Genomic DNA, 67,385 nt, shown 5'->3' on the forward strand with positions numbered 1-67,385 from the left:
AAATGATTCAGACACAGAAAACTTCCAGGGACGTCTGAAGAATGCTTTGAAGTGGTGTGTGTGGTGGTGCTGTGGTAACCACCACTGGGGTCAAAGGATGGAAGGGAACTTTAGTGGCAGAAAAGTTGGAAGAAAGATTGTGATCAGTCAAGCCCAGCAAGAAAAGGATAATTTTTCCTACAACACTTTCATCACTGACGTTATGACCACAGAGGTTTCTCTCTCGCTCGCTCTGTTTCTTTCTTCCTTCCCTCCCTTCCTGCCTCCCTTACACTCCTAAAATCTGTATGTCTCTCTTGCTTCTGTAGTTTCCTCATGTTTTACTTAGGAAAACATGTCCTTTTTTCCCTACTCTTCCCCTACAAGGATGATATTCCTGGTCTTCTCCAAATTTCAGTCGGTTAGGTTCAGTTGCTCATTTGTGTTCAACTCTTTGCAACCCCATGGACTGCAGCACGCCAGGCTTCCCTGTCCATCACCAACTCCCAGAGCCTATTCAAATTCATGTCCATCAAGTCGGTGATGCCATCCAACCATCTCATCCTCTGTCGTCCCCTTCTCCTCCTGCTTTCAATCTTTCCCAGCATCAGGGTCTTTTCAAATGAGTCAGTTCTTCACATCAGGTGGCCAAAGTACTTGAGTTTCAACTTCAGCATCAGGCCTTCCAATGAACACCCAGGACTGATCTCCTTTAGAATGGACTGGTTGGATCTCCTTGCAGTGCAAGGGACTCTCAAGAGTCTTCTCCAACACCACAGTTCAAAAGCATCAATTCTTCGGCGATCAGCTTTCTTCAGAGTTCAACTCTCACATCCATACATGACCACTGGAAAAACCATACTTTTGACTAGACGGACTTTTATTGGTAAAGTAATGTCTCTGCTTTTTAATATGCTGTCTAGGTTGGTCATGGGCTTCCCTGGTGGCTCAGAGGTTAAAGCGTCTGCCTCCAATGCGGGAGACCTGGGTTCGATCCCTGGGTCGGGAAGATCCCCTGGAGAAGGAAACGGTAACCCACTCCAGTATTCTTGCCTGGAGAATCCCATGGACGGAGAAGCCTGGTAGGCTACAGTCCACGGGGTCGCAAAGAGTCGGACACGACTGAGCGATGGAACAGGAACAGGTTGGTCATAACTCTCCTTCCAAGGAGTAAGCGTCTTTTAATTTTATGGCTGCAGTCACCATCTAAAGTGATTTTGGAGCCCCCCAAAAAAGTCTCTCCTGGTTTCCATTATTTCCCCATTTGTTTGTCATGAAGTGATGGGACTGGATGCCATGATCTTAGTTTTCTGAATATTGAGTTTTAAGCCAACTTTTTCATTCTCCTCTTTCACTTTCCTCAAGAAGCTCTTTAGTTCCTCTTCACTTTCTGCCATAAGGGTGGTGTCATCTGTGTATCTGCGGTTATTGATATTTCTCCTGGTAATCTTGATTCCAGCCTGTGCTTCATCCAGCCCAGCATTTCACATGGTGTACTCCTCATATAAGTTAAATAAGCAGGGTGACAATATACAGCCTTGACGTACTCCTTTCCCGATTTGGAATCAGTCTATTGTTCGATGTCCAGTTCTAACTGTTGCTTCCTGACCTGCATACAGATTTCTCAGGAGGCAGGTCAGGGGGGCTGGTATTCCCATCTCTTGAAAAATTTTCCACAGTTTGCTGTGATCCACACAGTCAAAGGTTTTGGCATAGTCAATAAAGCAAAAGTAGATGTTTTTCTAGAACTCTCTTGCTTTTTCAATGATCCAGTGGATGTTGGCAATTTGATCTCTGGTTCCTCTGCCTTTTCTAATACCAGCTTGAACATCTCAAAGTTCATGGTTCAAGTACTGTTCAAGCCTGGCTTGGAGAATTTTGAGCATTACTTTGCTAGCGTTTGAGATGAGTGGAATTGTGCGGTAGTCTGAACATTCCTCGGCATTGCCTTTCTTGGGGATTGGAATGAAAATTGGCCTTTTCCAGTCCTGTGGGCACTGCTGAGTTATCCAAATTTGCTGGCATATTGAGTGCAGCACTTTCATAGCATCATCTTTTAGGACTTCAAATAGCTCAAGTGGCATTCCATCACCTCCACTAGTTTTGTTCATAGTGCTGTTTCCTAAGACCCACTTGACTTTGCACTCCAGGATGTCTGGCTCTAGGTGAGTGATCACACCATCGTGATTATCTGGGTCCTGAAGATCATTTTTGTAAAGTTCTTCTGCGTATTCTTGCCACCTCTTCTTAATATCATCTGCTTCTGTTAGGTCCATACTGTTTCTGTCCTTTATTGAGCTCATCTTTGCATGAAATGTTCCCTTGGTAGCTCTAATTTTCTTGAAGAGATCTCTAGTCTTTCCTATTCTGTTGTTTTCCTCTATTTCTTTGCATTGATTGCTGAGGAAGGCTTTCTTATCTCTCCTTGCTATTCTTTGGAACTCTGCATTCAAATGGGTATATCTTTCCTTTTCTCCTTTGCCTTTAGTTTCTCTTCTTTTCTCAGCTATGTTTAAGGCCTCCTCAGATAACCATTTTGCCTTCTTGCATTTCTTTTTGTTGGGGATGGTCTTGATCACTGCCTCCTGTACCATGTCACGAACCTCTGTCCATAGTTCTTCAGGCACTGTATCAGATCTAATCCCTTGAATCTATTTGTCACTTCCACTGTATAATCAATCACAAGGATTTGACGTAGGTCACACCTGAATGGTCTAGTGGTTTTTCCTACTTTCTTCAATGTAAGACTGAGTTTGCCAGATATACCCTTCCCCAATGCAGAGGGTCAATGGGACATGCCCTCCTGGAGTTGCACCCTCCTCTAGACCTGGGAACAACCTGCACAAATGCCTGAATTCTGATTAGGCCTCTTCTCCCATCAGGCCTGCTGAGGTGGACTAGGCCTCCAGTGTGTGCAGGCAAAGATGCACAGATGGCCAAAGGAAGGCTGTTTGCAGGGATTTGAGAAGAGCTTGGACGTGGGAGGTGAGGTTTGCCCTTCAGTGTAGAAAGGACCTAGAGTGGATAGAGAGTCCTCCCTTCATGCTCAGGCACAGAACTATGAGGAGTTCCATAATTCTAAATGCAAAACTGGCCTCATAGATCCTTAGGAGAGTATTTTTGTCAAAGTAGGAAGAAAGATCTTATTTTATTTCAGAGTTTACTAGCTTAATTTATAAGGTGAAAGTGTGTGGGCCTCCATCTGTACTCATTCACATAGCTGCTGATATTAGGGCATGCTGTTGTCTGTGACTTTCCAGGCTCACCCATGTATCAGGCTGTCAGTTCCTTGCCCAACCCCTTGGATCTAAGGTCCTTCTTTCCCAAACTGAGTCACCTTTCTCCACTCTTCCAACCAGGAACATTTTCCCATGTCCTACTCCAAGTAAATTACAGCACCCTTGGAAATAAGCTCAGAACCTTTCCTACTCACCATATCCATTAGGGATCAAGTCCTTTTTCTTTTATCCCTTTGGTTTCCCCTCCAGTGAGAACACTGCCAAGTTCTTTGGAGAGTATTTTCACCTCAGTATCTCAAGTAGCTGCCAGGTAGTTTGAAGGTACAGGGCTAATAAATATACATTTTCCTCTTAAAATTGTATTCAGGATCATGTTTCCAATTTTTAGAAAGATCCCTTTAAGTTGAGGAACACTCAGTGTTCCTACTAGAAGTTAATCAGAGGAGAGAGAAAAAGGGGCCTGTAAAGTTTCTTGGGTGTTGGACTGGATGGATGGTACATTAGTCAGGCTCTCCTAGAAACAGAACCATTAGGAGATCTGTTGTTGTTGTTGAGTCACTAAAGTTGTATCTGACTCTTTGTGACCCCATGGACTGCAGCACACCAGGTCTCCCTGTCCCTCATCATCTCCCAGAGTTTGTCCAAGTTCATGTCCATTGAATTGGTGATAGCATTCAAATATCTCATCCTCTGCTGCCCTCTTCTCCTTTTGCTTTCAATCTTTCCCAGCATCAGGATCTTTTCCAGTGAGTCAGTTGTTCACATCAGGTGGCCAAAGTATTGGAGATTTGTACCTATCTATACATCTGTATCTAGAGAGAGAGAAGGAGATTATAAAGAATTGACTCACGTGACTATGGATCTACAGCATGAGTTGGCAAGCAAGACACTGAGAGCTGATGGTTTGGTTCCAGTTGGAGTTTGAAGGCGTGAGAACCAGGAGAGCTAGTTCAAGGCCAACAGGCTCTAGCAGAGGAAAAGCTGATGTTCCAGTCCAAATCTGAAGGCAGGAAAACCGCAATTCCCAGTTTGACAGCAGTTAGGCAGGATGAGTTCTTTCTTACTAGAGGGATGGCAATCTTTCTGTTCTATCTGGTCATCGAACATATTGGATGAGGCCCATCCACAACAGGGAGAGCAGTCTGCTTTACTCAGTCTTCTGATTTAAATGTTCATCCCATGCAAAAACATCCTCACAGAAAGACCTGAAATAATGTTTGGCCAAATATCTGGGTACCCCATGGCCCAGTCAAGTTAACACATAAAAGTAACCATCACAGATGGTGACACCATTATACTAAGCACACAGAAGAAAAAGAATTCCCTTGTCTGGGCTATAGTTTAGGATAACTGCTTTTTCGGAGCATTTTTGCTTCTGCCCTATCTGGATGTAGTGCAAAGATGCTTTCATCTGGTTACATAAGAGGAATGAATTAAAAAAGAAAAAGTCCCTTCTGGCAGAGAAACATCAGGGCTGGGTGATATTAATGGTAGGCTAAACACATCAATATACTGATTTACAGTTAAACCTACTGACAGTTGGACTTCAGAGACCACACTGAATTTTGTTTGTTTTTAAGTGAAATTCACATAACATAAAATCATTTTTAAGTGAACAATTCATTGGCACTTAATGCATTCTGAAAGTTATGTAACCACCACCTCCATCTAGTCTGAAATATCTTCATCATCCCAAAATAAAACCCCATATCCAAGTCCTTGGAAGCCATCAATTTACTTTCTATTCCTTTGCAGTTATCTATTTTAGATATTTCATATAAGTGGAACCACACATTATGTGACATTTTGTGTCTGGCTTCTTTCACTTCTTTTTGGAGTTCATTCATATTGTAGTATGTATCAGTACTTCATTCTATTTTATGACTGAATAAAATTCCATCATATGTATTTACCACATTTTGTTTATATATTCATCCATTGATGGATACTTGGGTTGTTGCCACTTTTTGGCTGCTGTGAATAGTTCTGCTATGAACAGTATTATACAAATATTTGTTTGAACATCTTCTTTTTTTTACTCAATTAGTTCCGCCCCTTCTTCACCTTCCCACAGTTTCCTGTCATGTCATTTCTCTACAAATGTATTTTTCTTTTCTTAAGATGATGTATTGGCCCAAGTTGCAGCCACTCCTTTGAATTACCCATCATGAGGTTTTTTCCTATGTGATGTGTGCTACATTCACAACCTGTCTTCCTCTTGTCAATCTTCTATTAGTGAAATTTTAGAGTGCCCCAGCTAAAAAACCTAAGAGGGTACAGGGAAAAAGAAATTTTTCCCTCCTCTCCCCTGCCTGTCACAAAATATTAGAAAACAGAGGTGAACCAAACAACTAACTGCTCCATTTTCAACTGAAATTTGGAGGAAATGTAAAAGCTTGAAACAGTTTCCACTCAGCAGTATTTTTCAGAGAAAGAAAGAGACTCCACACAAAGATCAGACCCAGCCACTGTCAGAAAAACATGGTCCCAGGGGAAAGAGAAAACTAAGGCTGCACCTACAGGAGTCTTTATTAAGAAAAAAGGAAAACTGAAACAGTGCCTCATAGACTCTTTCAGACAGAAAGAAGACACTCAGTCTTAAGGGCATGCCTCAAAGACTTTGCCTTAATGAGGCTTTTTAAAGAATATTAAGGGCCTTGGCCTCCACTAACCTCACCAAGAGCCCAAAGTAAAAAAGGGCTGATCTCAAAGAGATTTATGAGTGTGGTTTTTGTCCAATAAGTGAAATATATATTGACATATAAGAAACTCTTCAAGTCTTTAAAGGGAGTACATAAGCTTGAACTGAAAGGGATAGAGACAATACAAAATTAAAAGAAGCCTTTTGATCTCCAAATTTCGATGGGCAGAAAGCAGGCTAGGGGAGAAAAAAAAAAAGGATCAGCTGCGAATGCGATTCTTATGGAAAGTAAGGATAACTCAGGGGATGATATTGAGAGGCAGAGAATCATTCCCAGTGAGCAGCAGTGGGCCTTACAGAACTGGCAGTGTGTATCAGGCTGGATGTTAAAAGTACTGTGAACCAGTGATTGCTCTGTGCCTCCAATTTGACCCTTTTGAATGGGAATGGACATTAACCCAAGACCTTCCCAACACTGTATGTGAAGTTGCCATGGTGGCAAAGAAGGGTGTTTTGTGGCTGAATGATAGCAGAGAGCTGTAGCTATTTTGTGTGGTAGCAGCCCCCACTTGGAACAGCCCACTGGCTCTGAGATTCTGTAGGATTCAAAGAATTCAAGGGATTTCCTTCTGGGGAAAAAAGGACAGGAATGTTTGTTTCACTGTAGATGACTCCTGTCTGATTAGGATGTGAAAACTAAGAAATGTCTCTTACTACACCATCGATTCATAGCATTCTGGATTAGAACGATGTCTAAAAGAAAGGTGGAGAAAAACGAAGACTGGAACATCAGTAGCAGAATCTTTAATGATCCTGACTGAAAATTGAAAAGGCCTTGTGGGGAGGGAAAATGGATAAATGGATCACTGTTTGGTGAGGAGTGAAAACTAAACTTCCGGTGCGGAGCACCTAGTAGTGTATACAGAAGCAGAAATATATTATCCTACAAATGAAGCTTACCTAACGTTAGAAAGCGATGTTACCTCAACATATTTACATTATAAACATCCATGAGCGGGAGTGAACCAACAGCCTATCACTAAAGAGCCAAACACACCAACGGGTTGCAAAATAGAAACCGAGAGGGAAGCTCATTACTGCAGATTTTATGCAGAGATCTTTCCACAAACACTACATTGCAACGCTAAGACACCTGTTTCCTAGATTTCAAATTGCAAGTATGTCTCACCCAGGTGATTGTAATAATTGAAGCAAAAAGTTAATCCAGAATACACTAGTTGCCCTATTTTCAGATCTCGGAGCAACCCAGGAGTAAGAGAAGGTAGGGTCGTGCGGCGGAGATGAGAGGGTTAAGGAGAAGAAAAATGAACCATTCCCTACCTGGGAATCACACTAGACCGAGGCGATGATATCACCAAATCCTAAGCACTAGACTACAAGAGAGCCTCGGGGTGCGGCCCGCTCCTGCTGAACGAAGCGCCTCCATGCCACCCGCCCGCGACACCTTCGTGCCCACACCCGGCCTTTGCAAATCCAGCTGTCCGCCGGCCCTGTCAGTCGGCCTGGCCTGGCGGGCCGTCTTTTCAGCACCCTGAAAACACTGCGAGTTTCCGGCTTCTGGCACACACGCCAAAACCCGCGGGCTACCTGGCTGGCTCACTAATCCCTCTCACCCCCAAAACGATGGACACCCCAGGCGGGAGGGAGTCAGGCCTCAGCAAAAACCCCGCCGGTTACGTTGGCCGGGAATCGAACCCGGGTCAACTGCTTGGAAGGCAGCTATGCTCACCACTATACCACCAACGCTCTGCAGCAATTCTCGCTACCAGATGGTAGCCCCAAGCTCGCGCCAGCACACTCTCGACGCCGGCGCCGACACAACGCTGCCACCATGCCCTGTCAGCTGGAGGCTCTGCGCCGCCGCCGGCGCCACGAGGAGCCGCTCGGCACCCCATCGGCGCGAGGGCGAAACAGCTGCCGGGATCCACCGGCCCGACCGCCCCGGGGCGGCGCTCCCGCGGCCTTGCCACCCTCCGGCCCTGCGCTCCCCGCCGCGGCCCGCGAACGCCTCCGCCCTCAGCCCCGGGGTGCAAGGCGGTGCACGCAGCTTCCAGCACCCCGCTGGCCAGAGCCCTTCTCCACCGGCCGCTGGGCGAGCCCACTTCGCACGACGACGGGAGGGACACGGGACCCACCCGCATGCACGCGTTCCGGCGCTGTGCCGAGCCGCAGGGCGGGGGCGTCGCGAGCCTAGGAGCCCACTGAGGCAGCCTCGGTGGGCGGGCGGGCCGCAAGAGCCGGCTACGGTCGGGCAAGGCCGTGGGGTCGCCAAGGAAGGCCCTCGCTCGGCCGTGGCGACCGAGCGCCCGGCGACGACAAAGGGCTCAGGATGGAGGGGGTGGAAGGCGGGTAGGCCGGGCACCGCCTTTGGCGGCGCTCCGGCGCCTCGCGCAAAGGCGGGGGGAGGAGACGCAGGGCCCTCGGGGGCCAGGCGGCACGACAGAGCGCGCCCGCGGCCACCAAAAAGGGTGTGTTGCCTCCCCGTCGGGGAATCGAACCCCGGTCTCCCGCGTGACAGGCGGGGATACTCACCACTATACTAACGAGGACGGCGGCGACCGTCCTGCCGCCCGGCCGCTCTCGGGCTCTCGGGCTGCCTGCCCACGCCTCCCCCTGCCCACCGCGGGTCCCGACCCGACCGCACGCCAGACCAACCGCCTCGCTCACAGCGGCAGCCCGCGACCCCGACAGGGACCCAGACCCCCGGGGCACTGGACACTCCTAGTGCGCGCCGCCTATGACCGCCAAGGCGGGTATGCCGGCGGCAGAAGGGGGCCCCAGAGGGCGAAGAGGCTGCGAGGACACGCTGGGCGCGCGTCTGGCCAGGAGAGGCGCGGGGGGGTAGGGGCCGACCCGCGAGCGGCGGCGCAGCCAGGCGCCTCGGCCGGCCGCCGCGCGCCGGCTCCGTCCACACCCACACCGGACGGCCGCCTGCCTGCCTGGCGCGGCGCACCGCGCGTCCCGCCAAGGGCGCCGCTGCTCGCGCCGCGTCGGGTCCCAGCCAGCCGAACGGCCACGCGCCCGACCAGGCCCGCCGTCAGGATGGCCGAGCGGTCTAAGGCGCTGCGTTCAGGTCGCAGTCTCCCTGGAGGCGTGGGTTCGAATCCCACTCCTGACAAGCCAGCCTTTTGGCCCTCCGGACAAACGCACACGTCCTCCGCGCGCCACTGCCTTTCTCCACACACGCTGTCCCCCCGCCACCTGCACCCCACACCAGGAACCTTCCGTTCTTCTCAGCGCATCTTTCCTCCCCAGCTGGCTGCGGCTGCGGCTGCTGGTTTTCCTGCCTCCCCGCCGCCCCCTCGCCCGCGCTCGCCCACCCTCCCACGGCCCTATCCCCGGCCGCGCCGGAAGCGCGCAGCCCCGCGACGGGTGGCAAGGCCTCCCCGCTCCGCCGGCGTTGCGAATTCTGCCAGGGGAACGGCCACCTCGCTCTGGCAGCCTCGCTTCCACGTCCGCCCCCGGCAGCTCTCCCTCCGGCCGGCACCCTGTCCTCCGCGCCCGCCCCGCCGGCCCGCCTGCGCTCCCCAGCCAACACACCGAGGCGGCCGAGCCCCCCGGCCTTGCCCGCCAAGGGGGTGCTGCGTGCCCTCGACGCTTCTCCGCCTTGCGGCCTTGGCCGGGCCACACGTGCCTGCCTCCCAGCCTTCTTGCCGGCCAGCGATCACCGGCCCTCCGTGCACGAGTCCGTCCCGGGAAGGGTGCTCCGCTTAGGAGGGCGCGGAAGCCCCGCGTGCCCGTCCAGACCACCCACAGGCGCCCGGCCCGCGCCCCCGACCTCGGCGCCCCCGCGCCCCTTCGCGGGGGAAGCCGCTGCCCGAGCCGGAGCCAAGCCCGCCCTGGCGTGCTCCCTGCCTCAGCCGGCAGTCCCCGAGCCAGGAGCCGCTCTGCCAAAGGGCCCCCCTCCTCAGCACCACCACCCCGTCAGCGCCGGACCCCTCGGGAGCGCGGGCGGCCAGAGCCCGGGCGCCGGGCTCACACGCCTTGGGGTCCCTGGGCCTGAGCGCCGCTCGGGGGGTGGGGTGGGGGAGCTGCGGCGGAGGCGCTCCGGGCCGACGCGCTGCCCGCACAGCCCGAGCCCGGCGTCCCGGCCCCCGCCCGCTCTCGCACGCCCCACCCCGGCCCGGCCCGAAAGCCAGCCCGCCCGAGGGCCTTCGGGTCGGCGCGCGGCCGCAGCGACCACGCAGCGCTCTGCAGCTGACAGGGATCCCGGCGCCGGGCAGCCGGCGTCGGCTCCCGGCCCCCTCGGGCGACACCGACAGTGTCGCGGCGGCCGTGGTCGGCGCAGAAGGCGCGGGACGGGCCGAATGGGCCCGCGTCCCTCCGCCCAGGGGTCCTGCCCGTGCCCGGATCCTGGCTTTCAGCTGGCCCGCCCGTCGTCCCTGCTCCGATGGAGCAGATAGATAGATGCCCACGGGCGAGCAGTGAGCAGGGACGGGCGGGTGGCGGCCAGCGCCTCTGGGGCAGCGGCGGGCGGCGGCGGGCACCGGGGCATGGGTGGTTCAGTGGTAGAATTCTCGCCTGCCACGCGGGAGGCCCGGGTTCGATTCCCGGCCCATGCAGCCTCAGCGTCCCCTTTTGGCCCCGCAGGGCAGCCCCAGAGCCCAGAGCTAGGTCTGCCCGCTGAAAGGCGCCCAAGGCAGCGCTCCTGCCACCTGCCGCCCGCTGCCTCTCCCACGCAGACGCCCACGACCCCTCCCCAGCCCCCATCCAAGGCCCTGCTGCCAAGCCTCCGTGGCCCCAAACCCTGCCGGCTCAGCTGCCCGTGCGCCCAGGCACCTCCCTTGTGTTTGCTCGCTTCCTCACCCGGACCCAGCCGGGGGCTCCGGGATTGACCTGAAGGAATAGCCCCCCCACTGGCCGCCGCCCGCCCCACCTCTCCACCTTGCACAGCGCGCGTCTCCAAGCTCCCTGGCTCGCTCTCCCCACACTCCGAGCATCAGTCACGCTACGTCTGCACAGCCAGGAGCAGGGAAGTTGCCACATCTGGCCAGCACACCTCCCTTTTCCCTGGAGGGTCCCTGGAGCCTGGTCTTGCGGGAGGAGTTCCAAAGAAGGCCACCAGCTCCCGTCCCTCGTCCCTCGGCAGAAATCGGTTTCCAACAGCAACGGCCTCGCCACCTCAAACAGCACCCCTTCCCCTGAAGCCCTCTTGCCCGCCTCACCTCAGCATCAGCCCTGCCCCAAGAGCACCACCACCTCAGCCTACACCCTTCACCATCCCCCTACTCCCCCAAACGCACCCATCCCACCCCCGCTAACCGCCTCCCCCATCTCCACCCCCACCCCGCGCCCCTTTCCTCCCTGCTGCTGCGTCACTTCAGTCCTGTCCGACTCTGTGCGACCCCATAGACGGAAGCCCACCAGGCTCCCCCGTCCCTGGGATTCTCCAGGCAAGAACACTGGAGTGGGTTGCCATTTCCTTCTCCAATGTGTGAAAGTGGAAAGTGAAAAGTGAAAGTGAAGTCGCTCAGTCGTGTCCGACCCTTAGCGACCCCACCGACTGCAGCCTACCAGGCTCCTCCATCCATGGGATTTTCTAGGCAATAGTACTGGAGTGGCTTGCCATTGCCTTCTCCGCTTTCCTCCCTGAGCCGTTCCAAATCCTCCTCTTGTCAAGGAACCTGCCTTTGCATCTGTCCCCCTGGTCTGCCTCCCCCCACCCCAAGCACGGGCCTGCTCCTTTCTCTGCTTCCCCGAACACGAGTAGACCTGAGGCACATTCCTGGGTTCGTCTCAGGTGCTTGGCCAAGTGATTCAGTCCCCTGTTCTTTTCCAGCGGAGGTTAGGGCGAGATACGAACAGTTCTCCTGCTACAGAGGAAAGCCTTGTTGATCCGACTCCAGCTTCGCCCCTCCCCTGCCTTTCCCCTTGGGTAGCCCTCTGGAAGTCTTGTGTTCCACGCCTCAAAGCCGGTTTCCCCTTTGCACGGACATTCCCGTGGATTCGTTGTCAGAGTCCACAGAGCTTTGTCCCTCTGCACGCGACTCACGTCACTCAGTGGACCCTGCTGTGGGGCCGACTGGCGTTGCGGCCCGTGGCGATGGCTGCTGCTTCTTGATGGCTGCGCCATACTCCACGGTACACATATACCTCACCTTCTTGCGCCGGCCACGTGCCGCCGGGCACTCGGGCGTTTCCCACGGCTCGGCTACGGCACGGAGGGCTGCGATGACCCTGGGGGATGCCTGCGTCTCGTCCCATTAGGGGTGTTGTCTTTTCCCGACGGGTACCCGGGATTGGGTTTGCTGGATCATCACCTGAGCTCTTCTTTTTCCTGTTGTTGGACCGATCCTCGACTGACTGACTTCCCCGGAGTAGCAGCCGTTGTTCTGCAAGTGTGGTTGATCTACAGCCTGGTGTCCGTTTCCGCTGTCCAGCGTAGTGATTCAGTCCTGTGTGTGTGTGGGGTGAGGTTTTCAGATCGCTTTCCATTACCGGTGAGGGCAGGGTATGGGCTCTTATTCCCTGTGGTGTCCCGTGTGTCCCTGGTGCTCCTCTCCTTGCTAGGCAGTGCCGGTCCGGTATATCCGTTGAGCCCAGCTCCTCATTCATCCGTCCGTCCCTGACTTTGCCCTTGGGAAGCCCGAAGCTGCTCTCCTGTGTCTCGGAGTCTGTCGCTGGTTGGCGCAGGGTTTAATTTGTACTACACTCGAGAGTCCACCCGTCTGTGACCTTCTCTGCGTGACTCCCCTCACCCAGGGTGACAGTCTGCAGCTCCAGCCGCGGTTGCCGCCAGTGACACTGCTTGACTCTTGCGGACGGCTCAGTGACATCCCATGCTCTCCCTTTCTCTGATACTGCCTCGTCGAGGGTGAGCCGTGGGGGATGGGCTCGAGGGTTTTCTCCACGTCTCGGCTATGGCACACGGTGCTGCTACGACCGTGGGGTTTGCCTGTGTCTTTCCCAATGAAGAGTTGCGGCTTTCACGGATATGTACCCAGGGCTGCGATTGCGATAGCGCGCCTGTTTCCCACCTACTTCGTTACCTATTGATTTAGTTTTCTCTTTCAAGCCGACTCCAATGTCGTCGTCGCGGTTGTCGTGGAAGTCCAGTGCATTTCCAATGTCGTGCTCGTTTCCGATGGACCGCAAAGTGATTCTGTTTCCCGTGTACGGATTTCAGATCTCCTACATGGTTTCAGATTCTTTTCCACTGGAGCTTATTACAGGGTGCTGTCTCGAATTCCCTGTGTGGAACTGGATAACCTTGGTGCTTCTCCCTTTCTAGACGCTCCTGCGCATCTGTTCGTTGCAGCTCCACAGTCATCCGTCCACCGCTGCCTTTCCGCTCGTGTTACCCTAGTAAGGTGGTTTTCTGCGTGAGTCGGTTTCTCTTCGGCAAGTAGGTTCGTTTTGTATGATTTCACCCGTTCCACATGCCTTTGTCCCACTCGGGTCTGACGTTCTTCACCGAGTGTAAGAGGCTCCAGGTCCATCATTGCTTGTGACAAACGGCAGTACTTGACTTTGTCCTTTATGACTGAGTGATGGTTCCATGCTCCATCTATGCCACATCTTCTTGGGCCCGCCATTTGTGGATGGGCACTGGGGTTTGTTCCGTGTCTTGCCTATGGCAAATAGTGCTGCTGTGTCCATGGCGGCGTACGGACCCTTAGACCCCTCCGAGGTTTGTCCTCTGCGGGCGTGTACCCGGGAGGGGGGTGTGCTGGGTCACATGGGAGCTCTCCTTGGTCCTCATGAAATCTCAGCCACCCCCATCCCACCCTGAGCCCCCCTGCCATGTCACACCCGAGACTGGACATCTGCTCCTGATGAGCAGTGACTTTGGTGTCTGGGTCGGTACGGTGGGCCCAGCCATCATGGACCGGCTCTGGGCCCCATCTGGCACTCCGTTTCTCTCGTTCGCGCGCCTGCGTCCTCGCCACCGCCCAGAGAGAGCCCCAGCCCACCGCTGCGCCTGAGCAGGCTGCGGCGCCGCGCACCAGTGTGGCTCGCCCGCTCACCCGCCTCCCCGTCCAGGTGGAGTCCTCTCCCACCACACCATCTTCCTCACGCCACATCCCCTCACTGTCACAGCCTGCCCTCTGCCATTCCCGCCAGACTGCAGGCTCGGCCCCATCTCCCCGCCACCATGCCCCTGGAGCCCCGGGCCATCCCTCACGCGTCCTGCTCTGCCCTGGCGTTCACCAGTGCGGGCCTCCCTCGGGCTCCGCAGACCCACCCTACCCCACCCCCACCCCCACCTACCACAGATCCGTCCCAGCCTCACACGCGTGCCTGGCCCGGCGCCGCCCCCGCCCCCATGCTTCTGCAGAGGCCCTGCTCGCATGGCCTTCGGATCTGTCGGCCAGGTCCCCGCCAGCCCCACGCCTCCCCTTCCCTCCGGCCCTCCACGCAGATGCCCCGCCCAAGCACCCCCGGCCCGCCTCCCAGCTCCCGGCTCGCCGCCGCCCCCTCTCCCTGCCATCGCTCTGCCCCGTCCCTGATCCCCGGGGGGCGCCCACCAGCCATGGCCCCAAGCACCTTCGTCCCGCACCCTCGCCCACGGACGCCCACGCCCACGGCCCCGGCAGGGGCGGCGAGGAAACCTCGTGCGGCGACGCCGAGCACACGTCGGGCCACAGGGGCTCCTTTCCCACAGGGGACTCGGCTTCGTCCCATCGCACCCGAGATTGCCGCCCTCGCCGCACGTTGGTGCCCTTCGTCGGTCGTCCCCTTACCCCCCCAGCCCCGAAGGACACAGTCCTTGAACAGACGTGAAACCCTTCGGGGACAGACGAGCCCGAGATTGGGCCAAGAGGAGACTGTGGTGGGCCATATCCCTCGGGGAGAGTTCCTAGGGGAAGACGATGACAGGTTGGCGAGAGGGATGGATTGGATCCCGGAGAGACAGTTTGGGGAGAATGGGAAACTATGAGATGTGGTAACTAGGTGAGGGGTGCCTGGAACAGGGCGCTCTGGGTGTGTGTGTGCGCGCGCGCGCCCGAGGGTTACAAGTGGGGGAGGGAGGTCTGGGTGAATCTTGCCTCAGTCCGGTAGGATTGAGAGCTGTGGTCAGGCAAGGGAAACACCACGTCGGTCGGGTTGTCCACCCTGGCAGGCACCGCTGCCTCAAGCGAGCGCATCAGCCGCCTCCCCGCTGGTCGCTAGGTTTTCCCGGCCGGCCCGCCCCACCCCGCCAGGAACTGCGGGCTCTCTCACTTCCACTGCACGGTGGTGTGACTCGCGGCACAGGTCCACATTCCTCTTCACCCCTTTGCCTCGCGGAGAGCGAAGGAGAACTCAGGAGCCTCTTGATGAAAGGGGAGAGCGAAAAAGTTGGCTTAAAACTCAACCTTTTGCGGGAGCTCCCCCCAAATCACTGCAGACGGTGGCCGTGCCCATGAAATGAAAAGTCGTTCGCTCCTTGCGAGAAGAGCTATGACCAACGTAGACAGCATGTCAAAAAGCAGAGACATGACTCTGCGACGAGGGTCCGTCTCGTGAAAGCTACGCTTTCTCCAGCAGTCACGCACAGATGTGAGAGTTGGAGTACAAGGAAAGCTGAGCGCCAGAGAACTGATGCTTTTGACCTGCAGTGTTGGAGAAGACTCTCGAGAGTCCCCTTGGACTGCAAGGAGATCCAACCAGTCAATCCTAGAGGAAATCAGTCCCGAGAAGTCAGTGGAAGGACTGACGCTGAAGCCGAAACTCCAATCCTCTGGCCACCTGACGTGAAGGACTGACTCACTAGAAAAGACGCTGATGGAAGGCAGGAAGAGACGGGGACGACACGACAGAAGCGGCGATGGTGGGATGGGCATGAGCATGAGCCAGCTGGGGGAGTTGGTGATGCACAGGGAAGCCTGGGCTGCTGCAGCGCATTGTGCGACTGAACCGATGCTGATGCCTCCCGGAGCGCACTCAGGACCAGAACCCTCTGGGAGCCACCCGCGGCGTCCGGGAGTCACAGCCAGCCCGGGACCTGGCACGCAATGGCCGAGCCGCCCAGAGGGGTGGCCGGCGTGAGGGGCGTGGGAGGGGAGGCGTGTCCGTGGCCACGGGCCCCACTCCCAGAGGCAGATCCCCCTCGCTCACCTTCGGCTGTGGCCACCGCCACTGCCGGCCCGCGCTGGCGACCACCACGGCCCACGCCCCTACCCCCGCCACTACCCCCACCGGCACTACCCCACCCCACCCTCCTCACCACGGCCCACAGCAGGAGACCCAGCACGAGCCCAGGGGCAGCAGCCGCAGCCCCTCAGGAGGGAGGGAGGGAGGCGGGGGATGGGAGGCCTCAGGCGGGTGGTGGTGGCAGCGGCGCCAGGTCCCCAGCGCGGCCCAAAGGCTTGCCCCGGGGGGCGTCTGTCGCAGCGCGGAGCAAGCCTCGGCTAAAAGGGTGGTAAGGGTCGCCGGCGAGGAGATCGGGAGGTGGCGGGCGGAGAGGAAGAAGAAAGGCTTCCCTGGCCGGGAATCGAACCCGGGCCGCGGCGGTGAGAGCGCCGAATCCTAACCACTAGACCACCAGGGAGCGTCGGGCTGCGGCCCTCGCCTGCTCCTGCTGAACCCGGCGCCTCCATGCCACCCGCCCGCGCCACCTCGCTGCCCACACCCGGCCTCTGCAAGTCCAGACGCCCGCCGGCCCTGTCAGTCCGCCGGCCCCGGCGGGCCGTCTTGCTTTCAGCACCCTCAAAGCGCTGCGCGCCGCCGGCTTCGGGCACACACGCCAAAAGCCGCGGGCCAGCTGGCTGGCTCCCTGCTCCCCGCTCTCTCCCCCCGCCCCGCCACCGACGCCCCTGCCGGGAGGGCGGTGGAGCTCAGCAAAAAGTCGGCCCGCTGCGTTGGCCGGGAATCGAACCCGGGTCAACTGCTTGGAAGGCAGCTATGCTCACCACTATACCACCAACGCTGTACAGCGCGGGCCGCCGCCAGACGCCGGCCGCGGGCTCGCCCCTGGACACCCTCGCCGCCACCTCCGCCGCCGCATTCGTGCCCCGACGACCAGTCAGCCGGAGGCTCTGCGCCGCCGCCGCCGGAGCCACCAGGAGCCGCTCGGCGCACCATCGGCGCCAGCGCCACGCTGCCGGGGTCCACCGGCCCGACCGCCCCGGGGCGGCGCTCCCGCGGCCTTGCCACCCTCCGGCCCTGCGCTCCCCGCCGCGGCCCGCGAACGCCTCCGCCCTCAGCCCCGGGGTGCAAGGCGGTGCACGCAGCTTCCAGCACCCCGCTGGCCAGAGCCCTTCTCCACCGGCCGCTGGGCGAGCCCACTTCGCACGACGACGGGAGGGACACGGGACCCACCCGCATGCACGCGTCCCGGCGCTGTGCCGAGCCGCAGGGCGGGGGCGTCGCGAGCCTAGGAGCCCACTGAGGCAGCCTCGGTGGGCGGGCGGGCCGCAAGAGCCGGCTACGGTCGGGCAAGGCCGTGGGGTCGCCAAGGAAGGCCCTCGCTCGGCCGTGGCGACCGAGCGCCCGGCGACGACAAAGGGCTCAGGCTGGAGGGGGTGGACGGCGGGTAGGCCGGGCACCGCCTTTGGCGGCGCTCCGGCGCCTCGCGCAAAGGCGGGGGGAGGAGACGCAGGGCCCTCGGGGGCCAGGCGGCACGACAGAGCGCGCCCGCGGCCACCAAAAAGGGTGTGTTGCCTCCCCGTCGGGGAATCGAACCCCGGTCTCCCGCGTGACAGGCGGGGATACTCACCACTATACTAACGAGGACGGCGGCGACCGTCCTGCCGCCCGGCCGCTCTCGGGCTCTCGGGCTCTCGGGCTGCCTGCCCACGCCTCCCCCTGCCCACCGCGGGTCCCGACCCGACCGCACGCCAGACCAACCGCCTCGCTCACAGCGGCAGCCCGCGACCCCGACAGGGACCCGGACCCCCGGGGCACTGGACACTCCTAGTGCGCGCCGCCTCTGGCCGCCAAGGCGGGCATGCCGCCGGCAGAAGGGGGCCCCAGAGGGCGAGCGAGGCTGCGAGGACACGCTGGGCGCGCGTCTGGCCAGGAGAGGCGCGGGGGGGGGGGGTAGGGGGGTAGGGGCCGGCCCGCGAGCGGCGGCGCAGCCTGGCGCCTCGGCCGGCCGCCGCGCGCCGGCTCCGTCCACACCCACACCGGACGGCCGCCTGCCTGCCTGCCTGCCTGCCTGGCGCGGCGCACCGCGCGTCCCGCCAAGGGCGCCGCTGCTCGCGCCGCGTCGGGTCCCAGCCAGCCGAACGGCCACGCGCCCGACCAGGCCCGCCGTCAGGATGGCCGAGCGGTCTAAGGCGCTGCGTTCAGGTCGCAGTCTCCCCTGGAGGCGTGGGTTCGAATCCCACTCCTGACAAGCCAGCCTTTTGGCCCTCCGGACAAACGCACCCGTCCTCCGCGCGCCACTGCCTTTCTCCACACACGCTGTCCCCCCGCCACCTGCACCCCACACCAGGAACCTTCCGTCCTTCTCAGCGCATCTTTCCTCCCCAGCTGGCTGCGGCTGCGGCTGCTGGTTTTCCTGCCTCCCCGCCGCCCCCTCGCCCGCGCTCGCCCACCCTCCCACGGCCCTATCCCCGGCCGCGCCGGAAGCGCGCAGCCCCGCGACGGGTGGCAAGGCCTCCCCGCTCCGCCGGCGTTGCGAATTCTGCCAGGGGAACGGCCACCTCGCTCTGGCAGCCTTGCTTCCACGTCCGCCCCCGGCAGCTCTCCCTCCGGCCGGCACCCTGTCCTCCGCGCCCGCCCCGCCGGCCCGCCTGCGCTCCCCAGCCAACACACCGAGGCGGCCGAGCCCCCCGGCCTTGCCCGCCAAGGGGGTGCTGCGTGCCCTCGACGCTTCTCCGCCTTGCGGCCTTGGCCGGGCCACACGTGCCTGCCTCCCAGCCTTCCTGCCGGCCAGCGATCACCGGCCCTCCGTGCACGAGTCCGTCCCGGGAAGGGTGCTCCGCTTAGGAGGGCGCGGAAGCCCCGCGTGCCCGTCCAGACCACCCACAGGCGCCCGGCCCGCGCCCCCGACCTCGGCGCCCCCGCGCCCCTTCGCGGGGGAAGCCGCTGCCCGAGCCGGAGCCAAGCCCGCCCTGGCGTGCTCCCTGCCTCAGCCGGCAGTCCCCGAGCCAGGAGCCGCTCTGCCAAAGGGCCCCCCTCCTCAGCACCACCACCCCGTCAGCGCCGGACCCCTCGGGAGCGCGGGCGGCCAGAGCCCGGGCGCCGGGCTCACACGCCTTGGGGTCCCTGGGCCTGAGCGCCGCTCGGGGGGTGGGGTGGGGGAGCTGCGGCGGAGGCGCTCCGGGCCGACGCGCTGCCCGCACAGCCCGAGCCCGGCGTCCCGGCCCCCGCCCGCTCTCGCACGCCCCACCCCGGCCCGGCCCGAAAGCCAGCCCGCCCGAGGGCCTTCGGGTCGGCGCGCGGCCGCAGCGACCACGCAGCGCTCTGCAGCTGACAGGGATCCCGGCGCCGGGCAGCCGGCGTCGGCTCCCGGCCCCCTCGGGCGACACCGACAGTGTCGCGGCGGCCGTGGTCGGCGCAGAAGGCGCGGGACGGGCCGAATGGGCCCGCGTCCCTCCGCCCAGGGGTCCTGCCCGTGCCCGGATCCTGGCTTTCAGCTGGCCCGCCCGTCGTCCCTGCTCCGATGGAGCAGATAGATAGATGCCCACGGGCGAGCAGTGAGCAGGGACGGGCGGGTGGCGGCCAGCGCCTCTGGGGCAGCGGCGGGCGGCGGCGGGCACCGGGGCATGGGTGGTTCAGTGGTAGAATTCTCGCCTGCCACGCGGGAGGCCCGGGTTCGATTCCCGGCCCATGCAGCCTCAGCGTCCCCTTTTGGCCCCGCAGGGCAGCCCCAGAGCCCAGAGCTAGGTCTGCCCGCTGAAAGGCGCCCAAGGCAGCGCTCCTGCCACCTGCCGCCCGCTGCCTCTCCCACGCAGACGCCCACGACCCCTCCCCAGCCCCCATCCAAGGCCCTGCTGCCAAGCCTCCGTGGCCCCAAACCCTGCCGGCTCAGCTGCCCGTGCGCCCAGGCACCTCCCTTGTGTTTGCTCGCTTCCTCACCCGGACCCAGCCGGGGGCTCCGGGATTGACCTGAAGGAATAGCCCCCCCACTGGCCGCCGCCCGCCCCACCTCTCCACCTTGCACAGCGCGCGTCTCCAAGCTCCCTGGCTCGCTCTCCCCACACTCCGAGCATCAGTCACGCTACGTCTGCACAGCCAGGAGCAGGGAAGTTGCCACATCTGGCCAGCACACCTCCCTTTTCCCTGGAGGGTCCCTGGAGCCTGGTCTTGCGGGAGGAGTTCCAAAGAAGGCCACCAGCTCCCGTCCCTCGTCCCTCGGCAGAAATCGGTTTCCAACAGCAACGGCCTCGCCACCTCAAACAGCACCCCTTCCCCTGAAGCCCTCTTGCCCGCCTCACCTCAGCAGCAGCCCTGCCCCAAGAGCACCACCACCTCAGCCTACACCCTTCACCATCCCCCTACTCCCCCAAACGCACCCATCCCACCCCCGCTAACCGCCTCCCCCATCTCCACCCCCACCCCGCGCCCCTTTCCTCCCTGCTGCTGCGTCACTTCAGTCCTGTCCGACTCTGTGCGACCCCATAGACGGAAGCCCACCAGGCTCCCCCGTCCCTGGGATTCTCCAGGCAAGAACACTGGAGTGGGTTGCCATTTCCTTCTCCAATGTGTGAAAGTGGAAAGTGAAAAGTGAAAGTGAAGTCGCTCAGTCGTGTCCGACCCTTAGCGACCCCACCGACTGCAGCCTACCAGGCTCCTCCATCCATGGGATTTTCTAGGCAATAGTACTGGAGTGGCTTGCCATTGCCTTCTCCGCTTTCCTCCCTGAGCCGTTCCAAATCCTCCTCTTGTCAAGGAACCTGCCTTTGCATCTGTCCCCCTGGTCTGCCTCCCCCCACCCCAAGCACGGGCCTGCTCCTTTCTCTGCTTCCCCGAACACGAGTAGACCTGAGGCACATTCCTGGGTTCGTCTCAGGTGCTTGGCCAAGTGATTCAGTCCCCTGTTCTTTTCCAGCGGAGGTTAGGGCGAGATACCAACAGTTCTCCTGCTACAGAGGAAAGCCTTGTTGATCCGACTCCAGCTTCGCCCCTCCCCTGCCTTTCCCCTTGGGTAGCCCTCTGGAAGTCTTGTGTTCCACGCCTCAAAGCCGGTTTCCCCTTTGCACGGACATTCCCGTGGATTCGTTGTCAGAGTCCACAGAGCTTTGTCCCTCTGCACGCGACTCACGTCACTCAGTGGACCCTGCTGTGGGGCCGACTGGCGTTGCGGCCCGTGGCGATGGCTGCTGCTTCTTGATGGCTGCGCCATACTCCACGGTACACATATACCTCACCTTCTTGCGCCGGCCACGTGCCGCCGGGCACTCGGGCGTTTCCCACGGCTCGGCTACGGCACGGAGGGCTGCGATGACCCTGGGGGATGCCTGCGTCTCGTCCCATTAGGGGTGTTGTCTTTTCCCGACGGGTACCCGGGATTGGGTTTGCTGGATCATCACCTGAGCTCTTCTTTTTCCTGTTGTTGGACCGATCCTCGACTGACTGACTTCCCCGGAGTAGCAGCCGTTGTTCTGCAAGTGTGGTTGATCTACAGCCTGGTGTCCGTTTCCGCTGTCCGGCGTAGTGATTCAGTCCTGTGTGTGGGGGGTGAGGTTTTCAGATCGCTTTCCATTACCGGTGAGGGCAGGGTATGGGCTCTTATTCCCTGTGGTGTCCCGTGTGTCCCTGGTGCTCCTCTCCTTGCTAGGCAGTGCCGGTCCGGTATATCCGTTGAGCCCAGCTCCTCATTCATCCGTCCGTCCCTGACTTTGCCCTTGGGAAGCCCGAAGCTGCTCTCCTGTGTCTCGGAGTCTGTCGCTGGTTGGCACAGGGTTTAATTTGTACTACACTCGAGAGTCCACCCGTCTGTGACCTTCTCTGCGTGACTCCCCTCACCCAGGGTGACAGTCTGCAGCTCCAGCCGCGGTTGCCGCCAGTGACACTACTTGACTCTTGCGGACGGCTCAGTGACATCCCATGCTCTCCCTTTCTCTGATACTGCCTCGTCGAGGGTGAGCCGTGGGGGATGGGCTCGAGGGTTTTCTCCACGTCTCGGCTATGGCACACGGTGCTGCTACGACCGTGGGGTTTGCCTGTGTCTTTCCCAATGAAGAGTTGCGGCTTTCACGGATATGTACCCAGGGCTGCGATTGCGATAGCGCGCCTGTTTCCCACCTACTTCGTTACCTATTGATTTCGTTTTCTCTTTCAAGCGGACTCCAATGTCGTCGTCGCGGTTGTCGTGGAAGTCCAGTGCATTTCCAATGTCGTGCTCGTTTCCGATGGACCGCAAAGTGATTCTGTTTCCCGTGTACGGATTTCAGATCGCCTACATGGTTTCAGATTCTTTTCCACTGGAGCTTACTACAGGGTGCTGTCTCGAATTCCCTGTGTGGAACTGGATAACCTTGGTGCTTCTCCCTTTCTAGACGCTCCTGCGCATCTGTTCGTTGCAGCTCCACAGTCATCCGTCCACCGCTGCCTTTCCGCTCGTGTTACCCTAGTAAGGTGGTTTTCTGCGTGAGTCGGTTTCTCTTCGGCAAGTAGGTTCGTTTTGTATGATTTCACCCGTTCCACATGCCTTTGTCCCACTCGGGTCTGACGTTCTTCACCGAGTGTAAGAGGCTCCAGGTCCATCATTGCTTGTGACAAATGGCAGTACTTGACTTTGTCCTTTATGACTGAGTGATGGTTCCATGCTCCATCTATGCCACATCTTCTTGGGCCCGCCATTTGTGGATGGGCACTGGGGTTTGTTCCGTGTCTTGCCTATGGCAAATAGTGCTGCTGTGTCCATGGCGGCGTACGGACCCTTAGACCCCTCCGAGGTTTGTCCTCTGCGGGCGTGTACCCGGGAGGGGGGTGTGCTGGGTCACATGGGAGCTCTCCTTGGTCCTCATGAAATCTCAGCCACCCCCATCCCACCCTGAGCCCCCCTGCCATGTCACACCCGAGACTGGACATCTGCTCCTGATGAGCAGTGACTTTGGTGTCTGGGTCGGTACGGTGGGCCCAGCCATCATGGACCGGCTCTGGGCCCCATCTGGCACTCCGTTTCTCTCGTTCGCGCGCCTGCGTCCTAGCCACCGCCCAGAGAGAGCCCCAGCCCACCGCTGCGCCTGAGCAGGCTGCGGCGCCGCGTACCAGTGTGGCTCGCCCGCTCACCCGCCTCCCCGTCCAGGTGGAGTCCTCTCCCACCACACCATCTTCCTCACGCCACATCCCCTCACTGTCACAGCCTGCCCTCTGCCATTCCCGCCAGACTGCAGGCTCGGCCCCATCTCCCCGCCACCATGCCCCTGGAGCCCCGGGCCATCCCTCACGCGTCCTGCTCTGCCCTGGCGTTCACCAGTGCGGGCCTCCCTCGGGCTCCGCAGACCCACCCTACCCCACCCCCACCCCCACCCACCACAGATCCGTCCCAGCCTCACACGCGTGCCTGGCCCGGCGCCGCCCCCGCCCCCGCCCCCGCCCACGCCCCCGCCCCCATGCTTCTGCAGAGGCCCTGCTCGCATGGCCTTCGGATCTGTCGGCCAGGTCCCCGCGAGCCCCACGCCTCCCCTTCCCTCCGGCCCTCCACGCAGATGCCCCGCCCAAGCACCCCCGGCCCGCCTCCCAGCTCCCGGCTCGCCGCCGCCCCCTCTCCCTGCGATCGCTCTGCCCCGTCCCTGATCCCCGGGGGGCGCCCACCAGCCATGGCCCCAAGCACCTTCGTCCCGCACCCTCGCCCACGGACGCCCACGCCCACGGCCCCGGCAGGGGCGGCGAGGAAACCTCGTGCGGCGACGCCGAGCACACGTCGGGCCACAGGGGCTCCTTTCCCACAGGGGACTCGGCTTCGTCCCATCGCACCCGAGATTGCCGCCCTCGCCGCACGTTGGTGCCCTTCGTCGGTCGTCCCCTTACCCCCCCAGCCCCGAAGGACACAGTCCTTGAACAGACGTGAAACCCTTCGGGGACAGACGAGCCCGAGATTGGGCCAAGAGGAGACTGTGGTGGGCCATATCCCTCGGGGAGAGTTCCTAGGGGAAGACGATGACAGGTTGGCGAGAGGGATGGATTGGATCCCGGAGAGACAGTTTGGGGAGAATGGGAAACTATGAGATGTGGTAACTAGGTGAGGGGTGCCTGGAACAGGGCGCTCTGGGTGTGTGTGCGCGCGCGCGCCCGAGGGTTACAAGTGGGGGAGGGAGATCTGGGTGAATCTTGCCTCAGTCCGGTAGGATTGAGAGCTGTGGTCAGGCAAGGGAAACACCACGTCGGTCGGGTTGTCCACCCTGGCAGGCACCGCTGCCTCAAGCCAGCGCATCTGCCGCCTCCCCGCTGGTGGCTAGGTTTTCCCGGCCGGCCCGCCCCACCCCGCCAGGAACTGCGGGCTCTCTCACTTCCACTGCACGGTGGTGTGACTCGCGGCACAGGTCCACATTCCTCTTCACCCCTTTGCCTCGCGGAGAGCGAAGGAGAACTCAGGAGCCTCTTGATGAAAGAGGAGAGCGAAAAAGTTGGCTTAAAACTCAACCTTTTGCGGGAGCTCCCCCCAAATCACTGCAGACGGTGGCCGTGCCCATGAAATGAAAAGTCGTTCGCTCCTTGCGAGAAGAGCTATGACCAACGTAGACAGCATGTCAAAAAGCAGAGACATGACTCTGCGACGAGGGTCCGTCTCGTGAAAGCTACGCTTTCTCCAGCAGTCACGCACAGATGTGAGAGTTGGAGTACAAGGAAAGCTGAGCGCCAAAGAACTGATGCTTTTGACCTGCAGTGTTGGAGAAGACTCTCGAGAGTCCCCTTGGACTGCAAGGAGATCCAACCAGTCAATCCTAGAGGAAATCAGTCCCGAGAAGTCAGTGGAAGGACTGACGCTGAAGCCGAAACTCCAATCCTCTGGCCACCTGACGTGAAGGACTGACTCACTAGAAAAGACGCTGATGGAAGGCAGGAAGAGACGGGGACGACACGACAGAAGCGGCGATGGTGGGATGGGCATGAGCATGAGCCAGCTGGGGGAGTTGGTGATGCACAGGGAAGCCTGGGCTGCTGCAGCGCATTGTGCGACTGAACCGATGCTGATGCCTCCCGGAGCGCACTCAGGACCAGAACCCTCTGGGAGCCACCCGCGGCGTCCGGGAGTCACAGCCAGCCCGGGACCTGGCACGCAATGGCCGAGCCGCCCAGAGGGGTGGCCGGCGTGAGGGGCGTGGGAGGGGAGGCGTGTCCGTGGCCACGGGCCCCACTCCCAGAGGCAGATCCCCCTCGCTCACCTTCGGCTGTGGCCACCGCCACTGCCGGCCCGCGCTGGCGACCACCACGGCCCACGCCACTACCCCCACCGGCACTACCCCACCCCACCTCCTCACCACGGCCCACAGCAGGAGACCCAGCACAAGCCCAGGGGCAGCAGCCGCAGCCCCTCAGGAGGGAGGGAGGGAGGCGGGGGATGGGAGGCCTCAGGCGGGTGGTGGTGGCAGCGGCGCCAGGTCCCCAGCGCGGCCCAAAGGCTTGCCCCGGGGGGCGTCTGTCGCAGCGCGGAGCAAGCCTCGGCTAAAAGGGTGGTAAGGGTCGCCGGCGAGGAGATCGGGAGGTGGCGGGCGGAGAGGAAGAAGAAAGGCTTCCCTGGCCGGGAATCGAACCCGGGCCGCGGCGGTGAGAGCGCCGAATCCTAACCACTAGACCACCAGGGAGCGTCGGGCTGCGGCCCTCGCCTGCTCCTGCTGAACCCGGCGCCTCCATGCCACCCGCCCGCGCCACCTCGCTGCCCACACCCGGCCTCTGCAAGTCCAGACGCCCGCCGGCCCTGTCAGTCCGCCGGCCCCGGCGGGCCGTCTTGCTTTCAGCACCCTCAAAGCGCTGCGCGCCGCCGGCTTCGGGCACACACGCCAAAAGCCGCGGGCCAGCTGGCTGGCTCCCTGCTCCCCGCTCTCTCTCCCCGCCCCGCCACCGACGCCCCTGCCGGGAGGGCGGTGGAGCTCAGCAAAAAGTCGGCCCGCTGCGTTGGCCGGGAATCGAACCCGGGTCAACTGCTTGGAAGGCAGCTATGCTCACCACTATACCACCAACGCTGTACAGCGCGGGCCGCCGCCAGACGCCGGCCGCGGGCTCGCCCCTGGACACCCTCGCCGCCACCTCCGCCGCCGCATTCGTGCCCCGACGACCAGTCAGCCGGAGGCTCTGCGCCGCCGCCGCCGCCGGAGCCACCAGGAGCCGCTCGGCGCACCATCGGCGCCAGCGCCACGCAGCTGCCGGGGTCCACCGGCCCGACCGCCCCGGGGCGGCGCTCCCGCGGCCTTGCCACCCTCCGGCCCTGCGCTCCCCGCCGCGGCCCGCGAACGCCTCCGCCCTCAGCCCCGGGGTGCAAGGCGGTGCACGCAGCTTCCAGCACCCCGCTGGCCAGAGCCCTTCTCCACCGGCCGCTGGGCGAGCCCACTTCGCACGACGACGGGAGGGACACGGGACCCACCCGCATGCACGCGTCCCGGCGCTGTGCCGAGCCGCAGGGCGGGGGCGTCGCGAGCCTAGGAGCCCACTGAGGCAGCCTCGGTGGGCGGGCGGGCCGCAAGAGCCGGCTACGGTCGGGCAAGGCCGTGGGGTCGCCAAGGAAGGCCCTCGCTCGGCCGTGGCGACCGAGCGCCCGGCGACGACAAAGGGCTCAGGCTGGAGGGGGTGGACGGCGGGTAGGCCGGGCACCGCCTTTGGCGGCGCTCCGGCGCCTCGCGCAAAGGCGGGGGGAGGAGACGCAGGGCCCTCGGGGGCCAGGCGGCACGGCAGAGCGCGCCCGCGGCCACCAAAAAGGGTGTGTTGCCTCCCCGTCGGGGAATCGAACCCCGGTCTCCCGCGTGACAGGCGGGGATACTCACCACTATACTAACGAGGACGGCGGCGACCGTCCTGCCGCCCGGCCGCTCTCGGGCTCTCGGGCTGCCTGCCCACGCCTCCCCCTGCCCACCGCGGGTCCCGACCCGACCGCACGCCAGACCAACCGCCTCGCTCACAGCGGCAGCCCGCGACCCCGACAGGGACCCGGACCCCCGGGGCACTGGACACTCCTGGTGCGCGCCGCCTCTGGCCGCCAAGGCGGGCATGCCGCCGGCAGAAGGGGGCCCCAGAGGGCGAGCGAGGCTGCGAGGACACGCTGGGCGCGCGTCTGGCCAGGAGAGGCGCGGGGGGGTAGGGGCCGGCCCGCGAGCGGCGGCGCAGCCTGGCGCCTCGGCCGGCCGCCGCGCGCCGGCTCCGTCCACACCCACACCGGACGGCCGCCTGCCTGCCTGCCTGCCTGCCTGGCGCGGCGCACCGCGCGTCCCGCCAAGGGCGCCGCTGCTCGCGCCGCGTCGGGTCCCAGCCAGCCGAACGGCCACGCGCCCGACCAGGCCCGCCGTCAGGATGGCCGAGCGGTCTAAGGCGCTGCGTTCAGGTCGCAGTCTCCCCTGGAGGCGTGGGTTCGAATCCCACTCCTGACAAGCCAGCCTTTTGGCCCTCCGGACAAACGCACCCGTCCTCCGCGCGCCACTGCCTTTCTCCACACACGCTGTCCCCCCGCCACCTGCACCCCACACCAGGAACCTTCCGTCCTTCTCAGCGCATCTTTCCTCCCCAGCTGGCTGCGGCTGCGGCTGCTGGTTTTCCTGCCTCCCCGCCGCCCCCTCGCCCGCGCTCGCCCACCCTCCCACGGCCCTATCCCCGGCCGCGCCGGAAGCGCGCAGCCCCGCGACGGGTGGCAAGGCCTCCCCGCTCCGCCGGCGTTGCGAATTCTGCCAGGGGAACGGCCACCTCGCTCTGGCAGCCTTGCTTCCACGTCCGCCCCCGGCAGCTCTCCCTCCGGCCGGCACCCTGTCCTCCGCGCCCGCCCCGCCGGCCCGCCTGCGCTCCCCAGCCAACACACCGAGGCGGCCGAGCCCCCCGGCCTTGCCCGCCAAGGGGGTGCTGCGTGCCCTCGACGCTTCTCCGCCTTGCGGCCTTGGCCGGGCCACACGTGCCTGCCTCCCAGCCTTCCTGCCGGCCAGCGATCACCGGCCCTCCGTGCACGAGTCCGTCCCGGGAAGGGTGCTCCGCTTAGGAGGGCGCGGAAGCCCCGCGTGCCCGTCCAGACCACCCACAGGCGCCCGGCCCGCGCCCCCGACCTCGGCGCCCCCGCGCCCCTTCGCGGGGGAAGCCGCTGCCCGAGCCGGAGCCAAGCCCGCCCTGGCGTGCTCCCTGCCTCAGCCGGCAGTCCCCGAGCCAGGAGCCGCTCTGCCAAAGGGCCCCCCTCCTCAGCACCACCACCCCGTCAGCGCCGGACCCCTCGGGAGCGCGGGCGGCCAGAGCCCGGGCGCCGGGCTCACACGCCTTGGGGTCCCTGGGCCTGAGCGCCGCTCGGGGGGTGGGGTGGGGGAGCTGCGGCGGAGGCGCTCCGGGCCGACGCGCTGCCCGCACAGCCCGAGCCCGGCGTCCCGGCCCCCGCCCGCTCTCGCACGCCCCACCCCGGCCCGGCCCGAAAGCCAGCCCGCCCGAGGGCCTTCGGGTCGGCGCGCGGCCGCAGCGACCACGCAGCGCTCTGCAGCTGACAGGGATCCCGGCGCCGGGCAGCCGGCGTCGGCTCCCGGCCCCCTCGGGCGACACCGACAGTGTCGCGGCGGCCGTGGTCGGCGCAGAAGGCGCGGGACGGGCCGAATGGGCCCGCGTCCCTCCGCCCAGGGGTCCTGCCCGTGCCCGGATCCTGGCTTTCAGCTGGCCCGCCCGTCGTCCCTGCTCCGATGGAGCAGATAGATAGATGCCCACGGGCGAGCAGTGAGCAGGGACGGGCGGGTGGCGGCCAGCGCCTCTGGGGCAGCGGCGGGCGGCGGCGGGCACCGGGGCATGGGTGGTTCAGTGGTAGAATTCTCGCCTGCCACGCGGGAGGCCCGGGTTCGATTCCCGGCCCATGCAGCCTCAGCGTCCCCTTTTGGCCCCGCAGGGCAGCCCCAGAGCCCAGAGCTAGGTCTGCCCGCTGAAAGGCGCCCAAGGCAGCGCTCCTGCCACCTGCCGCCCGCTGCCTCTCCCACGCAGACGCCCACGACCCCTCCCCAGCCCCCATCCAAGGCCCTGCTGCCAAGCCTCCGTGGCCCCAAACCCTGCCGGCTCAGCTGCCCGTGCGCCCAGGCACCTCCCTTGTGTTTGCTCGCTTCCTCACCCGGACCCAGCCGGGGGCTCCGGGATTGACCTGAAGGAATAGCCCCCCCACTGGCCGCCGCCCGCCCCACCTCTCCACCTTGCACAGCGCGCGTCTCCAAGCTCCCTGGCTCGCTCTCCCCACACTCCGAGCATCAGTCACGCTACGTCTGCACAGCCAGGAGCAGGGAAGTTGCCACATCTGGCCAGCACACCTCCCTTTTCCCTGGAGGGTCCCTGGAGCCTGGTCTTGCGGGAGGAGTTCCAAAGAAGGCCACCAGCTCCCGTCCCTCGTCCCTCGGCAGAAATCGGTTTCCAACAGCAACGGCCTCGCCACCTCAAACAGCACCCCTTCCCCTGAAGCCCTCTTGCCCGCCTCACCTCAGCAGCAGCCCTGCCCCAAGAGCACCACCACCTCAGCCTACACCCTTCACCATCCCCCTACTCCCCCAAACGCACCCATCCCACCCCCGCTAACCGCCTCCCCCATCTCCACCCCCACCCCGCGCCCCTTTCCTCCCTGCTGCTGCGTCACTTCAGTCCTGTCCGACTCTGTGCGACCCCATAGACGGAAGCCCACCAGGCTCCCCCGTCCCTGGGATTCTCCAGGCAAGAACACTGGAGTGGGTTGCCATTTCCTTCTCCAATGTGTGAAAGTGGAAAGTGAAAAGTGAAAGTGAAGTCGCTCAGTCGTGTCCGACCCTTAGCGACCCCACCGACTGCAGCCTACCAGGCTCCTCCATCCATGGGATTTTCTAGGCAATAGTACTGGAGTGGCTTGCCATTGCCTTCTCCGCTTTCCTCCCTGAGCCGTTCCAAATCCTCCTCTTGTCAAGGAACCTGCCTTTGCATCTGTCCCCCTGGTCTGCCTCCCCCCACCCCAAGCACGGGCCTGCTCCTTTCTCTGCTTCCCCGAACACGAGTAGACCTGAGGCACATTCCTGGGTTCGTCTCAGGTGCTTGGCCAAGTGATTCAGTCCCCTGTTCTTTTCCAGCGGAGGTTAGGGCGAGATACCAACAGTTCTCCTGCTACAGAGGAAAGCCTTGTTGATCCGACTCCAGCTTCGCCCCTCCCCTGCCTTTCCCCTTGGGTAGCCCTCTGGAAGTCTTGTGTTCCACGCCTCAAAGCCGGTTTCCCCTTTGCACGGACATTCCCGTGGATTCGTTGTCAGAGTCCACAGAGCTTTGTCCCTCTGCACGCGACTCACGTCACTCAGTGGACCCTGCTGTGGGGCCGACTGGCGTTGCGGCCCGTGGCGATGGCTGCTGCTTCTTGATGGCTGCGCCATACTCCACGGTACACATATACCTCACCTTCTTGCGCCGGCCACGTGCCGCCGGGCACTCGGGCGTTTCCCACGGCTCGGCTACGGCACGGAGGGCTGCGATGACCCTGGGGGATGCCTGCGTCTCGTCCCATTAGGGGTGTTGTCTTTTCCCGACGGGTACCCGGGATTGGGTTTGCTGGATCATCACCTGAGCTCTTCTTTTTCCTGTTGTTGGACCGATCCTCGACTGACTGACTTCCCCGGAGTAGCAGCCGTTGTTCTGCAAGTGTGGTTGATCTACAGCCTGGTGTCCGTTTCCGCTGTCCGGCGTAGTGATTCAGTCCTGTGTGTGGGGGGTGAGGTTTTCAGATCGCTTTCCATTACCGGTGAGGGCAGGGTATGGGCTCTTATTCCCTGTGGTGTCCCGTGTGTCCCTGGTGCTCCTCTCCTTGCTAGGCAGTGCCGGTCCGGTATATCCGTTGAGCCCAGCTCCTCATTCATCCGTCCGTCCCTGACTTTGCCCTTGGGAAGCCCGAAGCTGCTCTCCTGTGTCTCGGAGTCTGTCGCTGGTTGGCACAGGGTTTAATTTGTACTACACTCGAGAGTCCACCCGTCTGTGACCTTCTCTGCGTGACTCCCCTCACCCAGGGTGACAGTCTGCAGCTCCAGCCGCGGTTGCCGCCAGTGACACTACTTGACTCTTGCGGACGGCTCAGTGACATCCCATGCTCTCCCTTTCTCTGATACTGCCTCGTCGAGGGTGAGCCGTGGGGGATGGGCTCGAGGGTTTTCTCCACGTCTCGGCTATGGCACACGGTGCTGCTACGACCGTGGGGTTTGCCTGTGTCTTTCCCAATGAAGAGTTGCGGCTTTCACGGATATGTACCCAGGGCTGCGATTGCGATAGCGCGCCTGTTTCCCACCTACTTCGTTACCTATTGATTTCGTTTTCTCTTTCAAGCGGACTCCAATGTCGTCGTCGCGGTTGTCGTGGAAGTCCAGTGCATTTCCAATGTCGTGCTCGTTTCCGATGGACCGCAAAGTGATTCTGTTTCCCGTGTACGGATTTCAGATCGCCTACATGGTTTCAGATTCTTTTCCACTGGAGCTTACTACAGGGTGCTGTCTCGAATTCCCTGTGTGGAACTGGATAACCTTGGTGCTTCTCCCTTTCTAGACGCTCCTGCGCATCTGTTCGTTGCAGCTCCACAGTCATCCGTCCACCGCTGCCTTTCCGCTCGTGTTACCCTAGTAAGGTGGTTTTCTGCGTGAGTCGGTTTCTCTTCGGCAAGTAGGTTCGTTTTGTATGATTTCACCCGTTCCACATGCCTTTGTCCCACTCGGGTCTGACGTTCTTCACCGAGTGTAAGAGGCTCCAGGTCCATCATTGCTTGTGACAAATGGCAGTACTTGACTTTGTCCTTTATGACTGAGTGATGGTTCCATGCTCCATCTATGCCACATCTTCTTGGGCCCGCCATTTGTGGATGGGCACTGGGGTTTGTTCCGTGTCTTGCCTATGGCAAATAGTGCTGCTGTGTCCATGGCGGCGTACGGACCCTTAGACCCCTCCGAGGTTTGTCCTCTGCGGGCGTGTACCCGGGAGGGGGGTGTGCTGGGTCACATGGGAGCTCTCCTTGGTCCTCATGAAATCTCAGCCACCCCCATCCCACCCTGAGCCCCCCTGCCATGTCACACCCGAGACTGGACATCTGCTCCTGATGAGCAGTGACTTTGGTGTCTGGGTCGGTACGGTGGGCCCAGCCATCATGGACCGGCTCTGGGCCCCATCTGGCACTCCGTTTCTCTCGTTCGCGCGCCTGCGTCCTAGCCACCGCCCAGAGAGAGCCCCAGCCCACCGCTGCGCCTGAGCAGGCTGCGGCGCCGCGTACCAGTGTGGCTCGCCCGCTCACCCGCCTCCCCGTCCAGGTGGAGTCCTCTCCCACCACACCATCTTCCTCACGCCACATCCCCTCACTGTCACAGCCTGCCCTCTGCCATTCCCGCCAGACTGCAGGCTCGGCCCCATCTCCCCGCCACCATGCCCCTGGAGCCCCGGGCCATCCCTCACGCGTCCTGCTCTGCCCTGGCGTTCACCAGTGCGGGCCTCCCTCGGGCTCCGCAGACCCACCCTACCCCACCCCCACCCCCACCCACCACAGATCCGTCCCAGCCTCACACGCGTGCCTGGCCCGGCGCCGCCCCCGCCCCCGCCCCCGCCCCCATGCTTCTGCAGAGGCCCTGCTCGCATGGCCTTCGGATCTGTCGGCCAGGTCCCCGCGAGCCCCACGCCTCCCCTTCCCTCCGGCCCTCCACGCAGATGCCCCGCCCAAGCACCCCCGGCCCGCCTCCCAGCTCCCGGCTCGCCGCCGCCCCCTCTCCCTGCGATCGCTCTGCCCCGTCCCTGATCCCCGGGGGGCGCCCACCAGCCATGGCCCCAAGCACCTTCGTCCCGCACCCTCGCCCACGGACGCCCACGCCCACGGCCCCGGCAGGGGCGGCGAGGAAACCTCGTGCGGCGACGCCGAGCACACGTCGGGCCACAGGGGCTCCTTTCCCACAGGGGACTCGGCTTCGTCCCATCGCACCCGAGATTGCCGCCCTCGCCGCACGTTGGTGCCCTTCGTCGGTCGTCCCCTTACCCCCCCAGCCCCGAAGGACACAGTCCTTGAACAGACGTGAAACCCTTCGGGGACAGACGAGCCCGAGATTGGGCCAAGAGGAGACTGTGGTGGGCCATATCCCTCGGGGAGAGTTCCTAGGGGAAGACGATGACAGGTTGGCGAGAGGGATGGATTGGATCCCGGAGAGACAGTTTGGGGAGAATGGGAAACTATGAGATGTGGTAACTAGGTGAGGGGTGCCTGGAACAGGGCGCTCTGGGTGTGTGTGCGCGCGCGCGCCCGAGGGTTACAAGTGGGGGAGGGAGATCTGGGTGAATCTTGCCTCAGTCCGGTAGGATTGAGAGCTGTGGTCAGGCAAGGGAAACACCACGTCGGTCGGGTTGTCCACCCTGGCAGGCACCGCTGCCTCAAGCCAGCGCATCTGCCGCCTCCCCGCTGGTGGCTAGGTTTTCCCGGCCGGCCCGCCCCACCCCGCCAGGAACTGCGGGCTCTCTCACTTCCACTGCACGGTGGTGTGACTCGCGGCACAGGTCCACATTCCTCTTCACCCCTTTGCCTCGCGGAGAGCGAAGGAGAACTCAGGAGCCTCTTGATGAAAGAGGAGAGCGAAAAAGTTGGCTTAAAACTCAACCTTTTGCGGGAGCTCCCCCCAAATCACTGCAGACGGTGGCCGTGCCCATGAAATGAAAAGTCGTTCGCTCCTTGCGAGAAGAGCTATGACCAACGTAGACAGCATGTCAAAAAGCAGAGACATGACTCTGCGACGAGGGTCCGTCTCGTGAAAGCTACGCTTTCTCCAGCAGTCACGCACAGATGTGAGAGTTGGAGTACAAGGAAAGCTGAGCGCCAAAGAACTGATGCTTTTGACCTGCAGTGTTGGAGAAGACTCTCGAGAGTCCCCTTGGACTGCAAGGAGATCCAACCAGTCAATCCTAGAGGAAATCAGTCCCGAGAAGTCAGTGGAAGGACTGACGCTGAAGCCGAAACTCCAATCCTCTGGCCACCTGACGTGAAGGACTGACTCACTAGAAAAGACGCTGATGGAAGGCAGGAAGAGACGGGGACGACACGACAGAAGCGGCGATGGTGGGATGGGCATGAGCATGAGCCAGCTGGGGGAGTTGGTGATGCACAGGGAAGCCTGGGCTGCTGCAGCGCATTGTGCGACTGAACCGATGCTGATGCCTCCCGGAGCGCACTCAGGACCAGAACCCTCTGGGAGCCACCCGCGGCGTCCGGGAGTCACAGCCAGCCCGGGACCTGGCACGCAATGGCCGAGCCGCCCAGAGGGGTGGCCGGCGTGAGGGGCGTGGGAGGGGAGGCGTGTCCGTGGCCACGGGCCCCACTCCCAGAGGCAGATCCCCCTCGCTCACCTTCGGCTGTGGCCACCGCCACTGCCGGCCCGCGCTGGCGACCACCACGGCCCACGCCACTACCCCCACCGGCACTACCCCACCCCACCTCCTCACCACGGCCCACAGCAGGAGACCCAGCACAAGCCCAGGGGCAGCAGCCGCAGCCCCTCAGGAGGGAGGGAGGGAGGCGGGGGATGGGAGGCCTCAGGCGGGTGGTGGTGGCAGCGGCGCCAGGTCCCCAGCGCGGCCCAAAGGCTTGCCCCGGGGGGCGTCTGTCGCAGCGCGGAGCAAGCCTCGGCTAAAAGGGTGGTAAGGGTCGCCGGCGAGGAGATCGGGAGGTGGCGGGCGGAGAGGAAGAAGAAAGGCTTCCCTGGCCGGGAATCGAACCCGGGCCGCGGCGGTGAGAGCGCCGAATCCTAACCACTAGACCACCAGGGAGCGTCGGGCTGCGGCCCTCGCCTGCTCCTGCTGAACCCGGCGCCTCCATGCCACCCGCCCGCGCCACCTCGCTGCCCACACCCGGCCTCTGCAAGTCCAGACGCCCGCCGGCCCTGTCAGTCCGCCGGCCCCGGCGGGCCGTCTTGCTTTCAGCACCCTCAAAGCGCTGCGCGCCGCCGGCTTCGGGCACACACGCCAAAAGCCGCGGGCCAGCTGGCTGGCTCCCTGCTCCCCGCTCTCTCTCCCCGCCCCGCCACCGACGCCCCTGCCGGGAGGGCGGTGGAGCTCAGCAAAAAGTCGGCCCGCTGCGTTGGCCGGGAATCGAACCCGGGTCAACTGCTTGGAAGGCAGCTATGCTCACCACTATACCACCAACGCTGTACAGCGCGGGCCGCCGCCAGACGCCGGCCGCGGGCTCGCCCCTGGACACCCTCGCCGCCACCTCCGCCGCCGCATTCGTGCCCCGACGACCAGTCAGCCGGAGGCTCTGCGCCGCCGCCGCCGCCGGAGCCACCAGGAGCCGCTCGGCGCACCATCGGCGCCAGCGCCACGCAGCTGCCGGGGTCCACCGGCCCGACCGCCCCGGGGCGGCGCTCCCGCGGCCTTGCCACCCTCCGGCCCTGCGCTCCCCGCCGCGGCCCGCGAACGCCTCCGCCCTCAGCCCCGGGGTGCAAGGCGGTGCACGCAGCTTCCAGCACCCCGCTGGCCAGAGCCCTTCTCCACCGGCCGCTGGGCGAGCCCACTTCGCACGACGACGGGAGGGACACGGGACCCACCCGCATGCACGCGTCCCGGCGCTGTGCCGAGCCGCAGGGCGGGGGCGTCGCGAGCCTAGGAGCCCACTGAGGCAGCCTCGGTGGGCGGGCGGGCCGCAAGAGCCGGCTACGGTCGGGCAAGGCCGTGGGGTCGCCAAGGAAGGCCCTCGCTCGGCCGTGGCGACCGAGCGCCCGGCGACGACAAAGGGCTCAGGCTGGAGGGGGTGGACGGCGGGTAGGCCGGGCACCGCCTTTGGCGGCGCTCCGGCGCCTCGCGCAAAGGCGGGGGGAGGAGACGCAGGGCCCTCGGGGGCCAGGCGGCACGGCAGAGCGCGCCCGCGGCCACCAAAAAGGGTGTGTTGCCTCCCCGTCGGGGAATCGAACCCCGGTCTCCCGCGTGACAGGCGGGGATACTCACCACTATACTAACGAGGACGGCGGCGACCGTCCTGCCGCCCGGCCGCTCTCGGGCTCTCGGGCTGCCTGCCCACGCCTCCCCCTGCCCACCGCGGGTCCCGACCCGACCGCACGCCAGACCAACCGCCTCGCTCACAGCGGCAGCCCGCGACCCCGACAGGGACCCGGACCCCCGGGGCACTGGACACTCCTGGTGCGCGCCGCCTCTGGCCGCCAAGGCGGGCATGCCGCCGGCAGAAGGGGGCCCCAGAGGGCGAGCGAGGCTGCGAGGACACGCTGGGCGCGCGTCTGGCCAGGAGAGGCGCGGGGGGGTAGGGGCCGGCCCGCGAGCGGCGGCGCAGCCTGGCGCCTCGGCCGGCCGCCGCGCGCCGGCTCCGTCCACACCCACACCGGACGGCCGCCTGCCTGCCTGCCTGCCTGCCTGGCGCGGCGCACCGCGCGTCCCGCCAAGGGCGCCGCTGCTCGCGCCGCGTCGGGTCCCAGCCAGCCGAACGGCCACGCGCCCGACCAGGCCCGCCGTCAGGATGGCCGAGCGGTCTAAGGCGCTGCGTTCAGGTCGCAGTCTCCCCTGGAGGCGTGGGTTCGAATCCCACTCCTGACAAGCCAGCCTTTTGGCCCTCCGGACAAACGCACCCGTCCTCCGCGCGCCACTGCCTTTCTCCACACACGCTGTCCCCCCGCCACCTGCACCCCACACCAGGAACCTTCCGTCCTTCTCAGCGCATCTTTCCTCCCCAGCTGGCTGCGGCTGCGGCTGCTGGTTTTCCTGCCTCCCCGCCGCCCCCTCGCCCGCGCTCGCCCACCCTCCCACGGCCCTATCCCCGGCCGCGCCGGAAGCGCGCAGCCCCGCGACGGGTGGCAAGGCCTCCCCGCTCCGCCGGCGTTGCGAATTCTGCCAGGGGAACGGCCACCTCGCTCTGGCAGCCTTGCTTCCACGTCCGCCCCCGGCAGCTCTCCCTCCGGCCGGCACCCTGTCCTCCGCGCCCGCCCCGCCGGCCCGCCTGCGCTCCCCAGCCAACACACCGAGGCGGCCGAGCCCCCCGGCCTTGCCCGCCAAGGGGGTGCTGCGTGCCCTCGACGCTTCTCCGCCTTGCGGCCTTGGCCGGGCCACACGTGCCTGCCTCCCAGCCTTCCTGCCGGCCAGCGATCACCGGCCCTCCGTGCACGAGTCCGTCCCGGGAAGGGTGCTCCGCTTAGGAGGGCGCGGAAGCCCCGCGTGCCCGTCCAGACCACCCACAGGCGCCCGGCCCGCGCCCCCGACTTCGGCGCCACCGCGCCCCTTCGCGGGGGAAGCCGCTGCCCGAGCCGGAGCCAAGCCCGCCATGGCGTGCTCCCTGCCTCAGCCGGCAGTCCCCGAGCCAGGAGCCGCTCTGCCAAAGGGCCCCCCTCCTCAGCACCACCACCCCGTCAGCGCCGGACCCCTCGGGAGCGCGGGCGGCCAGAGCCCGTGCAACCGGCTCACACACCTTGGGGTCCATGGGCCTGAGCGCCGCTCCGGGGTGGGGTGGGGGTGGGGGAGTTGCGGCGGAGGCGCAGGGATATGGCCCACCACTGTCTGCTCTTGGCCCAATCTCGGGCTCGTCTGTCCCCAGAGGGTGTCACGTCTCTTCAAGGACTGTGACCTTCGGGGCTAGGGGGGAAAGGGGACGAACGACGAAGGGCACGAACGTGCGGCGAGGGCGGCAATCACGGGTACGATGGTACGAAGCCGAGTCCCCTGTGGGAAAGGAGCCCCTGTGGCACGACGTGTGCCGGTCGTGTGCTCGCCGTCGCCGCACGAGGTTTCTTCGCCGCCCCTGCCGGGGCCGTGGGCGTGGGCGTCCATGGGCGAGGGTGCGGGACGAAGGTGCTTGGGGCCATGGCTGGTGGGCGCCCCCCGGGGATCAGGGACGGGACAAAGCGATCGTACGGAGAGGGGGCGGCGGCGAGCCGGGAGCTGGGAGGAGGGCCGGGGGTGCTTGGGCGGGGCATCTGCGTGGAGGGCCGGAGGGAAGGGGAGGCGTGGGGCTCGCGGGGACCTGACCGACAGATCCGAAGGCCACGCGAGCAGGGCCTCTGTAGAAGCATGGGGGCGGGGGCGGCGCCGTGCCAGACACACGTGTGAGGCTGGGCCGGATCTGTGGTGGGTGGGGGTGGGGGTGGGGTAGGGTGGGTCTGCGGAGCCCGAGGGAGACCCGCACTGGTGAACGCCAGGGCAGAGCAGGACGCGTGAGGGATGGCCCGGGGCTCCAGGGGCATGGTGGCGTGGAGATGGGGCCGAGCCTGCAGTCTGGCGGGAATGGCAGAGGGCAGGCTGTGACAGTGAGGGGATGTGGCGTGAGGAAGATGGTGTGGTGGGAGAGGACTCCACCTGGACGGGGAGGCGGGTGAGCGGGCGAGCCACACTGGTGCGCGGCGCCGCAGCCTGCTCAGGCGCAGCGGTGGGCTGGGGCTCTCTCTGGGCGGTGGCTAGGACGCAGGCGCGCGAACGAGAGAAACGGAGTGCCAGATGGGGCCCAGAGCCGGTCCATGATGGCTGGGCCCACCGTACCGACCCAGACACCAAAGTCACTGCTCATCAGGAGCAGATGTCCAGTCTCGGGTGTGACATGGCAGGGGGGCTCAGGGTGGGATGGGGGTGGCTGAGATTTCATGAGGACCAAGGAGAGCTCCCATGTGACCCAGCACACCCCCCTCCCGGGTACACGCCCGCAGAGGACAAACCTCGGAGGGGTCTAAGGGTCCGTACGCCGCCATGGACACAGCAGCACTATTTGCCATAGGCAAGACACGGAACAAACCCCAGTGCCCATCCACAAATGGCGGGCCCAAGAAGATGTGGCATAGATGGAGCATGGAACCATCACTCAGTCATAAAGGACAAAGTCAAGTACTGCCATTTGTCACAAGCAATGATGGACCTGGAGCCTCTTACACTCGGTGAAGAACGTCAGACCCGAGTGGGACAAAGGCATGTGGAACGGGTGAAATCATACAAAACGAACCTACTTGCCGAAGAGAAACCGACTCACGCAGAAAACCACCTTACTAGGGTAACACGAGCGGAAAGGCAGCGGTGGACGGATGACTGTGGAGCTGCAACGAACAGATGCGCAGGAGCGTCTAGAAAGGGAGAAGCACCAAGGTTATCCAGTTCCACACAGGGAATTCGAGACAGCACCCTGTAGTAAGCTCCAGTGGAAAAGAATCTGAAACCATGTAGGCGATCTGAAATCCGTACACGGGAAACAGAATCACTTTGCGGTCCATCGGAAACGAGCACGACATTGGAAATGCACTGGACTTCCACGACAACCGCGACGACGACATTGGAGTCCGCTTGAAAGAGAAAACGAAATCAATAGGTAACGAAGTAGGTGGGAAACAGGCGCGCTATCGCAATCGCAGCCCTGGGTACATATCCGTGAAAGCCGCAACTCTTCATTGGGAAAGACACAGGCAAACCCCACGGTCGTAGCAGCACCGTGTGCCATAGCCGAGACGTGGAGAAAACCCTCGTGCCCATCCCCCACGGCTCACCCTCGACGAGGCAGTATCAGAGAAAGGGAGAGCATGGGATGTCACTGAGCCGTCCGCAAGAGTCAAGTAGTGTCACTGGCGGCAACCGCGGCTGGAGCTGCAGACTGTCACCCTGGGTGAGGGGAGTCACGCAGAGAAGGTCACAGACGGGTGGACTCTCGAGTGTAGTACAAATTAAACCCTGTGCCAACCAGCGACAGACTCCGAGACACAGGAGAGCAGCTTCGGGCTTCCCAAGGGCAAAGTCAGGGACGGACGGATGAATGAGGAGCTGGGCTCAACGGATATACCGGACCGGCACTGCCTAGCAAGGAGAGGAGCACCAGGGACACACGGGACACCACAGGGAATAAGAGCCCATACCCTGCCCTCACCGGTAATGGAAAGCGATCTGAAAACCTCACCCCACACACACAGGACTGAATCACTACGCTGGACAGCGGAAACGGACACCAGGCTGTAGATCAACCACACTTGCAGAACAACGGCTGCTACTCCGGGGAAGTCAGTCAGTCGAGGATCGGTCCAACAACAGGAAAAAGAAGAGCTCAGGTGATGATCCAGCAAACCCAATCCCGGGTACCCGTCGGGAAAAGACAACACCCCTAATGGGACGAGACGCAGGCATCCCCCAGGGTCATCGCAGCCCTCCGTGCCGTAGCCGAGCCGTGGGAAACGCCCGAGTGCCCGGCGGCACGTGGCCGGCGCAAGAAGGTGAGGTATATGTGTACCGTGGAGTATGGCGCAGCCATCGCCACGGGCCGCAACGCCAGTCGGCCCCACAGCAGGGTCCACTGAGTGACGTGAGTCGCGTGCAGAGGGACAAAGCTCTGTGGACTCTGACAACGAATCCACGGGAATGTCCGTGCAAAGGGGAAACCGGCTTTGAGGCGTGGAACACAAGACTTCCAGAGGGCTACCCAAGGGGAAAGGCAGGGGAGGGGCGAAGCTGGAGTCGGATCAACAAGGCTTTCCTCTGTAGCAGGAGAACTGTTGGTATCTCGCCCTAACTTCCGCTGGAAAAGAACAGGGGACTGAATCACTTGGCCAAGCACCTGAGACGAACCCAGGAATGTGCCTCAGGTCTACTCGTGTTCGGGGAAGCAGAGAAAGGAGCAGGCCCGTGCTTGGGGTGGGGGGAGGCAGACCAGGGGGACAGATGCAAAGGCAGGTTCCTTGACAAGAGGAGGATTTGGAACGGCTCAGGGAGGAAAGCGGAGAAGGCAATGGCAAGCCACTCCAGTACTATTGCCTAGAAAATCCCATGGATGGAGGAGCCTGGTAGGCTGCAGTCGGTGGGGTCGCTAAGGGTCGGACACGACTGAGCGACTTCGCTTTCACTTTTCACTTTCCACTTTCACACATTGGAGAAGGAAATGGCAACCCACTCCAGTGTTCTTGCCTGGAGAATCCCAGGGACGGGGGAGCCTGGTGGGCTTCCGTCTATGGGGTCGCACAGAGTCGGACAGGACTGAAGTGACGCAGCAGCAGGGAGGAAAGGGGCGCGGGGTGGGGGTGGGATGGGTGCGTTTGGGGGAGTAGGGGGATGGTGAAGGGTGTAGGCTGAGGTGGTGGTGCTCTTGGGGCAGGGCTGCTGCTGAGGTGAGGCGGGCAAGAGGGCTTCAGGGGAAGGGGTGCTGTTTGAGGTGGCGAGGCCGTTGCTGTTGGAAACCGATTTCTGCCGAGGGACGAGGGACGGGAGCTGGTGGCCTTCTTTGGAACTCCTCCCGCAAGACCAGGCTCCAGGGACCCTCCAGGGAAAAGGGAGGTGTGCTGGCCAGATGTGGCAACTTCCCTGCTCCTGGCTGTGCAGACGTAGCGTGACTGATGCTCGGAGTGTGGGGAGAGCGAGCCAGGGAGCTTGGAGACGCGCGCTGTGCAAGGTGGAGAGGTGGGGCGGGCGGCGGCCAGTGGGGGGGCTATTCCTTCAGGTCAATCCCGGAGCCCCCGGCTGGGTCCGGGTGAGGAAGCGAGCAAACACAAGGGAGGTGCCTGGGCGCACGGGCAGCTGAGCCGGCAGGGTTTGGGGCCACGGAGGCTTGGCAGCAGGGCCTTGGATGGGGGCTGGGGAGGGGTCGTGGGCGTCTGCGTGGGAGAGGCAGCGGGCGGCAGGTGGCAGGAGCGCTGCCTTGGGCGCCTTTCAGCGGGCAGACCTAGCTCTGGGCTCTGGGGCTGCCCTGCGGGGCCAAAAGGGGACGCTGAGGCTGCATGGGCCGGGAATCGAACCCGGGCCTCCCGCGTGGCAGGCGAGAATTCTACCACTGAACCACCCATGCCCCGGTGCCCGCCGCCGCCGCCCGCCGCTGCCCCAGAGGCGCTGGCCGCCACCCGCCCGTCCCTGCTCACTGCTCGCCCGTGGGCATCTATCTATCTGCTCCATCGGAGCAGGGACGACGGGCGGGCCAGCTGAAAGCCAGGATCCGGGCACGGGCAGGACCCCTGGGCGGAGGGACGCGGGCCCATTCGGCCCGTCCCGCGCCTTCTGCGCCGACCACGGCCGCCGCGACACTGTCGGTGTCGCCCGAGGGGGCCGGGAGCCGACGCCGGCTGCCCGGCGCCGGGATCCCTGTCAGCTGCAGAGCGCTGCGTGGTCGCTGCGGCCGCGCGCCGACCCGAAGGCCCTCGGGCGGGCTGGCTTTCGGGCCGGGCCGGGGTGGGGCGTGCGAGAGCGGGCGGGGGCCGGGACGCCGGGCTCGGGCTGTGCGGGCAGCGCGTCGGCCCGGAGCGCCTCCGCCGCAGCTCCCCCACCCCACCCCCCGAGCGGCGCTCAGGCCCAGGGACCCCAAGGCGTGTGAGCCCGGCGCCCGGGCTCTGGCCGCCCGCGCTCCCGAGGGGTCCGGCGCTGACGGGGTGGTGGTGCTGAGGAGGGGGGCCCTTTGGCAGAGCGGCTCCTGGCTCGGGGACTGCCGGCTGAGGCAGGGAGCACGCCAGGGCGGGCTTGGCTCCGGCTCGGGCAGCGGCTTCCCCCGCGAAGGGGCGCGGGGGCGCCGAGGTCGGGGGCGCGGGCCGGGCGCCTGTGGGTGGTCTGGACGGGCACGCGGGGCTTCCGCGCCCTCCTAAGCGGAGCACCCTTCCCGGGACGGACTCGTGCACGGAGGGCCGGTGATCGCTGGCCGGCAGGAAGGCTGGGAGGCAGGCACGTGTGGCCCGGCCAAGGCCGCAAGGCGGAGAAGCGTCGAGGGCACGCAGCACCCCCTTGGCGGGCAAGGCCGGGGGGCTCGGCCGCCTCGGTGTGTTGGCTGGGGAGCGCAGGCGGGCCGGCGGGGCGGGCGCGGAGGACAGGGTGCCGGCCGGAGGGAGAGCTGCCGGGGGCGGACGTGGAAGCAAGGCTGCCAGAGCGAGGTGGCCGTTCCCCTGGCAGAATTCGCAACGCCGGCGGAGCGGGGAGGCCTTGCCACCCGTCGCGGGGCTGCGCGCTTCCGGCGCGGCCGGGGATAGGGCCGTGGGAGGGTGGGCGAGCGCGGGCGAGGGGGCGGCGGGGAGGCAGGAAAACCAGCAGCCGCAGCCGCAGCCAGCTGGGGAGGAAAGATGCGCTGAGAAGGACGGAAGGTTCCTGGTGTGGGGTGCAGGTGGCGGGGGGACAGCGTGTGTGGAGAAAGGCAGTGGCGCGCGGAGGACGGGTGCGTTTGTCCGGAGGGCCAAAAGGCTGGCTTGTCAGGAGTGGGATTCGAACCCACGCCTCCAGGGGAGACTGCGACCTGAACGCAGCGCCTTAGACCGCTCGGCCATCCTGACGGCGGGCCTGGTCGGGCGCGTGGCCGTTCGGCTGGCTGGGACCCGACGCGGCGCGAGCAGCGGCGCCCTTGGCGGGACGCGCGGTGCGCCGCGCCAGGCAGGCAGGCGGCCGTCCGGTGTGGGTGTGGACGGAGCCGCCGCTCGCGGGCCGGCCCCTACCCCCCCCGCGCCTCTCCTGGCCAGACGCGCGCCCAGCGTGTCCTCGCAGCCTCGCTCGCCCTCTGGGGCCCCCTTCTGCCGGCGGCATGCCCGCCTTGGCGGCCAGAGGCGGCGCGCACCAGGAGTGTCCAGTGCCCCGGGGGTTCGGGTCCCTGTCGGGGTCGCGGGCTGCCGCTGTGAGCGAGGCGGTTGGTCTGGCGTTCGGTCGGGTCGGGACCCGCGGTGGGCAGGGGGAGGCGTGGGCAGGCAGCCCGAAAGCCCGAGAGCGGCCGGGCGGCAGGACGGTCGCCGCCGTCCTCGTTAGTATAGTGGTGAGTATCCCCGCCTGTCACGCGGGAGACCGGGGTTCGATTCCCCGACGGGGAGGCAACACACCCTTTTTGGTGGCCGCGGGCGCGCTCTGCCGTGCCGCCTGGCCCCCGAGGGCCCTGCGTCTCCTCCCCCCGCCTTTGCGCGTGGCGCCGGAGCGCCGCCAAAGGCGGTGCCCGGCCTACCCGCCGTCCACCCCCTCCAGCCTGAGCCCTTTGTCGTCCCCGGGCTCTCGGTCGCCACGGCCGAGCGAGGGCCTTCCTTGGCGACCCCACGGCCTTGCCCGACCGTAGCCGGCTCTTGCGGCCCGCCCGCCCACCGAGGCTGCCTCAGTGGGCTCCTAGGCTCGCGACGCCCCCGCCCTGCGGCTCGGCACAGCGCCGGGACGCGTGCATGCGGGTGGGTCCCGTGTCCCTCCCGTCGTCGTGCGAAGTGGGCTCGCCCAGCGGCCGGTGGAGAAGGGCTCTGGCCAGCGGGGTGCTGGAAGCTGCGTGCACCGCCTTGCACCCCGGGGCTGAGGGCGGAGGCGTTCGCGGGCCGCGGCGGGGAGCGCAGGGCCGGAGGGTGGCAAGGCCGCGGGAGCGCTGCCCCGGGGCGGTCGGGCCGGTGGACCCCGGCAGCTGCGTGGCGCTGGCGCCGATGGTGCGCCGAGCGGCTCTTGGTGGCGCCGGCGGCGGCGCAGAGCCTCCGGCTGACTGGTCGTCGGGGCACGAATGCGGCGGAGGAGGTGGCCGCGAGAGTGTCCGGAGGCGAGCACGCGGCCGGCGTCTGGCAGCGGCCAGGGCTGTACAGCGTTGGTGGTATAGTGGTGAGCATAGCTGCCTTCCAAGCAGTTGACCCGGGTTCGATTCCCGGCCAACGCAGCGGGCAGTCTTTTTGCTGAGTTTCACTGCCCTCCCGGCAGGGGCCTCGTTGGCGGGGCGGGGAGAGAGAGCGGGGAGCAGGGAGCCAGCCAGCTGGCCCGCGGCTTTTGGCGTGTGTGCCCGAAGCCGGCGGCGCGCAGCGCTTTGAGGGTGCTGAAAGCAAGACGGCCCGCCGGGGCCGGCGGACTGACAGGGCCGGCGGGCGTCTGGACTTGCAGAGGCCGGGTGTGGGCAGCGAGGTGGCGCGGGCGGGTGGCATGGAGGCGCCGGGTTCAGCAGGAGCAGGCGAGGGCCGCAGCCCGACGCTCCCTGGTGGTCTAGTGGTTAGGATTCGGCGCTCTCACCGCCGCGGCCCGGGTTCGATTCCCGGCCAGGGAAGCCTTTCTTCTTCCTCTCCGCCCGCCACCTCCCGATCTCCTCGCCGGCGACCCTTACCACCCTTTTAGCCGAGGCTTGCTCCGCGCTGCGACAGACGCTCCCCGGGGCAAGCCTTTGGGCCGCGCTGGGGACCTGGCGCCGCTGCCACCACCACCCGCCTGAGGCCTCCCATCCCCCGCCTCCCTCCCTCCCTCCTGAGGGGCTGCGGCTGCTGCCCCTGGGCTTGTGCTGGGTCTCCTGCTGTGGGCCGTGGTGAGGAGGTGGGGTTGGGTAGTGCCGGTGGGCGTAGTGGCGGGGGTAGGGGCGCGGCCTTTTTGGTTGGCAGCGCGGGTTGGCTACCGACGTTGATCGTGGTGTATGTGCCGTGGCAGTGGGGAGATGGTGAGGGTGCAGTCTGAGGTGGTGGTGTTCTTGGGCAGGGTTGATGCTGAGGTGAGTGGTGAAGCGGGTCTCAGGGAGGACCAGATATTTGATGTGGTGAGAGCGGTACAGTTAGAAACCTGTTTCTGCTGAGGGACAGAAGATGAATAGAGATTACAGTTTTCCAGTAGCTTGTGGACTTCTTTTGAACTCTTCAGTTGATTACATGGTTCCCCTAATGAATTTGAAGTTATTGTGCTGCATGTGGCAACTTCCGTAATCATCGTGATTTTCAGAGTGTGTATAGTGACTCAGACCGTTGGATACTTGGTGATAGGTGAGGAGGTTGCTGGTGGTGTTCTCAAATCTGATCCAGTTTGCGAAGTTCAGTCTGTCAGCAGTCCATGAGTGTGTCTGCAACCCCCTCCGCAGGGACTGCTTTTACTTTGTATTCTGATTCCTAGGTGCTCCCATTTTGACTCTTAAATGCACTACACTCATCAGTTGTGAAAGTAGATGTAGAAGGTATGTTTAATAAACCACAGCACTGACCGCTGTGATCAATAAAGTTTAAGTTAGGCTATGATTAAAACCAGATAGGTCATCTAAGTGTCAAATGCATAGGAAGAGAAATATGGATTAGTTTCTTTCATGGGAGCATAAATACCCTGCGGGAACTCTAAGATGAAAACACTCTGGTCACTTATTATTCATGGCCAAATAGCAAACCAGTGCAATATAGAACAGTCTTTCAGGGTTGCTGTTCCTTAGGCCTCAAAAGGGAAGTTTCCAAGCAATGTTCCACTATATTCAAAGCCAATGCAATAAAGCAAAACACCCTTGTCAGGGCTCAAAGGCGGTAGATGTCTCAACCAGCCAATCCTAGTACTGATACACATACACATACTTAAAAATGAAACAAATGTTTCCACCAACAAAAGATGAGAGCAGTTGTAGCCCCCAAATTCCACTTCCAGTGCCAGATGGAGACTTCCAGATTGACCTGGCTCCTGAAAGAGAATGAATCTAGAGTGTCTCATAATCAGTCCTGAATGGTTTAGTCCCTGAAAGGGAAGTAAGCCCAGATGGTGCAGGTAGAATTTTCCCATCCTGCACAAGACAGAGTGGCTCTTCCCAATACAATACACACAAAAACACCAACAACTAATAAGGTATGTTCACACAGACAGAAGATCAGAAGAGATATAGTCCAAAGTTTTACTCCCAGTCCCAGGTGGAGGTCTCCAAACAGATTGGCTCAGCTCTTGAAAGAAAGATCCAGAGTGGCTTACAACGAGCCTGCTCTTGGGTGGCCTCAGCCTGAGCTGAGTCATAGCAGTGAAAGCACCAGATCCTAGACCCTAGACCAGTGGTCAGTGACAAGGGCCCTGGCCCTTTGGCTTTGCAGAAAAGAATTTTCACAAAGACGGAAATTAGTGAAGCAAGTAAAGTATTTATTAGGAGGAAAAAGAGTATACAGTACGTGTGGATAGACACACAGGCAGACTCAGGGAGAGAGTTGCTGAGTAGCATCCTTATGGTAGTTTGAATTATTTTTATGGGGTGTTTCTTCCATGTTTCCTTTGGCCAGTCATTTTGATATGCCTGGTTCACAGTCCGTATTAGGTAGATCTCAGATTCCTCCCATATGTGTACAAGCATTTCTTGGCCAAGAAGTATTTTACCAAAGAGGCATCTGGGTAGCCTGGTATTAGTTAGCATCACTCCCCTTTGACCTCCAAGGAAATTTTCTGCACTTGTGTGGTCAAGGAGGTCTCCTGATTTGGGGAATGAGAAATATGTGGTCTGAGCAGGGCCCAGCCTCCTTGTCTTAAGTGGCCTTGGGGTTTCTGTCAATAGAGAATGACTCTCTGAGTGCTTTAGGAAAGACTAGAGATCTCTTCAAGAAAATTGCCCAGGAGATCTTCCTGACCCAGAGGTCAAACCTCGGTCTGCATTGCAGGCAGATTCTTTTTACTACTGAGCCACTGGGGAAGCCCATAGCACCCTAACCAGTTACCTAATGCCACCATTCCAGTAGGAATTTTCTCTGTCTTGAGGCTATAAAAAGTGGCTACTTGCCTGCGAAAGGTTCAGGTTTCCCTTGCAGTTTTAACAGTGTCTCCCACTGTAATAAACTTTATTCTCCTCTCATTCTGCCTTATGTTTGGAAATTCTTTTCCAACCCATGCACAGACCACACTATTTTGGTGGTCTGTACAGGGATTTGGGGTATCTTCCCTCACCTGTTCTTTCTCAGAGGAGCCCTCTGCAAGCAGGCAAAAGCCTGTGGCAGCAACTGAGGACCTCTGGCCAGGGTTGCCCTCTGGTGTGTTCCAAAGGCCCTACTGCCGACTGTGCCCCAGTAGCTACCACCCAAATGGGTGAGGGTCTTGCTTCTTGACTTCTTTCCACATGATAACTAGGCCAATCAATATTGTGCAGGCATGGGTCAGACACTTAAGAGACGTTAGGGTGTCTGCCACTTGAAAGCTCCCTTGAAGGATAAGGGAGTTATGGGATGGACCAGACCACAGGGGCATCCACCCTCAACAAGACAACTTGCATGCTCCATGTCAGGCACACATTATTTCGAGCAAAACAAAGCCCATCGTCCCCTGGCCACTGCCTCCCCAACAGGTTTGTGAGGTGGAATCCTCAGCCTGTTTTCCCTATCACTTTTACTTCTTTTCCTTTCCATCTGGGTTGATTTAAGAAGCCTAGGGGTTGCCTGTGAGCCATCCCAAGAGTGCCTTCCACATTTCAGGGAATTGCCAAATGGTGAGTTACCCAGTTGCTCCCAGGAATCTCTGTCTTTCCCTGCCTAGGTCACATGGTTCTTTAGCTGCTAGGTTCTCAAGAGTCACCTCTCAGATGCGACTCTTAGGACGATTGGCTGTTTTGTGCCATTAGTCGCATGGAGAGATCACTGGGACAAAGGTGTGCCTTTCTGTAGGCTGGTGACTAAGTACTTGCAGTCTATGGCATGTAGGCTAAGAATGGGTTCTGGTATATCCCAGGAGCCTCTCTCAGACATACCCCTTGGCTACATTCTCAGGAACTGAAAAAAATTGATCTTGAAAATCTCAAAAAGGCTTGGCCCCAGTATAAATTGGAGGACCAAAAAAAGCCCTCTGAATGGCACACCAGATTGTAGCACAATCCTTCCACTCAGTCTCTTTTGCCACAAGCAGGAAAGGACTCAGATGCTCGGTCCTTTGTGGCCCTTAGTCAGAATTCAGGTTTGAGGGGCTCATGCCCCATGTGTCTTTCTGCTGTTGCCGTGTCCCCCATCCCTCTCTGTCTCTTCCAGCAGGTTTCCTAGATGACCCCTACGTGACTTTTCCTGTCCACATGCACACGTGCTCAGGCACTTCAGTCGTGTCCAGCTCTTTGCAACCCTGTGGACTGTAGCCCGCCAGGCTTCTCTGTCAGTGGGATTCCCCAGGCAAGAATACTGGAGTGGCTGGCCGGGCCCTCCTCCATTCGCATCCACATTTGATCTCTCTTGTCAGAATCAAGGGAAGGATTCTGAGGTTCCCTTTGGTCTAGGACTTTCTCCTATAATCAAACGCCTGAGGGATCAAAAAACTCTCCTAACATTCTAAAGAAGCCCCTTCTAACTACTCCTATCTTTCAGGATGGGGAGGGATCAAACTTCCCCCACCCCTCCAGATTCCTCTGATCAAAGGAAGACCTCACCTCCCCAGAGGGACAATCTCTGCTGGGACAACATCTTATCAGTCAGTCTGCCTCTGTTATCAGAGCCAATTTGCGTACTATCTAAATTTTAGCTCTGAGTCCACAACCACAGAAAGAAAAAGACGGTATGGCCAGGATATTAGGCTCTGGAGAAAACTGGTTAAAATGAAACGTTTTTGAAATTACAAAACTGGTTCTTGCATATGCAACTAGAAAAAGTTAGCTTGTTAAACAAAAATATGCCTAGGAGAAATAGTGAAGTTAACTTAAAATGTCCTTTGCCTGAGACTTCAGCATTGGGCAAATTAGAACCTCAAGCCAAAAAAGTGGGAGAGGGTAAATAGACAGTACATCTCAAGTGGAAAACTATGAGATCTCTCTGTATTTATTGTATGTCTCTGTGTGTGTGTTTGTTTTTGCGTAATATTGCTGAGGTTAATTTGTAAATGAGCTCTAATTTAACTGGCCTAAAGAAAAGTAAGTGCTTACAAATAAAACAATTCTAAATACAATAGAAATTAAGCTAAATGAATTTCAGGTTTGTGCAAACTAGGAAATATTCAGTATTAAATTAATATCTGGTATTAATGCTTGTTTGTTAACCTAATTATTCATAATGATCTGATATGTCCTGGTAAAATATCAGTCCTAATTCTAGTTATTATCTAAGTGTTGCATGTCACAGCAATAACCAAATTACTTTTTAAAAAAATTTTTTTCTTGGGGGGACTATTTTAAAGTCTTTATTGAATTTGTTACAATATTTCTTCTGTTTTATATTTTGGTTTTTTGGCCAGGAGGCATGTGGAATATTAGCTCCCTGAGTAGAGATCAAACCTGCACCCCCTACACTGAAAGGTGAAGTCTTAACCCCTTTACCACCAATGAAGTCCCCAAGTGATGTTTCTTCAGTTGCATTGTAGTCAGATTTTAAATGTGCCTTCTTGTCATCATAGAAAACTATGGTTTCATCTGATGCCTTTGCAAAAAATAATTATACATATATATTTATTATATATATATACATATATATATATATTTTACTTCTTCAAGATTTGTGGAAAGGACTTTCTAAGATTAAATTAATAGTAAGCTGGTATCAGACTGGAATTTGGTTTTCCGTCTCTGTTAAGAGAACAAAGTTTACTTGGAATGTTGCTTTTGATAATAGACTATGTGAATTTTTTTGCCTTTAAATAATTTGTATTGTTTCTAAAATGTTTTGTTACTTTGGTAAATATTGTTTCACAATTATCTATGAAGATTATGGTACATGTAGATAAAACTCATTCTGTTTCTACAAAAAATTAACCCCTCACTGTCAGACTTTTGCTATCCTGATGTCCTTAAAACTTGACAATCAGTTCAGTTCAGTTCAGTTCAGTCGCTCAGTCGTGTCCGACTCTCCGCAACCCCATGAATCACAGCACGCCAGGCCTCCCTGTCCATCACCAACTCCCGGAGTTCACTTAAACTCATGTCCACAGAGTCGGTGATGCCATCCAGCCATCTCATTCTCGGTTGTCCCCTTCTCCTCTCGCCCCCAACCTTTCCCAGCATTAGAGTCTTTTCCAGTGAGTCAACTCGTCGCATGAGGTGGCCAAAGTATTGCAGTTTCAGCTTTAGCATCAATAGTCTACTCCTAAATCAGGGAATTTAAAATGGGTAAATAATAGCTGTTAATCAGTCAGGGCTTTGGAAATCCAAGAAGGCCACTTGACTTTTCCCAGCTCCCTGAAAAACCTCATTTTTATTTGGTGGGTTAAACCCTTTCCTGGTTGTAGTGTTAATGCCCTCACAATGAAAAAGAAATTATGTTTCACTGAATATTAAATTCTAGTTTTGTTAATTAAGGTCTGTGTTTACTATGACTCATTTCTGAGATAATTTTTATGTTATATTTCTAAAAGGTTTATTTAAGCTATTAAAAGAGACACTCTAAATTTATTTCTAAAGCACATCTCAATAATCAGTCTTTGGATGAAGACCAGATGCTCCATGATCTACAACCAGGAAATTAGCACCAGGCTACAGTCATGTAACAAGCTGTCAGATGACCTGGGCATGTCATGGACTATGCTTAATGGATGTTCTTGACTTAAATTCTTACTTTTGACGTTACTAATAACAGCTAGCTATATTATTTTCTATGTCACCTATTTCAGAAGATTGTTTTTTACATTACCAAATGTGTGACTGAGTATCTGATAAAATGCTGATATATACTCTCCTATGAGATCAGATATGGTAAGAAGCAACAAGAGGGAATAAATATTTTCCTGGACCAAGAGGCTAGTAACACAAGTGTGGTCCAGAGACTTTTGCTACTTGCAAGGCCTGGTTCAATAACAGCACATTGAGAGACCTATCAACAAAAGCTTCGACAGAACTGGGAATGAGCATTCCTAGAACCATGGGACACAATGGCGATGAAATGCCCCCAAACCAGGGTCAAATTTATGACCCAAAGGAGTTCTGCCAACTGGAAATTCCACCTGCCATCTGCCTCTACAAAGATTAAATCATGACCCCTGCAAGCTGCTGGCCTTCAGGGTCAGCTGAAAGGAGTTCAGGGCGGTGATCAGAAATAAGGCACGGGGAAAAACTGGAAGAACAGGCCTTCAGACAGACGTTTTCAGGTAAAGAATTTTATAAGCCCAAATTCTTGCATCTTCTCATACCTAGAAAAACACTAACCTCACAGACTGATTTCTGGACCTGGTTCTCCTGGCTAGCCCTTTTTCTATACCCTGGCTGCTTTTCTACTTCTATTAATCTTTGGGCCATGTATCTTTAACCTTCTTATTAAGTTTCTTTCTTCTCGAATATAACAAATCACCAAGTGGTAGTAACACAGGAATATCACTCTGCCAACACCCAGACAATGCGGGAACAAGCTGCCTTATCCATTTCATGGACTCTCATCTCCCTCCATAATTGTACCCTGACAGAAAATGGGCATTGGGACCCAGGACCCTGTGACACCCCTGTCCAGCTTGAAGAAGTCAGAGAGGTCATCACCCCTTTCCCCATTGAGTCTGGGTCTCCAGGCTGAGTCCCCATGGCCTATCCCATAGGTAGACAGTTACAGTCATGAGCAGGCTGTTAAAGGGCCAAAGATTTGGCCCACAAGTAGAAAGAGGGGGTAATGTGGCACCCTATACCAAAGTCACAGGGGTGGAGCCCTGTACCAAGGTCACAGGTTAGAAATCTCTGGGACTGACCAAGCCCCATAGCAACTATTGCCATTAGCCTCCGAATCTAAACCAGCCAGTTCCCTGACCCCATATTAGATAAAATAGCCACTCTATTACCCACCCTATAGCATCCTAACCAGTCATCTATGGCCACCATTCCAGTAGGGATTTTCTCTAGTTTGAGGCTGTAAAAATTGGCAGCTAGCCTGTGAAAGGGTTTAGCTCACCCTTGAGTTGTCCCGCTGTTTTAACAATGTCTCTCACTCAAGCTTTATTCTCCTCTCATTCTGCCTATGTCTGGAAATTCTTTTCCAACCTGTGTGTGGACCATGACTACTTTCAATTTGGTGCTGCCCAATTGGAACTGATTATTGCTCAAATGAACTCTTAATATTTTAAAAAGTTTGACCCGGTTTATCTCTTAACAGTTTCTTTTTGTGCAAATGAGGGTGTAGGGCTTCAGAAAGAGTCTCCTGCAAAATGTCATTTTTGTGTGAGAATTAGTTTAAGCTAAAGGCAATGGAAATCAAGCCGGACTCTGCTGGGCCCTCCCAGTATCTGGTGGCCTCAGCCTGCAGTAACTTGAAACAGGATTTCAGTTCCCTGGGAGACTGAAGTCAGGTTGTGGCAGTGAGAGCACTGAACCCCAGCAACCTGTGACAAGGCCTCTGGCCTGAGGGCTTTGTAGAAATGAATTCCCACAAAGATATGGAAAACAGGGTAACAAAACGTTTGTTAGGAGGAAAAACGGTACGTTTGAATAGGCACACAAGGGCAGACTCAGAGAGAGAGTGTCATGGACCTGTGGTAGTTTGAATCACTTATGTTGGGCAAATCTTCTGAGTTTCCTTTGACCAATCAGCTTGCTTTGCCTGAGTCCCTATTTGGTTTATCTCAGGGTCCTCCCATGTGTGTAGACACGTCTCTTAGTCAAGATGAATTCTATTGAAGAGACCTATGGGTAGGTTGGCATCATCTACTATAGGGTGGTGCCCCCTCCCTTTCTGACCTTCAAGGAGACTTTCTGCACATGTGTAGTCCAGATGGTCTCCTTGACTCTGTGGATGAGGAGAATGTGGTCTCTGTCTTTTCATCTGAGCAGGGCTCAGCTTCCATTATTATCCTCCTGCTATTATCTTCATCTTAGAGTATTCATAGATACTGAGAAAACTCCAGTTTCTCAGCCCGGGGTCCACTGTCTCCTGCCTCACTCCTGGGTAATTAAGCTTTTCCATGTTCCTTGTGTTTTATTTGTAGGGAAAAGGCTTCAGCCACAGAGAACTTCTCTGGTTCCAAAGGGCAGATGCAAGCAGTTTCTAATTAGGGAAGAAGTGAGGGAATGCAGAAGCAGAGGAAAAGCTGTCAAGAAACAATAATGTAGTGATATAACACAGAGTCCTAGCTCCTCCTCAAGGGATATACACAGCAATGTGATACATGTCTTTCAGTTCTGCAGAAACCAATGCTGAAAAACTGTCCTGTGCACCAGTGCTGAATCAAATCTCAAAGAGAAGTTTGGGTGAAGTAGAAAAGAATAACTATCACTTTACTGGGCAAAGGGGAACACAGCAGGCTTGTGCCCTGAAAAACTGTGTTCCAATCCAGGAAGATTTGTTGAGGAGTTTTACAGGAATGGTTCAACGGCAGGGTTGTTGATAGAATTAGGGTGTGTGCAGGGCCTGCAGTCCTTTAGTCTGGCCTGAAGTGGCTCTGGTTCTCAAGGTTATCAAACCCTAATTTCTCTGGAATAAGTTTTGCTTCATTAGTAGTTCATATTCCATGTTTTAGAGGTTTTCATTTTGTAGAAGAGCTCAGAAAGTTATGTATATCCCTTGAGGCAGAACCAGGACCCTGCTCCAAGGCCATCAAGGCCATACTATTGTTTCTTGACTGTTCCTCTCTTGACTTGTCTCTGTATCCCTTCCCTTCCCTGATTAGCAACTGTTTCAATCTGCCTTTTGGGATACAGGGAAGGTGCTGAATGTGGAGTCTATTCCCTGCAAACAAGGGACAGAGGGCACTGAAAAGCTTCTGTGCCCATGAGCCCCACAGGGTCCTGCTTGGTTTCAAAACTAAGCCCCCCTTCACCCCACCCCCTGCTCCAGGTGAGGGATGGTGACTTCATGCTGAGCACCGGATTCCTGGAAGGCTATCCTGTTACCTCACCATCCACCAATCAGAAGAAAGTCATACACCATGCAGCTCTCTCCCCAGATTTTCCTTATCAGAACTTTTTCTCCCAAACTGGAATCAGACATCCCAGTAGGTCCTATTCTTCCCAGTAGGTCCTATTCTTTGGATAAGATATGCTAACTAAAGCTGAGTTGGAGAATTGTGATTGGTGTATGTTAGGTTACCTGCACAGGTGCTTTCTGTCAGTGCAGGCTGACTTAGATTTACATGTGTAGTGCTGTGGGCTGGGCCTACAATATGGAGGGCAGTCCCCATATTAAGGATCCTGATATGTAAATTAATTGCACTGATTCCACGCCCCTTTGATCATACTTCCAGTTGTATTGAGAGTATTGATCAAAATTGAAGTATTGGCACAACTCTGAGCTACTGTAGAATCACGTTGGCTCTCTGACTGGAATCTATAGGTTAGAATATTGAGGTCTCAGTCCCATAACTGGCAATTTTCTTCATCCTATCTTTGGCATTCTAGGTGAAGGTAGATCGTTTGTCTGGTCTCCTGCAGATGCACATGTGCCTTTAAGAGAAAATGAGCACCAGGGAGATTATCAAAAAGATTATAAGCAGAATAATTCCCAACATTTGCAGAGCACTCAAACACCACAGTCCCCTGGCCCAAAACAACTTAGATCAAATAGATCAAAGAAAGGCTGCATCAAAGGAGACACTTTACTAAGCAAAGTGACTTTTTCACTTATCTCAGGTAAAACTGAGTTTCAACTTTGCCAGAAGTGTTCATCCAAGTATAGCAAGTGGTGTCGGCAATGGCACAGACACTTCTTGCTCCTCTAAAAGATATCAAGGGCTATCCTATTTCAAGAACAACACTGGCCAGAGAATCCAGGGATTTTGGTTGGGCAGCTATTGTTTTAACAGTACATTTCTATGATATCTTCAAGAGTTAAGGGTAGGTTCCTATCACAGCCTCATTTACACTGACTCCTAGGCTAGGAAATAGGGATCTGCCAAAGGAAGAAAATTTTTTTAAATTATTTATTTTAATTGGAGGCTAATTACTTTGCAATATTGTAGTGGTTTTGCCATACATTGACATTAATCAGTCATGGGTGTACATGTGTCCCCATCCTGAACCCCTCTCCCACCTCCCTCCCATCCCATCCCTCAGGGTCATCCCAGTGCACCAGCCTTGAGCACCCTGTATCATGCATCGAACCTGGACTGGCGATCTATTTCACATATGATAATATACATGTTTCAATGCTATTCTCTCAAATCATCCCATCCTCGCCTTCTCCTACAGAGTCCAAAAGTCTGTTTTTTGCATGTGTCTCTTCTGCTGTCTCGCATATAGGGTCATCATTACCATCTTTCTAAATTCCATATACATGCGTTAATATACAGTATTGGTGTTTTTCTTCCTGACTTACTTCACTCTGTATAATAGGCTCCAGTTTCATCCACCTCATTAGAACTGATTCAAATGTGTTCTTTTTAATGGCTGAGCAATATTCCATTGTGCATATGTACCACAGCTTTCTTATCCATTCATCTGCTGATGGGCATCTAGGTTGCTTCCATGTCCAAGATATTGTAAACAGTGCTGTGATGAATGTTGGGGTACATGTGTCTCTTTCAATTCTGGTTTCCTCAGTGAGTATGCCCAGCAGTGGGATTGCTGGGTCGTATGGCAGTTCTGTTTCCAGTTTTTTAAGGAATTCAAAGGAAGAAAATTTTGAATTGTGGATGCCTCCTGGTAATTCCCACTTGATCTGTAATGTAGATAGATAGGTGCAGCCCAGTGTGAAGCCTTGGTTTGATTGTGGACAGTCGGGGACATAGTTAGCTCAGACCACAGCTTCCCACCATTTCCCAATTATTTAAACATTGAGTTTCCCATGTGTGAAGGGCACTATCATCCATAGAGAAAGATAAACCTGGGAACAGCACAGGTGGCCTACCAAAGGAAATATTCCCATGGTGGAGAATGCTGGAACAGGAGTGCAGAGAGGTCAGATGATTTATGACTAAAGAGTTAAGGGTCTGTAGATTGCACAGAGAGTATTGTTTTGATTTCTCTTTGTAGAGTTGTCAACTGGAAGCAGAGAAATTGACTTGCAGAGTCAGGATTAGGAGTCTAACAACATAGAGAGGGGGGCTTCATTTGGTCCAAAGAAACTGAGGCATTGGAAATCAGGGAGAAATTTGTAACAGGCAGAACTACAGGATTACCGGTATCATAGTAATTGTTGTTTTGGTGGCAAATTTAATAATCAGATAAGTCTCCACTTTTGCAAGAGCCCCAGAAATACAGATGATAGATTTATCTTTACAAGTGACAAGAAGGAAAGGAGAATGGTGAAGCAGGTACAACAGGGAGAAGGTGTTTCATGATGAGAGTCAAAGGGACCAGGATTCTTGCCTGTTACAGTGTCTTGAGTGCAAGCAGTCTACTTCATGATGTCAATAGCTTCTCATTCCAGTAAGCTTGATTGTGAGTTCTCCACCATTTGTACAGAACCAGATGTCAGGTGGAGCCTTTTTCAGTTGTGAAATGTACATGCAAGGTTTTGATGTCAAAAGCTCAGCTTCTCTGTGAAGAAGGAATTCATAAGGCCTGGACTCCATCTTAGGCCTGTTCATGCTGATCATGCTTGGCCACCTTTCCTATGGACTCTGAACTCTGTGTTTAGTGCCTATGAATACGACAACAGAAGGATAAGACACCCTACACACAGGGGAACCTTGAAGATCATATCTAGGTTACTCATCGCCTAAGAGAAAACATACACTAAATGGCAACCCACTCCAGTGTTCTTGCCTGGAGAATCCCAGGGACGGGGAAGCCTGGTGGGCTGCCGTCTCTGGGGTCGCACAGAGTCGGACACGACTGAAGCGACTTAGCAGCAGCAGCAGCAGCAACCAGCCCTTCCTCCAGACAGGCCGTAAATTTTTCTGTATCTATTGGAGTATAACCTCGGGCTTATTGATTATTGGCTAATTGACTGTTTGAGCACATAGCACGTGAATGATGGGGTTACTGGGGTTGTATTTTCCTTGGTTTATGTAAGTCTCAAGGAATTTGGGGTGGTGGGTTCAGACACGTACACATGGGGTATAAAAGATTTCACAAATGCGGGTCGGAGTCCTTGGCTAAGAGGAGACTCTGCCTTGGGCCCACCGGTGTAATAAACTGTACTCCACTATCTGCATTGTCCTTCTGAGTGAGTTTGTTTCCCAGAACATGTGGCTACAACATCTGTACACCAGTGCTGAATCAAATCTTGGAGACAGAGTTTTGGGTGAAGCAGAAAAGACTAGCTTTTTTGCTTTGCCAGGCCAAGGGGGCCACAGCAGGCTAATGTCTTCAAAACCATGTTTTCCAACCTGGGGAAGATAGTGAGAAGTTTTATAGTAATTGTTCAAAGAGAGCGTGATTAGCTCATGCACATTCTTCTGATGGGTTGGTGGTGATGTAAGTAGGAGTTAATATCATCAACCTTCATGGTCTGGGGTCTACATGCTTGTGGGCAGCATGCCATCTTTAATCACCAACTTCTCCCATCTGGAAGGGGTTTCACTATCTGCAAAATAGCTCAAAGATATTGTTGTGTGTATCCATTGATGGGAAATAGGACCTTGCCCCAAGGCTATTCTTGATTGTTTTTCCCTGGTTTTGCATCCCCTCCTTTCCCTAATTAACAAAGGCTTGTATATGCCCATTGGAACTCAGGGAATGTCCTGGAGTCTGAATGAAGGCTGTTTACTGTAACCAAAGAAACGGGGACACAAAGGCCTTGTGCCCAGGAGCCCCACAGGGCCCTCCATGGTATCAGTTTGTCACCGGTGATTTGGCAGCAGTCTGCTGCTGCTAAGTCGCTTCAGTCGTGTCCGACTCTGTGCGACCCCATAGACAGCAGCCCACCAGGCTCCTCCATTCCTGGGATTCTCCAGGCAAGAGCACTGGAGTAGGTTGCCATTGCCTTCTCCAATGCATGCATGCATGCCAAGTCGCTTCAGTCGTGTCTGACTCTGTGTGACCCTATGGACAGCAGCCCACCAGGATCTTCTGTCCACAGGATTCTCCAGGCAAGAATACTGGAGTGGGTGGCCATTTCCTTCTCCAGACAGCAGTGTGAGTGGTCAAAATTTTTTTCATAGGGCCTTTCCGTGAATCTCATTTTGCAAAAGTATCAAAGTAAAATAATAACTGTCTGTCAATGACAGAATACTTTAATGCCCATGGATACAAATCTGATGAGAGTTCATTTCATAAGGAAATATAGTTAATTCTGTGCTGCTGCTGCTAAGTCACATCAGTCGTGTCCGACTCTGTGTGACTCTATGGACGGCAGCCCACCAGGTTCCCGTCCCTGGGATTCTCCAGGCAAGAATACTGGAGTGGGTTGCCATTGCCTTCTCCAGTTAATTCTATGACATAAAGTAATTTAGGATGATTAGAGAATAAAAGTATTGAAAAATTTCTAGCATCATAAAACAATTTCTGGAATACCTATATTAGTAACATATACTTATACATATTTACCTTAAAAAGGTTTACCAACACTTTTTATTTGACAGTGTTTTGACAGTGTTTTGCATATCATTTAATGTAACAAGTAAACATAGTTTAACATCTCTCCTTTACAAACTGAGAGACGAATCCCTTGAACATTCCAGGGGATTTTTGCGAAATCTCAAAGTTACTTTGAGATTAATAAGAATCTATTTAGAATTTGGGAACTTGAAGATGGCAAAAAGGCTTGAACATTTGACTACATAGGGTCACAGATCATTATGAAATAATACTTATCTGTTTAAGTAGAGTGACACTAAAAGATTTTAAAGGCCAATGAGGAAGGTTATAGTTGTGAGCAAATCTTTGCTTTGCTTTTTTAATATTGAGAAGACTGAGTTTTCTTAAGTAATTAAAGATCTGATAAAGACAATATGAAACCCAGGAAATTGTTTTGGTAAGACTCAAAAGCTTTGCTTTCCAAGTAGATTACCCAAAGGGCTAAAAAAAAGAAGACTTTCCCAATTTCTTATCAATGGTGCAATAAAAGTTTGTTTTTTAACAGAAAACCAAATTCTAATTTCGCACCAGTTTTCTTGTGACATTAACATTAAAAAAATCTTAAGTAAATCCATCCCAATCTTAGCCACACTTTCCAACTTGACCACACTTAAAACTGCTTTCCCACAAGAATCCTTTCCCACAGACATTCTACAACATTTTTTACATCCATTCAAGTTATTTCCTGTATTTTTCTTTTTCTCATTCTGAAACAATCACTTTAGACTAGGACAAAATTACTCTCTTTTTCCCTTAAGAAAAACATGTCCACATCTTGCATAGAGATGTTTTCCTTATTACTTCTGTTAATCTTAATTTCATGTATTAATTATAATTCTTACCCTTAGAATCCCTTAGTTCCTAGTGAAAACTAAAAAGTAACTGTGGACTGTCTGTTGCACTAGCATTTTGTGAATTGGTAAATATACAAAAAAAATTTCATAATTTTTAGAAGTATATTCTTCCTCATAGTAAAAGTTTTCAATGTACCAAAAACCATGTTTACTAAGTGACCCAAATATGTTTAGTTTCTCTGTAAAAGAAGCCAAAGGCAGATAAGCCTATGTTCAGTAATTAATGTTTCAGAATTTTATCTTATTTGGAATGATCTAGATATTCAAGGAATATCCATTATTTAAGATAGTATAGTATAACATTAAGATTTTAATTTACCAGAAAGATTTTAGAAACTATTTTTAAGTAGATGTATCATGAAGTATTGTTGTAGCCACGCGTTCCGGGAAACAAACTCACTCAGAAGGACGATGCAGATAGTGGAGTGCAGGTTATTACACCGGCGGGCCAAAGGCAGAGTCTCCTCTCAGCCAAGGACCCCGACCAGCATTTGTGAAAATCTTTTATACCCCATGTGTACGTGTCTGAACCCACCACCCCAAATTCCTTGAGACTTACATAAACCGAGGAAAATACAACCCCAGTAACCCCATCATTCACGTGCTATGTGCTCAAACAGTCAAACAATTAGCCAATAATCAATAAGCCTGAGGTTACACTCAAATAGATACAGAAAAATCTACTGCCTGTCTAGAGGAAGGGGTGATTAGTGTGTGTTTCTCTTAGGCGATGAGTAACCTAGATATGATCTTCAAGGTTCCCCTGTCTGGAGGGGGTCTTATCCTTCTGTGGTCATTTTCATAGGCACTAAATAGAGAGTTCGGAGTCCATAGGAAAGGTGGCCGAGCATGATCAGCATGAACAGGCCTAAGTTGGAGTCCAGGCCCTATGAATTCCTTCTTCAATATAATTACTGTTGAAAACTTCATTTCTAAACTTGTATCTTAGTTACATCTATTTATTTGCTCTTAACCATTTTGTTTAAATTGCTAACCATGATCTTAAGTTATCTTCTTGCTGACAATTTCTGTAACAGCTATAACATGAGCTAATTCGACTTTTAGTAAGCCTAGGTAGAATAAAAGTGTTACTGAAGCAAATGTGGGTCTGCTGGCTCAGGCACAGTAATGCCCATCTACCGACCCAGGTTGTGTAAAGTTCATTGCAGGGCGGCAGGCAAGCTCAGGACAGTTAGTGAACTTGCTAGTGAACAGAAAGCCTACACTCCTCAGTGGGTTTCAGCAGAGCATTCTTAAAGGCAAGATGAGGGAGTGGAGTCCCAGGGTATGTGATCAGTTTGTGCACAATTTTCTGATTGGCGATGGTGATAACAGGGCAGTGCTGTAGGAGTTAACATCAACACCAGTCAGATACCAACTGGTCTGGAAGATACTACTCATGATCAAGTAGTTAATTTCTTCCATTTGGTGGTGAGGATATGGGGGAGGGATCTGCACCAAGAAGGCCCCATAGCATCTTGCTCAGTTACGAAAGTATTATATTTAATGCTTATATTTCTAAAAACATCCCTGTTTTAATCAAACTGTTTCAGGAAGGTGCTTCCCACACAGCTCAGTCCTTAAAGAATCTGCCTGCAATGCAGGACACCCCGGTTCAATTCCCAGGTTGGGAAAATCCCCTGGAGAAGGAAATGGCAACTCATTCCAGTTTTCTTGCCTAGAGAATCCCATGGACAGGGGAGCCTGGCAGGCTACTGTCTACGGGGTCTCAAGAGTTGGACACATGACTTAGTCTCAGGAAGGGGGACCCCTTCAAGGACAGAGAGTGGGCTCTTATCTAACACTCAGAAATGAGTTGTCTGAGGAGACACATGTGCTGGCAAAGCAAGAGACTTTATTGAAAAGGGGTGCCTGGGCAGAGAGCAGCAGCGCAAAGGAATCCAGAAGCACTGCTCTGCCCTGTGACTCATAGACTCAGGTTTTATGGTGATGGCATTAGTTTCCAGGTTGTCTCTGGCCAATCTTTCTGACTCAGGGTCCTTCTTGGTGGTGAGTGCATTAGTCAGCCAAGGTGAATTCCAGCAAGAAGATTCTGGGAGGTTGGTAGTGAGGCAGGAGATTGTTAAGCTCCAGGCTGAACAGCTGGAGTCTGTCCCCTGTAGACAGGTACTCCAAGATGAAGATAATATTAATAGCAGAAAGGGAGAGGGGAGCTGAGTCCTGCCCAAATAAGAGACCCCATCTTTCTTTCTTTTAAAAACTGTTTGTTTCTTTTGGCTGTGTCAGGCCTTAGTTGCAGCACACGGGATCTTTAGTTGTGGCACAAGGACTCTTACTTGCAGCAGGTAGGATCTAGTTCCCTGCTGCTGCTGCTGCTAAGTCACTTCAGTCGTGTCCGACTCTATGTGACCCCATAGACCGCAGCCCATCAGGCTGCCCCGTCCCTGGGATTCTCCAGGCAAGAACACTGGAGCAGAGATCAAACCCAGGTCCCTGGCATTCCATGGGAGTGAAGAGTTTTAGCCACTGAATCACCAGGAAAGTCCCAAGCCCACATATTTCTCATACTTGAGGTCAAGAGATCTTCCTGACTACATGTGTGCAGAAAGGTTTCTCTGGCCCAAAGAAGGGGAAGTCACACACAGGGGAGGACCCTGAGGTAAACCAAGTACACACTCAGAACTAGGCTAAGCAAGATGATTAACCAGAGGAAATCCAGAAGAAATGCCTCGGAGAAGTAATTCAATTACCACGAGGGTGCTTGCCTGTGTGAGTCAATTCATATGTACCCTTTTTCCTCCTAATAAACACTGCACTTGTTTCATTACTTTCTCTTCGTGGGAATTCATTTCTACAAAGCCAACGGGCCAGAGTCTTGTCACAGGTGATATTGGCTACTGGCCCTCGTGGTCTAATGGCTAGGAGTCAGCACTCTCATTGCCTTGTCCTGACTTCAATCTCTGGCCAGGGAACCAAAATCCTGCTTCAAGCCACTGCCGGTCAAGATCACCTGAGATCAGTAGGTCAAATGGACTGGAGTCTCCTCTCTCTTTTTGCCCTTTCCTGAATTCTTCTGCTTGTTGGTAGCTGCTTGTTAGTTCTGTATTCCTTACCAGGACCTCTGGTTGTAAGGTAACTCATTCAAGTGGTTACTGTCGTGCCTGGCCAGGGTAGGCGGTTTCAATCAGTGGTTCCCCTAACAACACTGACAAGCTTAAACTAGCTTTTATTGAGCAAACTTTATCCTAGATTATGTGAAATTGAAAAACATATTCCATAGTTCTGAGAGTATACTTGATTTATATAAATGCTTAATTTTCTTTAAGCCAATTAGAGCTCCTCACCCATCAATTTTGGCAATATCATCCAGAGGTGTTAAAAAATTACACATTTATAAAACATACTAATAGACATACACAAACATACGTAGAGACCCAGAGATCTTATGGTTCTGTTTAATGATTTTAGTCACAAGACTATTATGATAATGATAGCCCAAGTCTGTGAGTCTGACACAATGAGGCCAAACTGAAATGTCAGTATTTGGAGCCAAGAAAGGTTTACAGCAGGGCCAGGCAAGGAGGCAGGTGGCACAAACTCTAAAACACCCCCAGCCCTCTGAAGGGTTTCAGCTAAGCATTTTTAAAAGTCAGGTGAAGTAAGAGGGTTGCAAGCATCTGTGATCATCTTAGGCACAGGTCTCTGACTGGCTGATAGGTAACAGGGCAGTGTCATAGAAGTTATTAATAACATTATGTCAGGGGAGTGTGTAACTTCCCTGGTTCTGTCTCACCACAGCAAAAATTTGAAGTGAAGGACAGACCAGTGTTACAGCTCAGTTTTATTTGGGAAGCAAAGGAAAATACATCCTTGAGGTGTGAGGGCGGGCCGACCCAAAAGATGCAAAGAGAAGAGAAATGCCCCGCTGAAATTTGGCTCCTCTTTTTGTATGATTTTTCTCCTCCCCCTGAGCCTGCCTTATGTAAATTGGGCTAGCCAGGAGGGCTGTTTATTTCACCTGAGGTTCTCACTCCGGTCCTTGGACCTTCCTTTGTTCTATTTTTGTGGGCTTTTCTCTTTGTCTTTTAGCCACTGCCATTTTGGGCTCTTTTTTCCTTTTCTAACTACCTAACATTCCCCCCTCAAGAGATGGGTGGCCCAATTCTTTGGGAATAGGGCATCGAGGTCTCTCTGGCTACTTCCTGCTGAGCTGGGACAGCAAGGGGCATTGAGCCTCCCCCTCTTGCTTATCTCAGTCCTCAAAGTCCTTATAGCAGTGTCCATCTAAGGGTGAGTGTTACTTTCCATGGTCAGCTGTAGTTTTATATATCCTTGTTGAACTGGCACTGCATGTTGTAGCTGTTGACCTGGGCAGAGAAAAAATGGGTTAGACAATTGATAATGCATGGAGCAATCATAAGCAGCATCAAATGGTGATAACAGGGATTAGTCAGGGCATTAGCCAACTCCAAATTCCCCCTCGCCAGGAGAAGGATCCCCCAAAGAGAGATTGTAGCCACCCCGAGAACTCTCCATCTTGTTCTTTGAGGTCCTATAGGATCTGGAATGTTTTTCTTGAAGACTGTGAGACTTCCTTTAATTTAGCTGGAGGTATTTACCCAGAAACAACACGTCTCATTCAAGATGGCCCAAGTCCCTCCTTGCTCAGGTATCAGGAGATCTATCTCCTGTCTGTTTTGGAGTACAACCCCTGCCAAGCTGTGTTGGATCTTTAGAGTTGTCCTGAGTAATCTTATCCCCAGAAACTTAATTTTGGGGGTGTTCATTAGAATGACACTCATTTGTCATTCTGAACAGGTATCTGAGATCTCCCAGGGGCTCACAGGTGTATTGAGTGTTCTCTTCTGTTTTCTTCCATGGCTTGACTCATGAGTAGTGAATCCAGGAGTCATGTCCTGGAAACTTGACTGCTGTGGAGGTAGAAAGCATTACAGGATAGGGGCCCTTCCATGTGGGCTGGAGTTGAGCCTTTGGGGGCCAATCTTTCCAGACTTATATTAGGACTTGAGTCCCTGAAGCATATAGTGGTGGCTCTTTAGAATCTTTTGGGTCCTGGTTGACACCCCACAAGCATGTATCTTGTTGAAATTGTCCAATGGCCATGGTGTAAGACTGGAGTGTCTGAGCCTCTGGATCTAGGAAGAGGTCACTGACATAAACAAAAGTTCTCCCATATAGCATCTCATAAGGACTAAGACCAACCTGTTCCTTAGGGCCAATATGGGTAGAGAGCTATTGGTAAAGCCTCCTTCCACCCCAGGGAGGTCTCCTGGGTTATCTTATCACTGATTTTGAGAATTGGTTGGCTTTTTCTACTTTTCTTGAAGACTGAGGCCTCCAGGCACAATGGAGATAATAAGTAATGCCCAAAGCTTTAGAGACCCCTTGGGTGACCTTAGAAGTAAATGATGTCCCATTGTCACTTTGTAATGATCTAGGCAGACCAAATCTCGGAATGATTTCATGGAGCAGTTTTTTTTTTTTTTACCGCCTCCTCAGCCTTCTCAGCCTGGGTGGGAAAGCCTTCAATCCATCCTGTGAATGTATCTGTCATGACTAGTATGTATTTATACCCTTGAGAAACTGGCATCTGGGTGAAGTCCATCTGACAGTCCTTTCCTGGGTAGGTCCCACACCGTTGGACAGGCTGGGCCAGCTGGAGTCTTCAAGCTCCTTGGGTGTTGTTTAATTGGCAAGTGGGACAAGAGGAATCCACTTGCCTTATAGTCATCTGGAAACCTGTTCTTCTGAAGGAACTTTCTAGTAATCTTTGGAGGGCCTTCTCCCCTAAATGAGTGGTGGCATGTAAGGAGTTAACCAACTTCCATTGGAGGTTCCAGGCAGAAATAGGAGTCCCTTCTTTTGGAACCACCCCATATGATCTTGAAAGCCCTCACTTTTAGCTTTAAGAGTCTCACCTTCAGCATATGAGGAAGTTTCAGGCAAATTAGTCTGTGGAACTAAAGTAGCAACCCCTATTATGTCACTGTTCTGTAATGCTGCTCTCTTAGCTGCCTGGTCGTCTGCTTGGTTCCCTCTTGCCACTTCTGTGCTCCCTTTTTGGTGTTCTTTACAGTGGGAGACTGAAACTTCAGTGGGCAGATGGACTGCCTCCAAGAGCCTAAGGATTTGATCACCATGTTTGATTGGGGACCCTTGGGTGGTCAAGTGGCCCCTTTCTTTCCAAATAGCAGCATGTGCATGTAGCACCAGAAAGGCATACTTGGAGTCAGTGTGAATGGCTACTCTTTTTCCTTTTCTAGCTCTAAAGCTTGAGTCAGGGCTACAGGCTCAGCCAATTGGGCTGAAGTACCTGGTGGAAAAGGTTTAGCCTCTGTGGTCTCAAAACTGGAGACTACTGCATATCTGGTTCTTTTTCCATCCAAGACAAAGCTGCTTCCATCAGTGTACCAGATTTCCTCAGGATTGGTCAGAGGATCTTCTGACAATCCCTCTCAGGGTTTTGTCCAGTGGTTCAAGGTTTCTAGGCAAGAATGAGAGGGGAGAGAGCCCTTGGGGGTAGGCAGGAGGGTGGCAGGGTTAAGAACCTCACAAGGGGTATCAGGACTGAAATAGCTGCAAGATTTTGAAGGCAGGGAGCCCAGCCTCGGGCAGTTGGGTCGAGCCTCGTGGATAAGTAAGCTACAGGCTGGGGCTCAGGTCCCAACCTTTGAATTAACACTCCCAAGGCTATTCCTTCCTTTTCATGGACATGAAGTTGGAATGCTTTTTCCGAGTCTGGCAACCTCAAGGCAGGTACTTGAGTTAAAGATTGTTTTAGTGTAGGCTTTGCCTTCTTTTGAGGCATCCCACGTCACCCCATCCCTTCAAGCTTTCATATAAGGGCTGCGCAATTAGACCAAAGTGGGGTATAGATTCTACAATACCCAGTTAGCCCCAGGAAAGCTTCCAATTGTTTTCAAGTCATGGGGGAGGGCAACTGGAGGATTCCTTGTACTTGATCAGCCTCCTGAACTCGTGTGTAATCTGGACTCCCTGGTAAGTGACTTTTGTCTCCACCCTCTGGGCCTTAGCACAGGAGATTTTATATCCCCTCTCTGCCAAAAAGTTTAGAACCTGAATTGCATGTTGCTGAGCATTTTTCTCATCTGGAGAGCAGATTAGCAGGTCATCTATGTATTGTAATAGTTTCCCATTAGGTCCCAGGTGCAGATCTAGGAGATCTTGGCTAAGAGCCTGCCCAAACATGTGGGGGCTATCTCTGAACCCTGAGGTAATACTGTCCAAGTTATCTGTTGGTGTTTTTCTCCTGGAGCCTCCCACTTGAAGGCAAAAAGATATTGGGGTTCTTTAGCCAGTGGTATGCAAAATAATGCATCTTCGAGATCCAAGACTGTAAACCACTTGGCACTGGGTGGGATTTCTCCCAAGATTACATAGGGATTGGGTACTGTAGGATGGAGGGGTACTACAGCTTCATTTGTGATCTGGAGATCTTGAACCATTCACTAGGTCCCATCCTTTTTCTTTACAGGTAGGAGTGGAGTGTTACACGGTGAATTGGTGGGGACCAATAGCCCACAGACAAGGAATTTATTTATTAGAGGCTGTAGTCCTTCCTGAGCTTCTCTTCTGAGGGGGTATTGTTTCTGGTTTGGAAACCGAGTAGGATCTCAGAGGACAATGACAACTGGTTCAGCTCGGTGGACTCTTCCAGGAGTCTTCTGGTCCCACACCTGGGGGTTAATTTTGTCCTCCCATAGTTTTTGGCCCTTCCCTATTGGAGGGACTGTAATGGGTTCCTCAGTAGTAACCAGAAGCTGTAGGGCTCTAGGGAC

The 67,385-nt window shown here is 57.2% G+C and overlaps 23 non-coding genes across 23 annotated transcripts; 10 read left to right on the forward strand and 13 right to left on the reverse strand.

The window, feature by feature from the left end:
- Positions 1-7,554: 7,554 nt before the first annotated feature.
- Positions 7,555-7,626, reverse strand: TRNAG-UCC (transfer RNA glycine (anticodon UCC)). The gene has a single exon. It is a non-coding gene; the product is annotated as a tRNA-Gly (tRNA).
- A 731-nt stretch (positions 7,627-8,357) lies between these two features.
- Positions 8,358-8,429, reverse strand: TRNAD-GUC (transfer RNA aspartic acid (anticodon GUC)). The gene has a single exon. It is a non-coding gene; the product is annotated as a tRNA-Asp (tRNA).
- Positions 8,430-8,916: 487 nt separating this feature from the next.
- On the forward strand, positions 8,917-8,998 carry TRNAL-CAG (transfer RNA leucine (anticodon CAG)). The gene has a single exon. It is a non-coding gene; the product is annotated as a tRNA-Leu (tRNA).
- A 1,373-nt stretch (positions 8,999-10,371) lies between these two features.
- On the forward strand, positions 10,372-10,442 carry TRNAG-GCC (transfer RNA glycine (anticodon GCC)). The gene has a single exon. It is a non-coding gene; the product is annotated as a tRNA-Gly (tRNA).
- Positions 10,443-16,282: 5,840 nt separating this feature from the next.
- On the reverse strand, positions 16,283-16,354 carry TRNAE-CUC (transfer RNA glutamic acid (anticodon CUC)). The gene has a single exon. It is a non-coding gene; the product is annotated as a tRNA-Glu (tRNA).
- Positions 16,355-16,660: 306 nt separating this feature from the next.
- On the reverse strand, positions 16,661-16,732 carry TRNAG-UCC (transfer RNA glycine (anticodon UCC)). Its single transcript has one exon. It is a non-coding gene; the product is annotated as a tRNA-Gly (tRNA).
- Positions 16,733-17,466: 734 nt separating this feature from the next.
- TRNAD-GUC (transfer RNA aspartic acid (anticodon GUC)) lies at positions 17,467-17,538 on the reverse strand. Its single transcript has one exon. It is a non-coding gene; the product is annotated as a tRNA-Asp (tRNA).
- A 521-nt stretch (positions 17,539-18,059) lies between these two features.
- Positions 18,060-18,142, forward strand: TRNAL-CAG (transfer RNA leucine (anticodon CAG)). The gene has a single exon. It is a non-coding gene; the product is annotated as a tRNA-Leu (tRNA).
- Positions 18,143-19,515: 1,373 nt separating this feature from the next.
- TRNAG-GCC (transfer RNA glycine (anticodon GCC)) lies at positions 19,516-19,586 on the forward strand. The gene has a single exon. It is a non-coding gene; the product is annotated as a tRNA-Gly (tRNA).
- Positions 19,587-25,433: 5,847 nt separating this feature from the next.
- Positions 25,434-25,505, reverse strand: TRNAE-CUC (transfer RNA glutamic acid (anticodon CUC)). The gene has a single exon. It is a non-coding gene; the product is annotated as a tRNA-Glu (tRNA).
- Positions 25,506-25,811: 306 nt separating this feature from the next.
- On the reverse strand, positions 25,812-25,883 carry TRNAG-UCC (transfer RNA glycine (anticodon UCC)). The gene has a single exon. It is a non-coding gene; the product is annotated as a tRNA-Gly (tRNA).
- Positions 25,884-26,623: 740 nt separating this feature from the next.
- On the reverse strand, positions 26,624-26,695 carry TRNAD-GUC (transfer RNA aspartic acid (anticodon GUC)). Its single transcript has one exon. It is a non-coding gene; the product is annotated as a tRNA-Asp (tRNA).
- A 500-nt stretch (positions 26,696-27,195) lies between these two features.
- TRNAL-CAG (transfer RNA leucine (anticodon CAG)) lies at positions 27,196-27,278 on the forward strand. The gene has a single exon. It is a non-coding gene; the product is annotated as a tRNA-Leu (tRNA).
- Positions 27,279-28,651: 1,373 nt separating this feature from the next.
- On the forward strand, positions 28,652-28,722 carry TRNAG-GCC (transfer RNA glycine (anticodon GCC)). The gene has a single exon. It is a non-coding gene; the product is annotated as a tRNA-Gly (tRNA).
- Positions 28,723-34,557: 5,835 nt separating this feature from the next.
- TRNAE-CUC (transfer RNA glutamic acid (anticodon CUC)) lies at positions 34,558-34,629 on the reverse strand. Its single transcript has one exon. It is a non-coding gene; the product is annotated as a tRNA-Glu (tRNA).
- Positions 34,630-34,935: 306 nt separating this feature from the next.
- TRNAG-UCC (transfer RNA glycine (anticodon UCC)) lies at positions 34,936-35,007 on the reverse strand. Its single transcript has one exon. It is a non-coding gene; the product is annotated as a tRNA-Gly (tRNA).
- A 740-nt stretch (positions 35,008-35,747) lies between these two features.
- TRNAD-GUC (transfer RNA aspartic acid (anticodon GUC)) lies at positions 35,748-35,819 on the reverse strand. Its single transcript has one exon. It is a non-coding gene; the product is annotated as a tRNA-Asp (tRNA).
- A 500-nt stretch (positions 35,820-36,319) lies between these two features.
- TRNAL-CAG (transfer RNA leucine (anticodon CAG)) lies at positions 36,320-36,402 on the forward strand. Its single transcript has one exon. It is a non-coding gene; the product is annotated as a tRNA-Leu (tRNA).
- A 5,123-nt stretch (positions 36,403-41,525) lies between these two features.
- TRNAG-GCC (transfer RNA glycine (anticodon GCC)) lies at positions 41,526-41,596 on the reverse strand. The gene has a single exon. It is a non-coding gene; the product is annotated as a tRNA-Gly (tRNA).
- A 1,376-nt stretch (positions 41,597-42,972) lies between these two features.
- TRNAL-CAG (transfer RNA leucine (anticodon CAG)) lies at positions 42,973-43,055 on the reverse strand. The gene has a single exon. It is a non-coding gene; the product is annotated as a tRNA-Leu (tRNA).
- A 453-nt stretch (positions 43,056-43,508) lies between these two features.
- Positions 43,509-43,580, forward strand: TRNAD-GUC (transfer RNA aspartic acid (anticodon GUC)). Its single transcript has one exon. It is a non-coding gene; the product is annotated as a tRNA-Asp (tRNA).
- Positions 43,581-44,314: 734 nt separating this feature from the next.
- Positions 44,315-44,386, forward strand: TRNAG-UCC (transfer RNA glycine (anticodon UCC)). Its single transcript has one exon. It is a non-coding gene; the product is annotated as a tRNA-Gly (tRNA).
- Positions 44,387-44,692: 306 nt separating this feature from the next.
- On the forward strand, positions 44,693-44,764 carry TRNAE-CUC (transfer RNA glutamic acid (anticodon CUC)). Its single transcript has one exon. It is a non-coding gene; the product is annotated as a tRNA-Glu (tRNA).
- The last annotated feature ends 22,621 nt before the right edge of the window (positions 44,765-67,385 follow it).

Source organism: Moschus berezovskii, chromosome 4 (genome assembly GCF_049115385.1).
Source record: "Moschus berezovskii isolate FMDL1 chromosome 4, NW_MosBer_1.0, whole genome shotgun sequence".
NCBI lineage: Eukaryota > Metazoa > Chordata > Mammalia > Artiodactyla > Moschidae > Moschus > Moschus berezovskii.